At 43.0% G+C, this 72089-nt stretch overlaps 1 protein-coding gene and 2 long non-coding RNA genes across 3 annotated transcripts in view; 1 reads left to right on the forward strand and 2 right to left on the reverse strand.

Moving 5' to 3' along the window:
* The window catches only part of LOC129862263 (uncharacterized), a 3616-nt gene extending 2484 nt beyond the window's left edge, over window positions 1-1132 (reverse strand). The window contains exon 1 of the mRNA XM_055933749.1: window positions 1-1132. This exon is cut by the window's left edge and continues 497 nt beyond it. The gene's annotated coding sequence lies outside the window, so the exon portion shown is untranslated.
* Window positions 1133-9586: 8454 nt separating this feature from the next.
* Window positions 9587-10352, forward strand: LOC129862265 (uncharacterized). Its single transcript, XR_008760743.1, has 2 exons — window positions 9587-9795; window positions 10311-10352. It is a non-coding gene; the product is annotated as an uncharacterized LOC129862265 (long non-coding RNA).
* Window positions 10353-24492: 14140 nt separating this feature from the next.
* On the reverse strand, window positions 24493-31149 carry LOC129862264 (uncharacterized). Its single transcript, XR_008760742.1, has 2 exons — window positions 26173-31149; window positions 24493-25403 (listed from the first exon to the last, which is right to left on the reverse strand). It is a non-coding gene; the product is annotated as an uncharacterized LOC129862264 (long non-coding RNA).
* Window positions 31150-72089: the final 40940 nt, after the last annotated feature.

Raw genomic sequence — 72089 nt, forward strand, 5'->3', positions numbered from 1 at the left:
CTGCAACACCCAGAGCATGGGGACAGGAGGGAGCAGATCAGTGTCTGATGACTGGAGGGTCTGATTATAGCACCGCTTGAGGGACACTGTTATGGTGCCAAAACTCTGGTCATACAGCCCTGGTGGTCCTAGGGACACTATTACAGCAGCCCTGGTCACAGCCCTAATGACCACAGCCCTACTGGTCACAGCCTTTCTGGTCACAGCCCTACCAGTCCAACCAGTCCAGTCTGAGGAAACAGTCTAGAATCCCAATCTGAGAAAGTGGAGTGATCACTCTGATATCATTTCACCAGAGATGCCAAAACATACGCACAAACACGCACAATCAAACATACACTTCTCCACCCCTTAACAACATCATTACTTCCCATTAATTTTGCTCTAATTGTTAGGGCTGTATATGTTCTGGGAACACTTTTGTGAAATAGTTATATATTTGATGTTCAGGACAATATTTTGTTTATTTTATTTATTTATCCTTTATTTTACCAGGTAAGTTGACTGAGAACACGTTCTCATTTGCAGCAACGACCTGGGGAATAGTTACAGGGGAGAGGAGGGGGATGAATGATCCAATTGTAAACTGGGGATCATTAGGTGACTGTGATGGTTTGAGGGCCAGATTGGGAATTTAGCCAGAACACCAGGGTTAACACCCCTACTCTTACGATAAGTGCCATGGGATCTTTAATGACCTCAGAGAGTCAGGACACCCATTTAACGTCCCATCCGAAAGACAGCACCCTACCCTGGGGGATATTTGTTTTTAGACCAGAGGAAAGAGTGCCTCCTACTGGCCCTCGAACACCATTTCCAGCAGCATCTGGTCTCCCATCCAGGAACTGACCAGGACCAACCCTGCTTAGCTTCTGAAGCAAGCCAGGAGTGGTATGCAGTATGCAAGCCAGCAGTGGTATGTTTAGACACAGGTCTGTGTTTGGAACACAGGAAGTGAAGAGAGAGAGAGTAAAAGAGAGTTGAGAGAGAGCAAGACAGAGAGAGAAAGAAAGAGCAAGATAGAGAGAGGGTTTGAGAGAGAGAGAGAGAGAGAGAGTAAAAGAGAGTTGAATGAGAGAGAGGGAGAGAGAGGGAAAGAGTAGGTTTAGAGGGAGAGAGAGTAAATGAGAGTTGAGAAAGAGAGAGCGAGAGAGAAAGAGAAAGGAGAACTTATTTCCATTTCCAGTTCTCTGTTTTCTCTGTGTCTCTCGGGACACTGACGGGGTGGGGGGAAGGAGGGAGGGAGGGAGGAGGGGTTGCTTTCCGTGCGTAAACAGGAATCACACAGGAATCTGGGTAGGAATATGTCCCCTGGCCTCAAACACTTACTGTAACTCTACACACACCTCGGACACACGTCACACACATACCTCACACACATACTCTAAATGTTAATAGTACAGAAAGTGGGAATCCGGGAGGAGTGAAGAACAGCCATTGCAATGTTGTAATTTACAGGCAAAGTTCAAATGGCGCCGGAGAAGATGTGCTGTTTTGCTTGTTTTTTCGTATTAATTGTAACTCATTTTGTACATAATGTTGCTGCTACTGGCTCCTATGACCAAAAAGAGCTTCTGGACATCAGAACATCGATTATTCACCTAGAACTGGACAAAGACTTTTTATTTAATGACGGGACATTAAAAACTCTCAAATCTTATGTTTCACTGAGATGTGGCTGAACGACGACACGGATAATATAGAGCTGGCTGGCTTCTCCGTGCATCGCCAGGACAGAGCAGCTACGTCTGGTAAGATGAGGGGAGTGTGTGTCTATTTGTCAATAACAGCTGGTGTGCAATGTCTAATATTAAAGAAGTCTCGAGGTATTGCTCGCCTGAGGTAGAATACCTCATGATAAGCTGTAGACCACACTATCTACCAAGAGAGTTCTCATCTATATTATTCGTAGTTATCTATTTACCACCACAAGCCGATGCTGGCACGAAGACCGCACTCAATGAGCTGTATAAGGCCATAAGCCAGGGACTTTAATACAGGCCAACTTAAATCAGTTTTTCCTCATTTCTACCAGCATGTCACGTGTAACCAGAGGGAAGAAAACTTGAGACCACCTTTACTCCACACACAGAGACGCATAAAAAGCTCTCCCTCGCCCTCCATTTGGCAAATCAGACCATATTTCTATCCTACTGATTCCTGCTTACAAGCAAAAACTAAAGCAGGAAGTACCAGGACTCGCTCAATATGGAAGTGGTCAGATGAAGCAGATGCTAAACTACAGGACTGTTTTGCTAGCACAGACTGGAACATGTTCCGGGATTCATCCAATGGCATTGAGGAGTACACCACCTTAGTCACCAGCTTCATCAATAAGTGCATTTACGACTTTGTCTCCACAGTGATTGTACGTACATTTCCCAACCAGAAGCTATGGATTACAGGCAACATCCGCACTGAGCTAAAGGCCAGAGCTGCCGCTTTCAAGGAGCGGGACACTAATGAGGATGCTTATAAGAAATCCCGCTATGCCCTCAGATGAACCATCAAACAGGCATAGCGTCAATACAGGATTAAGATTGAATACCACTACACCCGCTCTGACGCTCGTCGGATGTGGCAGGGCTTGAACAATATTACGGACAACAAAGGGGAAACCCAGCCGCGAGCTGCCCAGTGATGCAAGCCTACAAGACAAGCTAAATGACTTTTATGCTCGCTTCGAGGCAAGCAACACTGAAGCATACAAGAGAGCACCAGCTATTCCGGACGATCACCCCCTCTATAGCCGAGAAAACCTTTAAACAGTTCAACATTCACAAAGCCGCAGGGCCAGACGGATTACCAGGACGTGTACTCAAAGCATGCACGGACTAACGGACTAAGTGTTTTTGCTGACATTTTCAACTTCTCCTTGACCAAGTCTGTTATACCTACATGTTTCAAACAGACCACCATAGTCCCTGTGCCCATGAAAGTGAAGATAACCTGCCTAAATGATTACCGCCCCGTAGCACACACAGCGGTAGATATGAAGTGCTTTGAAAGGCTGGTCATGGGTCACATAAACAACATCATGCTGGAAACCCTAGACCCACTCCAATTTGCATATTGCCCCAACAGATTGACAGATGATGCAATCTCAATCGTACTCCACACTGCCCTTTCCCACCTGGACAAAAGGAACACCTATGTGAGAATTTTGTTAATTGACCACACCTCAGCATTCAACACCATAGTGCCAACAAAGCTCATCACTAAGCTAAGGACCCTGGGACTAAACACCTCCCTTTGCAACTGGATCCCGGACTTCCTGACAGGCCACCCCCAGGTGGTAAAGGTAGGCAATAACACATCTGCCACGCTGATCCTCAACACTGGGGAACAGTGTTTAGTCCCCTCCTGTACTCCTTGTTCACCCACGACTGCGTGGCCAAGCACGACTCCAACACCATCATGAAGTTTGCTGAAGACACAACAGTGGTAGGCCTGATCACCAACAACGATGAGACAGCCTATAAGGAGGAGGTCAGAGACCTGGCAGTGTGGTGCCAGGACAACAACCTCTCCCTCAACGTGATCAAGACAAAGGAGCTGATCGTGGACTACAGGTTAAGGAGGGACGAACAGGCCCCCATCCACATCGAGAGTTTCAAGTTCCTTGGTGTCCACATCACCAACGAACTATCATGGTCCAAACACATCAAGACAGTCGTGAAGAGGGCACAACCACACCCTCAGGAGACTGAAAAGATTTGTCATGGGTCCCCAGATCCTCAAAAAAGGTTGCGTATCATGCGTAAAAAGACCGGTTGCGTATCATGGCAACTGAACGTAAGGTACTACAGAGGGTAGTGCATATGGCCCAGCCAAGCTTCCTGACATCCAGACATATATACCAGAGGAAGGCCCCAAAAATGTTCAAAGACTCCAGTCACCCAAGTCATAGACTGTTCTCTCTGCTCTCGCACGGCAAGTGGTACCGGAGAGCCAATTCTAGGCTAGGACCATATATATACTTTTTTTCACTTCAGTTTATATAGTAAGCATTTCACGGTAAGGTCTACCTGTTGTATTCAGCGCATGTGAGAAATTTCATTTGATTTGATTTGAGTTATGCAATATTGTACTATTGTGACAATCAACACTGATTAACCCAATGTGTTAGCAATGTAGCAGAGGTATGCAATGCATAAACCTCAGATACTGTCACCTGGTAGAACTGAGATGAAAGGTGCTCTTTATAATGAACGTGTTTTAGGTAATATTGAGGTAATGTTAACATAGCTTGGGGGAATAAGAGATTTGAAAGTCTTAGTTTTATAGAAAATATGTCACCAATTACTGTTCCATAAAGAAAGTATAGAAATAAGTCAGATCTTTTACCTAATGGTATGCTCAAAACATTTTGAAAGCACAGGGCTTGTGCAACGTCATTTTTGTCTTACAGGAATAATATATACAGTACCAGTCAAAAGTTTGGACACACCTACTCATTCAAGGGTTGTTCTTTATTTTGACTATTTTCTACATTGTAGTAGAAATGAGTGAAGACATCAGAACTATAAAATAACACATATGGAATCATGTAGTATCCAAACAATTGTTAAATAAATCAAAACATATTTTATATTTCAGATTCTTCAATGTAGCCACCATTTGCACTGAACAGCTTTGCACACTCTTGGCAAACTCTCAACAAGCTTTATGAGGAATGCTTTTCCAACAGTCTTAAAGGGGTTCCCACATATGCTGAGCACTTGTTGGCTGCTTTTCCTTCACTCTGCGGTCCAACTCATCCCAAACCATCTCAATTGGGTTGAGGTCATCTGATGCAGCACTCCATCACTCTCCTTCTTGGTCAAATAGCCCTTACACAGCCTAGAGCTGTGTTTTGGGTCATTGTCCTGTTAAAAACCCAATTATAGTCCCACTAAGCGCAATCCAGAGTGGATGGCATATCGCTGCAGAATGCTGTGGTAGCCATGCTGGTTAGGTGTGCCTTGAATTCTAAATAAATCACAGACAGTGTCACCAGCAAAGCACCCCCACACCATCATACCTCCTCCTCCATGCTTCACAGTGGGAACCACACATACGGAGATCATCCGTTCACCCACTCTGTGTCTCACAAAGACACGGCGGTTGGAAACAAAAAGCTCAAATTTGGACTCATCAGACCAAAGAACAGATTTCCTCCGGTCTAATGTCCATTGCTCGTTTTTTGGCCAAAGCAATTCTCTTCTTCTTATTGATGTTCTGTAGTAGTGGTTTCTTTGCAGCAATTAGCCTATGAACAGTTGATGTTGAGATGTGTCTGTTACTTGAACTCTGTGAAGCATTTATTTGGGCTGCAATCTGAGATGCAGTAAACTCTAATGAACTCTGGGTTTTCCTATCCTGTGGCGGTCTACATGAGAGCCAGTTTCATCATAGTGCTTGATGGTTTTTGTGACTGAACTTAAAGAAACTTTGAAACTTAAAGAAACTTTCTGTATTGACTGACCTTCATGTCTTAAAGTAATGATGGACTGTTGTTTTTTGTCTTTACTTACTTGAGCTGTTCTTGCCATAATATGGACTTGGTATTTGACCAAATAGGGCCATCTTCTGTATTCCACCATATTCCACTTTGTCACAACACAACTGATTGGCTCAAACACATTAAGGAAAGAAATTCCACAAATGAACTTTTAACAATGCCTGTTAATTGAAATTTATTCCAGGTGACTACCTCATGAAGCTGGTTGAGAGAATGCCAAGAGTGTGCAAAGCTGTCATCAAGGCAAAGGGTGGCTACTTTGAAGAATCTAAAATCTAAAATCTATTTTGATTTGTTTAACACTTTTTTGTTAATATATTTTTCCATATGTGTTATTTTATAGTTTTGATGTCTTCACTGTTATTCTACAATGTATAAAATGTTAAAATAAAGAAAAACCCTTGAATGAGTATGTGTGTCCAAACAATTCACTGGTACTGTATATGAGGAGAAAGCTGAAGTCTACCTATCCATTGATGTAAATATATCCCCAAACTGATTCCCAGATCTTCCACTAGATTGCGGTAAGATATCACGTTACATCTATTGGACACTTGAAACCAGCTGCATCTGGTTTGGATGGTGAGTCACTGTTCAAGATTCTTATGACCTTCCCAGCAGTACGATTTGAGTGTGTTTTTCAAAAAGACAAGGGCTGTAGCTTTCAAATGAAATACCAGATCCAAAACAACCTCTCTGAGTTTAACAGGTTTAATCCATGCCAGCTGGGATAATGACCGAATGAAAGAAATGTGGTGGATATCTTCAAAACATTTATCTTATACTTCAAATAGTTCTGGGAAAGGTAATAAACTGAGACCCAGTGACTGTATTTTAATCAGGAACATGATACCATCATAAAGAATAAAGTTATTGTTTTTTAAAAATAAAAACAAAGCATGGAAAATCCAGTCTTGTGCAACTTCTCTCTTCGACTTGAAAGTACAGACTCTGGGCTGCATCTTACTCCAATTTTCTTATTTTTTATTCCACTGTTAAAAAATAACAGGAATCAGAACTGGATTATGTAGGCAATAGCTTCTAACTTCACCGCATTTGAATACCCACCTGTCACTTGATGTAAATCTTGCGGACTATAATCCAATTTTCACATAATGCAAGTAAGTATCAGTGTGTCAATCAATGTAGGTAATCATGTAGCTCTGACCCTAAAGGTATCCTAACATGCCACTACTATGTCAACTAAACTATATGTCAAATGACATCAATGATGATGTCAAGTTGACATTGAAAATGACATTACATAATGACTGCAACAAACATATATAAATATGTTTATCTCACTTGTCATGTAGTCTCATGATCACAATAATATATTTATTTTATATTGCGCTTTTCATTATACAGATAATCTCAAAGACAATTCAAAACAAAAAATGAATGTACATGTAGTTCTTAGGTGGACAATGGTCTTCAACAGAGGCTGGCTCTATGATGGTGCCTCATGCACCCCTTCAAATACCCCTTGCACTATTGTTTCCACCTATCCAGTCTGTCAGATCTGTAAAGGAGCTAGGATAAATGAAGGGACCAACTCTCTGGAATGAGATACAGCTCTGGGCATCTGACCAGGGCTGCGGGCACACACAGTTTAACTTCATGTTGGAAATTAAATGTTGTGATTGGCTGCTGCTACTGTTGATTCAGGAAGTGCCCTTGCTTTCTCAGTAAGTGTGTTGGATAGTGACAGGCAGTAATGGACAATAAAATAAAAACAAGGTTGGGTAACACTCCCTGGCGTAAACGTAGCTATTGATGTGATGAATATGTCCAAGGCAGTTTTCCTACCATCATGATGGGGAAACGGGATGATGAATTGACTGGTTGTGTTTGCCCAGTGTTGCTCAGCTTCATCTCCTGTTGTTTTACAACTCCTCAGAGAAGGACTCAGCAGAGAACCAGTCTGTCACTGCAGGGAAACCATCAAAAACATCACAAGCTTGACTGCATGGAGCTGGACATGAGCGCAAGCTGTGCAAGTAAGATGGTGTGATGGTGCAGGTTTTTGTTTCAGCCCAGCTCTAACACAACTGATTCAACTTAACAAACTAACCATAATCTTCAATTTAGACCAGAATGAGTTGAACAAGAGTATAAGTGGTGTGCTGGAAGAAGATCAGTCTTGGGTTGGGACACTCTCTTTTCCTGACCGGAGGACTGCTGGTCCTCATGCATAAAGCATGATGGTAATGTTACGTGCACACTCACACGCACACACGCACACGCACACACACACACACACACACACACACACAAAGCCAGTTGACCTACTTCTGCAGTTTATGGAAATACCTACAGATAGTGTATTACTGGAAGGTTTGTGGCCAGCCTGGAGTAACATGGAAAACCAAGCATTCCCAAAAGCAAGACTTGGCAGGATGAGTCAGAGGCATTCTTGGAATTCTGAATTAGCTCAGCTCTGTAGGTCATCTGATGGAGGGATAGATGTTCCATATAAGAGACCCCCTGGTGAGTAACGCTCACAGTCCTGAGTGTCCTATCAAATCACCAACACACTGAGTCTGCTGTCTAGACAACACTGTGGTACACTTTCAGAAAAAATGGTTCCATAGGAGAACTATTTGAAGAACCTTTGTGTTCCAGGTAGAACCCTTTTGGGTACCATGTAGAACCCTTTCCACAGAGGGTTCTACATGGAATCCAAAAAGGCTGCTTTCTACCTGTAACCAACATGGGTTATCCTATGGGGTCAGCCGAAGAAACCTTTTGGAACCCTTTGTGCCAAAACACAAAAACAGCCAGAACTATTGTGTCAGAGCAGAAAAAAATAGATTATTCTGGCATTGGACTTTGAAACCCAAGTTTACCAGTATGAACTGCACATGAAGAAATCAATTAGAAATACAGAACTGATATAAGGCTATTTTTTCAGCCCTCCATGTGCTCGCCAGAGGTAGCCTGACTGCCAATAGGTACCGAGATGAGATCCTCAGACCCCTTGTGAGACCATATGCTGACACATGCACATTTGTGGCCTGCTGGAGGTCATTTTGCAAGGCGCTGGCAGTGCACCTCCTTGCACAAAGGCGGGGGTAGCGGTCCTGCTGCTGGGTTGTTGCCCTCCTATGGCCTCCTCCACGTCTCCTGATGTACTGGCCTGTCTCCTGGTAGCGCCTCCATGCTCTGGACACTACGCTGACAGCCACAGCAAACCTTTTTGCCACAGCTCGCATTGATGTGCCATCCTGGATGAACTGCACTACCTGAGCCACTTGTGTGGGTTGTAGACTCCGTCTCATGCTACCACTAGAGTGAGAGCACCGCCAGCATTCAAAAGTGTCCAAAACATCAGCCAGGAAGCATAGGAACTGAGAAGTGGTCTGTGATCACCACCTGCAGAATCACTCCTTTATTGGGGGTTTCTTGCTAATTGCCTATAATTTCCACCTTTTGTCTATTCCATTTGCACAACAGCATGTGAAATTTATTGTCAATCAGTGTGGACAGTTTGATTTCACAGAAGTGTTATTGACTTGGAGTTACATTGTGTTGTTTAAGTGTTCCCTTTATTTTTTTGAGCAGTGTATATTTGTTGAGTAAATTGCGTACATTACTCTTATCTGCTGTCCTGCTCCTGACTCATCTTCACCAGCTACACACAGACGCATTACAGGTGGATATAAATGTTGCTGTTTTTAATATGATACTGTATCTGAATGATAGTGAATAACAAAATTAATGGGGGCCCACTGGTCAGTAATTTGACCACGATCACTACAAGTTTACATAGCTGGCTAGATAGCTGACTCACTGTCAGTGACTGACATAACAAGAGAAAAAAATTCTGATGCACAACCAAATTTCTAAGTTGCACCTTCTGTATTCTACTATTTTATTTCACGGGTCCCGCGGGCCACCTGTTGCCCATCTCTTCCCCTAAATATTATAAACTGGAAAAACCATCTCAGTTACGTGTGCAATAAATCCACAGCTCCTTCGGAAAGTATTCAGACTTTTTCCACATTTTGTTTTACGTTACAGCCTTATTCTAAAATGGAAAAAAATTGAAATATCACATTCACATAAGTATTTACTCAGTACTTTTGTAGAAAAGGCCCATGGAGTTGGTGGAATAATCCTTTAATTCATGGCCACTTACTCAGCTGGGCCAGAGCGCTTTAATTAGGTCAGGTGGCAATGACCGACAGATCTCATCCACATAAAAGGAGGAAAACGGCATCGCCTGATCTCGCTGCTTTCTCTTCCTTAACTCCGTCTGCTCCAGAAGTTCTGTGCGTCCATGAATCCACGTAAGTCCACCGACTCTGTTACCTTTCATCTGAACTATCTGTTGCGAGTGGGAGAGTGGGCTATCAGTTATTGTTTATAGTTGTTATCGCGGAGCGCGGCTAGGAGTGCACGCTTCAAACATATTGTGTAATGTGAATTGTAAATGATCATACGGATCCTCATAGGCCAATTATGCAATCGATATGTTTAATATGTAATTAAATTAATTCCATGTACACATGAAGACCAATTGAAAGGATGAAATGAGAAATGTCATTGTTTGCTAACTGATCGACTTTGATATCAAACTAAAGGAGATTATAGATTGAATGACCATTCACTGTTTGTATTTATTTCATGATTTATGTGAAATAGTTAAGAGCCTAAATGACTCACAGGTGATTACTATTGACTTCTCAATTAACTGGATTCATGAATTCCCTAATTATGTTAATAATGAATGATTGTTATGATTTGATCTTTGTGATTATGAATTTGATTGGATACGTGTTATTTTGTTTCCTTTGTTATGCAGCACAGACTACTCAGTAAATATACCACTTTATGGTTAAAGGAATTCCTGCCTCAGTCTCATCCATTCTTCTGTCACCTGACACGTGACCACCTGTTCACCTTCACTGTCAGTCATCCTACCCGTCCAGCTACCCACATAGATTCCACTAATCTTTCAATGGTCCTTCGAGCCGGATGATGACTGAACCAAAGACAGGTGAAATGGAGGAGGAGAGGGAAGAATTGTCTCCACTGGAGGGAAGAGAGGAGGAGAGGGCAGCTGAGGGAAAGGTCTTGGAACAAAGGAAATATCCAGGAGCTAAGCCTAAAGCAACAAAGGCTTCATCCTCAACCACCAGCAGCACTAGAAGAACCAGGCAAGCACCTGGTTATCTTAAGGATTATGTGGTCGAGATTTCGACATCAAAGGGCAAGCCCACTAGAGCTCAAGGTGATGATGGATCAACTGTACGTTTCAGCCATCAACCATCTCCTCTGAGCCAAGCACCGGAAACTGCGTTGGAGCAGGAAAGTGGTCTACAGGAAGAACCCATGGAGGTGACTCCCACAGCACAGGTCAACCAGCTTCCTGAGGCAGGCTCCGCTCACTCCTTAACTAAAGGGATATCGTCGAGGCACTCTAGACGGAGTGGGAGTTCGACCAGTGGATACCCCTTTGGAAGTGGCCATGGCAGCCGCCATTCACTAGCCCTCAGCTAGTGAATGGCGGGCTATGTCACAAAAGTGACCGCTCATGAAGAGGGAAACCCACTCAGCGAATTCTGGTATCTCCCTCACCATGTTATCCAGCAACACGGTGGGAAGTACAGACTTGTCTTCAACTGTTCATTCCAAGCTGCTGGTCAAAGCCTGAATGACTGTCTACTCCCGGGACCAACCTTAGGTCCTTCCTTGCTCGGTGTCCTTCTCCGGTTCCGGCAGCACTCTACAGCCATCAGTGGAGACATCAAAGCCATGTTTCATCAGATTCGTCTCCTGCCTTCCGACACCACACTGCTCCGGTTCATATGGCGAGATATGGAACGAGACGCAGAGCCCACCATCTATGAATGGCAAGTACTCCCATTTGGCACCACCTGCAGTCCTTGCTGTGCCATATACGCTCTGCAGAGACACGCACGGGAGCACCCAGACAGTGACCCAGAAGTATGGGATTCAGTGGAAAATGCCTTCTATGTGGATAACTGCTTACAGAGCATCCCATCCACGGCTGAAGCGAAAGCACTCCTCGATAAAGTACGGAATCTCCTGTCCAAAGGGGGATTTGAGGTCCGACAGTGGGCGAGTAACAGAGCGGAGGTTATCCAGCACCTCCCACCACAAGCTAGGTCAAGTAGCAGTGAACTCTGGCTATCGCAGTCTGGTGCTAACCCACAAGAGCCCACTCTAGGACTGAGATGGAGCTGCATACCGGATACCCTTGGGTACAAGCACCGCTCAGCCCTGAGTACCGAAACCCCCACTCTGCGCACCATCTATCGGACACTGGCCAGTCAATACGATCCCCTTGGGTATATCCTGCCATACACAACCCGGGCCAAAGTCTTAGTCCAGGACCTGTGGCAGACCAAGAGGGACTGGGATGAACCGATCCATCCGGCTGACCTAGTGGAACGATGGTTCTGTTGGGAAACAGAGTTATCGGAGCTCTCTGGAGTCCAAATGCCAAGATGTTATGTACCACCCTGTGCTGACCAAGTGGGATCATGCCTGGAATTGCATGTGTTCTGTGACGCTTCGGAGCGAGCTTATGGGGCGGTTTCCTATCTAAGAGTGGAAGATAAGGCAGGACACACCCATGTCTCCTTTGTCATGGCCAGGTCCAGGGTCGCACCCAAGAAGCAGTTGTCAATGCCTAGGCTGGAACTCAGTGCTGCCCTTTCCGGAGCCCAGTTGGCCTCTACCTTGCGAGCCGAGCTCACCTTGCCAATCCAGAGGGTCATCTACTGGAGTGATTCGACCACTGTATTGACCTGGCTCACATCGGAGTCCTGCAGGTATAAGGTGTTTGTCGGAACTCGCGTTGCGGAAATCCAAGACCTGACAGAAGTCCAGGACTGGAGGTATGTTGATAGCATAAACAATCCTGCTGATGACGTTACTCGCGGTAAAACCCTTAAGGAACTGGCTCAACCCCATCGCTGGAGCTTGGGACCACCATTCTTGTCCCAACCAGAGAACGAGTGGCCGAAAGCCCCCAGGCGTGCGGCTCCTCCGCAACCAATTGAAACTCATGAGTTAAGGAAGTCCGCCCAATGTTACAGCATCTCTACGGAACCAACAACAGCTCTCCCTGACCTAGCACAATCCCAAACACTGCCGGATCTGATCGCCGCCATAAACCAGACCTCAGATGGGGTGGCTTCTATACCCACCTCCCTCGCGGCAGAGACATTACTCCTCCAGCATGCACAAGCAGTTAGCTTCCCTGAGGAGCTAAAAGCTCTGAAAGCTGGTAGGGAAGTTGCTAAGGAGAGCCGTCTTCTCTCTCTCGCCCCAGAATATGATCAAATCCTTGGAGTGATCAGAGTCGGAGGGAGGCTGCGCCGAGCAGAAGTTTTGGACCCCGACGCTATCCACCCAATTATCCTTGACTCCAGACACCCTCTTACCAGGCTCCTCATCAAGAGTTATGATGAAAAGCTTCTCCACCCAGGGCCAGAGAGGGTCTATGGGGAGATGAGGCGGAAGTATTGGATACTTGGAGGACGAGGAGCCATTCGTAAGCACCAATACGCCTGCGTAGAATGTAAGAGATGGCGGGCTGGAGCCACTGTGCCCAAAATGGCAGATTTACCCCCTGCTCGCTTGCGCCTTCTCAAACCACCCTTCTGGTCAACCGGAGTAGATTGCTTTGGCCCCTTGACGATCAAGCTAGGTCGTCGAGTGGAAAAGCGCTGGGGCATTCTATTCAAGTGTTTGACGACTAGGTGTGTCCACCTGGACCTACTGGAGAGTTTGGATACTGAAGCCTTCCTCATGGCCCTACGGCGGTTTATCTCCCGACGGGGGAAACCCTACGAGATCCTGGCTGACAGAGGCACAAACTTCAAGGCAGGAGAAGCCAGGTTGGAGGAAGCCTTCCAAGCCATGGAACCCAGCCTTCAGGATCAGCTGATGGACCAACAAATCTTATTCAAATTTAACCCTCCAGGAGCTCCTCATTTTGGAGGAACATGGGAGCGAGAGATCAAATCTGTAAAGACGGCCTTACGTGTCGTCCTGGGGGACCAAACTGTCACTGAAACTGTCTTGCGGACCGTCCTGATAGAGGTGGAAGGGATATTGAACTCCAAACCCTTGGGATATCTCTCTGCAGATATCGCTGACCCCGATCCGGTTACACCGAATATGCTCTTGATGGGACGCCGGGATGCGTCACTTCCTCAAGCCATGTATGCTGATACCAACCTCGTTGGCAGACGCCGGTGGCGACACAGCCAGATCTTGGCTGACCATTTCTGGGCCCGATTCATTCGGGATTACCTACCAAGCCTACAGCACAGAGGGAAATGGCGGAGGGAAATGGCCAGCCTGGAAACTGGCCAAGTAGTAATGGTGGTGGACCCTCAGCTGCCTCGAGCCTCCTGGCCGGTGGGACGTATCACTAAGACCATGCCTGGGATCGATGGTCGCGTTAGATCAGTAGAGATCCAGGTAAAGAACCGAACATATATTAGGCCAGTTGCTCGACTAATTCCTCTCCCTGAGATGACGGAGGACGGGGAGCAATGAGCCTTTCTGAGGAGTGTGGAATTTAACCTGTTGGGGATGGGGGCGCTGTTTAGACTATTTATGCTAATTTGGCTAATTTTTTAAACGGCTTCCCACAAAATCCTTGATCGTACAATATGCATATTATTATTATTATTGGATAGAAAACAGTCTATAGTTTCTATAGGAGTTGAAATTTTGTCTCTAAGTGGAACAGAGCCCATTCTACAGCAATTTCCCTGACATGGAGTCAGATTTGAGAAATGTTGGCCACTTTTCTGAAGTCAGTTAAAAGGGCACTGTCGTTGCTATGACTATACGGACACTTCTTACGTCTTCCCCTGGATGCCTTTACGTGATGACGATTCCAACGGGCTCGATTGCGCGTTCACAGGCCCTACAAATGAAAAAAACCTTTAGCTAGCAAGTCTTTTCTTGCTGCGTAACGCGCGTGGAAGACACCGACCCTCTCCTGTTCCAAGCGTTAGTTTAGCCTGTTATATTTCTCCGGTCATCTTTTCACTCGTTATAGGAGTTACAAACATCATAAAGTAGTTAATTTAAAGCGTTTTATAGCAATTTATATCCGTTTAGTGCGATTTTGGGACATTTATTTTTGCAACGATGTGAAAAGTTGGGCACGCTTTTCAGTTCATCCCGAACGCAGTTGACATTTCCACATGGCAAGAGGACAGCTTTCCACCAAAAGACGATTTCTCCCAAGAAAGGATCCTTTGCCCAAGATACTGATGGAAGAACAGCTCAAGGTAGGACATTTTTATTATGATAAATCGTGTTTCTGTCGAAACATTTTAGTGGCTTAGGACGCCATGTTTTTTGACGTAGCTTCGCTTGGCGCAAACTGTATTGAAAAGTAAGGATAAATTAAAAAATGTAATAACGCAATTGTATTAAGAATTAAATTGTCTATCAATCCCTGTCCACCCTATATTTTTTAGTCACGTTTATGAGTATTTATGTATAAGAGTAGATCACTGTCTAAGTGGCGCAAGGACATTTTCTGACCAGCTGAGCTACATTTCACATTGTCTAACCATGATTTTGGTGGCTAAATATAAACATTTTCGATCAAACTGTATATGCATGTTGTAATGTGATGTTACAGGAGTGTCATCGGAAGAATTCTGAGAAGGTTAGTGAAAAAATTAATATCTTTTGGCGATGTTGACTTTTATCGCTCACTTTGGCTAGAATCAATGCTGGGCTGCTAATTGCTATGTGCTAAGCTAATATAACGATTTATTGTGTTTTCGCTGTAAGACACTTAGAAAATCTGAAATATTGTCTGTATTCACAGGATCTGTGTCTTTCGATTCGTGTATGCTGTGTATTTTTACGAAATGTTTGATGATTAGTAGTTAGGTAAACACGTTGCTCATTGTAATTATTCTAGTCCATTTGTGATGGTGGGTGCAATTGTAAACTATGCCATCTACCTGAAATATGCACTTTTTTCTAACAAAACCTATCCCATACCATAAATATGTTATCAGACTGTCATCTAATGAGTTTTTTTGTTGGTTAGGGGCTATAAATATCTTAGTTTAGCCGAATTGGTGATGGCTACTGGTGTTGGTGGACAAATAAAAGATGGTGGATTATGCTAATGTGTTTTTAGGTAATAGATGTACATCTTTACATATTGTGTCTTCCCTGTAAAACATTTTAAAAATCGGAAATGTTGACTGGATTCACAAGATCAGTGTCTTTCATTAGCTGTATTGGACTTTAATGTGTGAAAGTTAAATATTTTAAAAAAATATTTTTTTTGAATTTCGCGGCACTGGTTTTTCAGTGGGGGGGGGGGGGGTGTGCCGCTAGCGCCACGCTGATCCTAGACAGGTTAACAAATTTCCAGGGTGGCTGTAGAAAAGGCCCATGGAGTTGGTGGAATAATCCTTTAATTCATGGCCACTTACTCAGCTGGGCCAGAGCGCTTTAATTAGGTCAGGTGGCAATGACCGACAGATCTCATCCACATAAAAGGAGGAAAACGGCATCGCCTGATCTCGCTGCTTTCTCTTCCTTAACCTGTCTAGGATCAGCGTGGCGCTAGCGGCACACCCCCCCCCCCCCACTGAAAAACCAGTGCCGCGAAATTCAAAAAAAATATTTTTTTAAAATATTTAACTTTCACACATTAAAGTCCAATACAGCTAATGAAAGACACAGATCTTATGAATCCAGTCAACATTTCCGATTTTTAAAATGTTTTACAGGGAAGACACAATATGTAAAGATGTACATCTATTACCTAAAAACACATTAGCATAATCCACCATCTTTTATTTGTCCACCAACACCAGTAGCCATCACCAATTCGGCTAAACTAAGATATTTATAGCCCCTAACCAACAAAAAAACTCATTAGATGACAGTCTGATAACATATTTATGGTATGGGATAGGTTTTGTTAGAAAAAAGTGCATATTTCAGGTATATGGCATAGTTTACAATTGCACCCACCATCACAAATGGACTAGAATAATTACAATGAGCAACGTGTTTACCTAACTACTAATCATCAAACATTTCGTAAAAATACACAGCATACACGAATCGAAAGACACAGATCCTGTGAATACAGACAATATTTCAGATTTTCTAAGTGTCTTACAGCGAAAACACAATAAATCGTTATATTAGCTTAGCACATAGCAATTAGCAGCCCAGCATTGATTCTAGCCAAAGTGAGCGATAAAAGTCAACATCGCCAAAAGATATTAATTTTTTCACTAACCTTCTCAGAATTCTTCCGATGACACTCCTGTAACATCACATTACAACATGCATATACAGTTTGATCGAAAATGTTTATATTTAGCCACCAAAATCATGGTTAGACAATGTGAAATGTAGACAAGCTGGTAAAGAAAACGTCCTTGCGCCACTTAGACAGTGATCTACTCTTATACATAAATACTCATAAACGTGACTAAAAAATATAGGGTGGACAGGGATTGATAGACAATTTAATTCTTAATACAATTGCGTTATTACATTTTTTAATTTATCCTTACTTTTCAATACAGTTTGCGCCAAGCGAAGCTACGTCAAAAAACATGGCGTCCTAAGCCACTAAAATGTTTCGACAGAAACACGATTTATCATAATAAAAATGTCCTACCTTGAGCTGTTCTTCCATCAGTATCTTGGGCAAAGGATCCTTTCTTGGGAGAAATCGTCTTTTGGTGGAAAGCTGTCCTCTTGCCATGTGGAAATGTCAACTACGTTCGGGATGAACTGAAAAGCGCGTCCAACTTTTCACATCGTTGCAAAAATAAATGTCCCAAAATCGCACTAAACGGATATAAATTGCTATAAAACGCTTTAAATTAACTACTTTGTGATGTTTGTAACTCCTATAACGAGTGAAAAGATGACCGGAGAAATATAACAGGCTAAACTAACGCTTGGAACAGGAGAGGGTCGGTGTCTTCCACGCGCGTTACGCAGCAAGAAAAGACTTGCTAGCTAAAGGTTTTTTTCATTTGTAGGGCCTGTGAACGAGCAATCGAGCCCGTTGGAATCGTCATCACGTAAAGGCATCCAGGGGAAGACGTAAGAAGTGTCCGTATAGTCATAGCAACGACAGTGCCCGTTTAAATGACTTCAGAAAAGTGGCCAACGTTTCTCAAATCTGACTCCATGTCAGGGAAATTGCTGTAGAATGGGCTCTGTTCCACTTAGAGACAAAATTTCAACTCCTATAGAAACTATAGACTGTTTTCTATCCAATAATAATAATAATATGCATATTGTACGATCAAGGATTTTGTGGGAAGCCGTTTAAAAAATTAGCCACATTAGCATAAATAGTCTAAACAGCGCCCCCATCCCCAACAGGTTAACTCCGTCTGCTCCAGAAGTTCTGTGCGTCCATGAATCCACGTAAGTCCACCGACTCTGTTACCTTTCATCTGAACTATCTGTTGCGAGTGGGAGAGTGGGCTATCAGTTATTGTTTATAGTTGTTATCGCGGAGCGCGACTAGGAGTGCACGCTTCAAACATATTGTGTAATGTGAATTGTAAATGATCATACGGATCCTCATAGGCCAATTATGCAATCGATATGTTTAATATGTAATTAAATTAATTCCATGTACACATGAAGACCAATTGAAAGGATGAAATGAGAAATGTCATTGTTTGCTAACTGATCGACTTTGATATCAAACTAAAGGAGATTATAGATTGAATGACCATTCACTGTTTGTATTTATTTCATGATTTATGTGAAATAGTTAAGAGCCTAAATGACTCACAGGTGATTACTATTGACTTCTCAATTAACTGGATTCATGAATTCCCTAATTATGTTAATAATGAATGATTGTTATGATTTGATCTTTGTGATTATGAATTTGATTGGATACGTGTTATTTTGTTTCCTTTGTTATGCAGCTGTCACGGTCGTGTGGAGGATTGACGGACCAAAACGCAGCAGTAGGAAAATAAGCCATCTCTTTTATTGATGACGGCAAAACGAAAACAAAACACTTACAAAACTAACAAAACAAACAAACGACCGTGAAGCTAATAACGTAGTGCACATACAGGCTACAAACGTATAACATAGACAATTACCCACATCAAATGAAAGCCTATGGCTACCCTAAATATGGCTCCCAATCAGAGACAACAGAAATCAGCTGTCTCTAATTGGGAACTCATTCAGGCAACCATAGACTCTCCTAGACAACTAAACCAACATAGACACAGCTAGACACATGCACTCAACACAAACCCATACACTACACCCAACACCCCCTTTACCATATAATCACCCAAACCGACAAAACACAAACATTCCCCATGTCACACCCTGACCTAACTAACATAAAAAAGAAAACAAAGAATACTAAGGCCAGGGCGTGACAGCAGCACAGACTACTCAGTAAATATACCACTTTATGGTTAAAGGAATTCCTGCCTCAGTCTCATCCATTCTTCTGTCACCTGACACTTGACCACCTGTTCACCTTCACTGTCAGTCATCCTACCCGTCCAGCTACCCACATAGATTCCACTAATCTTTCAACTTTGTTGAATCACCTTTGGCAGCGATTACAACCTTGAGTCTTGGGTATGACGCTGCAAGCTTGGCACACCTGTGTTTGGGGAGTTTCTCCCATTCTTCTCTGCAGATCCTCTCAAGTTCTGTCAGGTTGGATGGGGAGCGTCGCTGCACAGCTACAGTTGAAGTCGGAAGTTTACATGCACTTAGATTGGAGTCATTAAAACTCGTTTTTCAATCACTCCACAAATTTCTTGTTAACAAACTATAGTTTTGGCAAGTCGGTTAGGCCATCTACTTTGTGCATGGTAAAAGTATTTTTTCCAACAATTGTTTACAGGCAGATTATTTCATTTATAATTCACTGTATTACAATTCCAGTGGGTCAGACGTTTACATACACTAAGTTGACTGTGCCTTTAAACAGCTTGGAAAATTCCAGAAATTATGTCATGGCTTCAGAAGCTTCTGATAGGCTAATTAACATAATTTGAGTAAATCGGAGGTGTACCTGTGGATGTATTTCAAGGCCTACCTTCAAACTCAGTGACTCTTTGCTTGACATCATGGCAAAATCAAAAGAAAGCAGCCAAGACCTCAGATTTTTTTTTTTTTGACCTCCACAAGTCTAGTTCATCCTTGGGAACAATTTCCAAACGCATGAAGGTACCACGTTCATCTGTACAACCAATAGTACACAAGTATAAACACCATGGGACCACACAGCCGTCATTCCGCTCAGGAAGGAGACGCGTTCTGTCTCCTAGAGATGAACGTACTTTGGTGCGAAAAGTGCAAATCAATCCCAGAAAAACAGCAAAGGACCTTGTGAAGATGCTGGAGGAAACAAGTACAAAAGTATCTATATCCACAGTGAAACGAGTCCTATAACGACATAACCTGAAAGGCCGCTCAGCAAGGAAGGAGCCACTGCTCCAAAACAGCCATAAAAAAGACTGACTACAGTTTGCAACTGCACATGGGGACAAAGATTGTACTTTTTGGAGAAATGTCCTCTGCTTTGATGAAACAAAAATAAAACTGTTTGGTCATAATGACTATCGTTATGTTTGGAGGATAAAGGGGGGGCTTGTAAGCCGAAGAACACCATCCCAACCTTGAAGCATGGGGGTGGCAGCATCATGTTGTGGGTGCTTTGCTGCAGGAGGGACTGGTGCACTTCACAAAATATATGGCTTCATGAGGATGGAAAATGATGTGGATATATTGAAGCAACATCTCAAGACATCAGTCAGGAAGTTAAAGCTTGGTCGCAAATGGGTTTTCCAAATGGACAACGACTTCAAGCATACTTCCAAAGTTGTGGCAAAATGGTTTTTAGGACAGCAAAGTCAAGGTATTGGAGTAGCCATCACAAAGCCCTGACCTCATCCTATAGAGAATTTGTGGGCAGAACTGAAAAAGCGCGTGCAAGCAAGGAGGCCTACAAACCTGACTCAGTTACACCAGCTCTGTCAGGAGGAATGGGCCAAAATTCACCCAACTTATTGTGGGAAGCTTGTGGAAGGCTACCCGCAACGTTTGACCCAAGGTAAACAATTTATAGGCAATGCTACCAAATACTAATTGAGTGCATGTACATTTCTGACCCACTGGGGATGTGATGAAATAAATCGTTCTCTCTACTATTATTGTGACATTTTACATTCTTAAAATAAAGTGGGGATCCTATCTGACCTAAGACAGGGAATTTTTACTACGATTAAATGTCAGGATTTGAGAAAAAATTAGTTTAAATGTATTTGGCTAAGGTCTATGTAAACTTCCGACCTCAACTGTATTTTCATTTCTCTCTAGAGATGTTTGATCGGGTTCAAGTCCAGGCTCTGGTCAAGCCACTAAAGGACATTCAAAGTCTTGTCCCAAAGCCACTCCTCCGTTGTCTTGGCTGTGTGCTTAGGATGGTTGTCCCGTTGGAAGGTGAACCTTTGCCCCAGTCTGAGGTCCGGAGCAGGTTTTCATCAAAGATCTCTCTGTACTTAGCTTCGTTCCACTTTCCCTTGATGCTGACCAGTCTCTCAGTCCCTGCCACTGAAAAACATCCTCACAGCATGATGCTGCCACTACCATATTTCACCATAGGGATGATGCCAGGTTTCCTCCAGACGTGACGCTTAGCATTCAGACCAAAGAGTTCATGGTTTCATCAGATTAGAGAATCTTGTTTCTCATGGTCTGATAGTCGTTAGGTGCCTTTTGGCAAACTCCAAGCGGGCTGTCATGTGCCTTTTGCTGAGGAGTGGCTTCTATCTGGCCACTTTACCATAAAGGCTTGATTGATGGAGTGCTGCAGAGATGGTTGTCCTTCTGGAAGATTCTTCCATGTAGAATTAGTTCATGTTCTAAAACAGATGTTTTGCTGCCATCTACTGGACTAAACCAGAGTTGTTGAAGGCCTCAGCACAGGTATTAGACAGATATTGGTCAGATCAGGTCCAGGAGGGGCAACCGGTCGTCTGGAGCCACAGTGGCTGGTGGTTTGCTTTACTCCCCCAGGTGTGACCAACAGGGTTTGAACCTGGGGCTCTAGTGTGCTAGAAAAGGGCAAAGGCTATATAGTCGTTACACTGGCTCTTTCTTTATTGATCCATTAATGGCACAAACTCATCTGTTTTCCCAGGTCTGCCATGTATTTGAACTATTACACAGCTAGCACACACGATTCAACTTGTCAACTAATCATCAAACCCTTGAATAGGTGAATCAGGTAAGCTAATTCAGGGCTACAACAAAATTGTGAAACATCTGGGGTCCCCATGGAGAGGTTTGAGAACCACTGTACTGGACAACCAAAACAACCCTCTGACATCATTCTCACATGCTTACCTGTAGCATCCCGCACTACTCACACACACACACACACACACACACACACACACACACACACACACACACACACACACACACACACACACGCACGCACGCACACCCTGATTTAGCCCACGGCAGTAAAAAGTTAAATATAAAAGCACTAAACCTCCCCATAAAAGCTTCACTTATACAAAAGTTTTACTTGAACTCAAAATGGTTTTCAAGTAGATTACTAAGAAAATCTCATCCCTTGTTTAAAAATGGCCTTCTTGTCTTTGTGCAAATTGCCATTTCTGAAAATGAAACCTTGTTCAAAGTATCTCTCATTGTCAAACAAGCAATGCATATCTGGTTACAATTTCAATTTCATCCCTCAGAAAAGATAGAACAAATACTACAACAAATATTATGGTTGAACTCAAATGTACTGGTTGATTTATGGAAACAATGTTTGAGAAGGTTATTTTGTTTTAAAATTATATTGTAAATTGGAATGCTAGAATTATGTTTTTCATGGAGCTGTCGTAAATTTATTGGAAGGTCTGCTCAATCCAGGATTACTACACCACCACTACACCACTACACCAAAAAGGAGGAGACAGTTAGCAGTGGGAGGAGGTAGGGTACTGGTCTGTCCCCACATGCACAAAAACTTGCGGAGGAACAAAAATAGCATAAATAGGAAAGTATACCATTTTCATTTGATTTTGTTGCGAGGGTACAGAATCAATAGGCCATTTAATCTGGTATTATCCCAGTGGTGGGCCGTCAGGGCCTGCAAGGCCTTCTCTGCTGGCCTAAACATCATCAGAATATGATTTAAAAAATATATATTTTCCCACAAATATGTATTAAATTATTCCCCAGAGTAAGAGTTATACTCTTCATTTCATAGCTTTCCTCTTGGTTGCACTGCTTCCAGCCCCAGGTTGAGATTTGGAGGGCTGGTCTTTATGTTAGATCTTTTATCCAATCATATTCAGCCATCATGTGTTGCCAGGGGTCTAAAATCTGCCCTCAGGCCTTCAGAATCAACAGTGCGGGCGCTTGTAGCTTATAGTGAATGGAAGTGAAAAGTTAGTGTCAACCAATCAGCTTTAGAGTTGGCTATTGTACGCCTGCTGGCTGGCTCCAGTGTTACACAGGGGCCAGCTAGCAGGCGTAGTGCGTGCACGTCTTTTGATTGGATTACCAATATTGAGAGGCAGGTCCTATGGGCAGGTCTATGCAGATCTAGGAAACTGAATTTGATAAACAAATTAATTTGCGTACTACTAAGCTGTTTTTTCAACCCACAATGGCGGAAGGAGGAGAAGATATCGATTTGGTCGAGGATATAATTATAACGCCATTCTCAAGACGAACTTTTCAAGAAAAGTTAGACATTGTAAGGAGAGGTCGCCCGACGCCACAAAGCCTGTCACAGGCGGGAAAGGGGTTCGTTCGCTCGCCACTTTCAAAGTTTCAACTACGAGCGCTGTCAATGGCTCACAGGCTCCGAGAAGCACTGCAAACTGTACTGCTGGGAATGCCTATTATTTGCAAGTGATCGATTTGGTGTTTGGAGCCACACTGGCTTTGCAAACTTGAGTTGTCTAACCAAGGCAGCAACGAGACACCAAAGTACGGCTGGGCACTTACAAGCAATGGTGCCTTTGAAAACTTTTGGGGACACCGGAGTGGATCTACAGCTCAAAGAACAAGCGCGCAGGGCAACGGAGCTGCACAATGAAAAGGTGAAGGGAAATATTGAAAAGACTCATTGATTGTGTCATGTTTTTGGGTAAACACTGTTTACCCAAAAATGTCAATTTGTCAATTTCAAGGTGACACAACGCCTGGTTATACTGCGTTTCTGTCTAAATGTATAGTGTCTAGAGCCATGCCATCATAATGATGGTAATAAGAGGTGGATTAATTCGGGCGGGACTGTGTAGTACCTCACTGAAGGCCCAGGCCCCAGGCCCACAGCACGCCACTGTATTATCCTCAGGTAGCCTGTTTCTGGTCTCAGGTTGAGGAATGGCTGAAAAAGCATAACATTATTCTAAACTTGAGCGTAGGAATAGTATTGTTAGGAGATTTGGAGGGACCTGGTCAGTCAATCGCTAACATACCAACACTCTTAGTAAAACTATTTATCTTCAACTCACAATCTGTGGATTCTATTTGACTAGAAAGATTAAAATTGTAAGTTAAACACAGCATAGTTGAAAGATACTGTATATGGCTGTTAAAATCAGAAGAGGGTGGCCAGCAGAGATAGGTGGGATGGGCTGAAGGAAACCGAAGGTTGGGATGTGAAACTGGAGAAAAGTGGGAGTGAAGTTGCTGGCCGGCAGATAGAATGATGGTCAAACATAAAGTAAAAAATTAAGTTTAAAAAAAGTAAAATAAAGTTTAGACACTAAAAAGGAACTTTTGCTACATCCAATGCCTGTTTGCTTGAGGCTGATGCCACTCAAGTGCTTGAACGTGTGTACACATGCACACACTCGCATTCAAATGCACAGGCATAGACACGCACGCACGCACGCACACACACACACACACATGTAAATAGTGCCACACATGCACAAAAACACACACAGTTGACCTTGCTGTTTACATTTTTATTGTCATTGATGTCTTTTGTTTTTCTACTGAACAAAAATATAAACGCAATATGCAAAGTGTTGGCCCCCTTTTGCATGAGCTGAAATAAAAGATCCCAGACATTTTCCATACGAAAAAAAAGCGTATTTCTCTCAAATTATGTGCACAGATTTGTTTACATCCCTGTTAGTGAGCATTTCTCCTTTGCCAAGGTAATCCATCCACCTGACATGTGTGGCATATCAAGAAGCTGATTAAACAGCATGATCATTACACAGGTGCACCTTGTGTTGAGGACAATAAAAGGCCACTAACATGTACAGTTTTGTCACACAACACAATGCCTAACATGTCTTAAGTTTTGAGGGAGTGTGCAATTAGCATACTAACTGGAGGAATGTCCAACAGAGCTGTTGCCAGAGAATTGAATGTTAATTTCTCTTTAGAGAATTTGGCAATACATCCAACCGGCCTCACAACGCAGACCACGTGTAAGCAATCCAGCCCAGGACCTCCACATCTGACTTCTTCACCTGTGGGATCGTCTGAGGAGGGGGAGGGGGATGCTGAGGAGTATTTCTGTTTGTAATAAAGTCCTTTTGTGGGTGAAGAAATCCTTCTGATTGACTATGCTTGGCTCCCCAGTGGGTGGACCTGGCACATCAGGTGGGTAGTTGCTTTGGTTGGGTTGGAAGGGGATGGTGGCTTGGAGGGGGAGGTTTTTCAGGGGGGACTGTGGGGTGATCTTGGATGATTGGGGGCAGTGGGTGGCCTGGCGGTTGGGAGCATTGGCCCATTGGCGGAGAGGTCACTGGTTCAGGTCCCCAAGTCGACTGGGTGGGGGATCTGTCGATGTGCCCTTGGGCGGGGCGGTGAACCCTGGTTGCTCCTGTGGGTTGCTCTGGATGGGAGTCTGCTTGTCACGATCGTTATATGGTGGAAGAGAGGAGGAACAAGGCGCAGCGTGATAACAATACATCTTCTATTTATTGAAAACGAAAATGAAGAACACTTAAACAAACTACAAATGAACGTGACGCTATAAACAAATAGTGCAGACACAGGCAACTAACATAGACAATAACCCACGAAATACCCAATGAATATGGCTGTCTAAATATGGTTCCCAATCAGAGACAATGATCAACAGCTGCCTCTAATTGAGAACCAATCTAGGCAGCTATAGACATACAAACACCTAGACTAGACAAAACCCCATAAACATACAAACCCCTAGACAAGACAAAAACACCTACTTCCCCCATGTCACACCCTGACCTAACTAAAATAATAAAGAAAACAAAGATTAATATGGCCAGGGTGTGCCACTGCTAGATGACAGGAATTTAATGTAAATGTTGAGAGGCTTCACTGCAGGTAGACTGTATGTTTTAACATTTTATTTAAATTTAATTAAAATAATTATAATTATAACTCCATACCCAAATCTAAATTTTTCTCTATTTTGCTATTTTATTTGTTAGTAAAACTTTTGAACTTGACATAACACTTTCTTCATTGACATGTAGATGTTATTGAAATTATGTATGGTACAACAACCAAAAAAATAAGTATTTTCAACATCTGTAAAATAGCTATTCTCCAAAATTACTTAGAACTGAAAATGAACGACTTCAATGTCTTTTTAACATAACTTTGCTTACTAGGACACACACACACACCTGCGCCTTTGCGTTCCATAACATTGTAGAGAATAGCTTGTGATGCTAAGGTCGACTGCAGATGCTTTTTGGGGTAAGGGCTTCCTGGGTTGAGGTGTGTTAACAGCAAGCCCAGACCGCAAAAAGATCTGAAGAGGACAAAGAGGTCAATATCACAACACGGTCACAGCGGTCCTCTCAGCACCTGAAACATACAAACACACGTAAGACCATAAAAACACACGTGTGAATATGAATAAATAAATGAATGAATGAATGATAAAAATGAACGAATGAACAAATTAATTAATTAATTAATGAACAAAATGTGATGCTGGGTAGTGTGACCCATCCTTTACAGGACTGGTATTAAACACCCATTTTATATACAGCACCAGTCAACGTTTGGACACACCTACTCATTCAAGGGTTTTTCTTTATTTTTACAATTATTTTCTGAATTGTTTTATTTTTTATTTTATTTTATTTCACCTTTATTTAACCAGGTAGGCCAGTGGAGAACAAGTTCTCATTTAGAACTGCGTCCTGGCCAAGATAAAGCAAAGCAGTGCGACAAAAACAACAACACAGAGTTACACATGGGATAAACAAACATACAGTTAATATCTCAATAGAAAAATCTCTATACAGTGTGTGTAAATGTAGTAAGATTGGGAGGTAAGGCAATAAATAGGCCAAATTGGCGAAATTATTACAATTTAGCATTAACACTGAAGTGATAGATGTGCAGATCATGATGTGCAAGTAGAGATACTGGGGTGAAAAAAAGAGCAAAAATAAATAACAATATGGCGATAAGATAGTTGGGTGGGCTATTTACAGATGGGCTGTGTACAGGTGCATTGATCGGTAAGCTGCTCTGACAGCTGATGCTTTAAAGTTAGTGAGGGTGATATAAGTCTACAGCTTCAGGGATTAAAATTCATTCCAGTCATTGGCAGCAGAGAACTGGAAGGAAAGGCAGCCAAATGAGGAGTTGGCTTTGGGGGTGACCAGTGAAATATACCTGCTGTTGCGCTTGCTACGGGTAGGTGTTGCTATGGTGACCAGTGAGCTGAGATAAGGCGGGGCTTTACCTAGCAAAGACTTATAGATGACCTGGAGCCAGTGGGTTTGGCGACGAATATGAAGCGAGGGCCAGCCAACGAGAGCATACAGGTCGCAGTAGTAGGTAATATATGGGGCTTTGGTGACAAAACGGACGGCACTGTGATAGACTACATCCAATTTGCTGAGGAGTGTTAGAGGCTATTTTGTAAATGACATCGCCAAAGTCAAGGATCGGTAGGATAGTCAGTTTTACGAGGGTATGTTTAGCAGCATGAGTGAAGGAGGCTTTGTTGCGAAATAGGAAGCTGATTCTAGATTGAATTTTGGATTGGAGATGCCTATTGTGAGTCTGGAAGGAGAGTTTACATTCTAGCCAGACACGTAGGTATTTGTAGTTGTCCACATATTCTAAGTCAGAACCATCCAGAGTTACGATGCTAGTCGGGCGGGAGGGTGTGGGCAGCGATCGGTTGAAGAGCATGCATTTAGTTTAAATACCATTTAAGAGCAAATGGAGGCCAGGGAAGGAGTGTTGTATGGCATTGATGCTCGTCTGGAGGTTTGTTAACACAGTGTCCAAAGAAGGGCCAGAAGTATACAGAATGGTGTCGTCTGTGTAGAGGTGGATCAGAGAGTCACCAGCAGCAAGAGCGACATCATTGATATATACAGAGAAAAGAGTCTGCAAAATAATTGAACCCTGTGGCACCCCCATAGAGACTGCCAGAGGTCCGGGCAACAGGCCCTCCGATTTGACACTGAACTCTATCTGAGAAGAAGTTGGTGAACCAGGCGAGGCAATCATTTGAGAAACCAAGGCTGTTGAGTCTGCCGATAAGAATGCGATGATTGACAGAGTCAAAAGCCTTGGCCAGGTCGATGAAGACGGCTGCACAGTACTATCTTTTATCGATGGCGGATATGATATCGTTTAGGACCTTGAGCGTGGCTGAGGTGCACCCATGACCAGCTCGGAACCCAGATTGCATAGTGGAGAAGGTATGGTGGGATTCGAAATGGTCGGTGATCTGTTTGTTAACTTGGCTTTCGAAGACTTTAGAAAGGCAGGGCAGGATAGATATAGGTCTGTAACAGTTTGGGTCTAGATTGTCACCCCCTTTGGAGAGGGGGATGACCGCGGCAGCTTTCCAATCATTAGGGATCTCAGACGATATGAAAGAGAGGTTGAACAGGCTAGTAATTGGGGTTGCAAAAATTGCGGTGGATAATTTTGGAAAGAGAGGGTCCAGATTGTCTAGCCCAGATGATTTGTAGGGGTCCAGATTTTGCAGCTCTTTCAGAACATCAGCTATCTAGATTTGGGTGAAGGAGAAGCGGGGTGGCTTGGGCAAGTTGCTGCAGGGGGTGCAGAGCTGATGGCTGGGGTAGGGGTAGCCAGGTGGAAAGCATGGCCAGCCGTAGAAACATGCTAATTGAGATGTTTGATTATCGTAGATTTATCGGTGTTGACAGTGTTTCCTAGCCTCAGTGCAGTGGGCAGCTGGGAGGAGGTGCTCTTATTCTCCATGGACTTTACAGTGTCCCAAAACTTTTTGGAATTTGTGCTACAGGATGCAAATTTATGCTTGAAAAAGCCAGCCTTTGCTTTCCTTACTGACTGTGTATATTGGTTCCTAAATTCCCTGAAAAGTTGCATATCGGGGGGCAATTCGATGCTAATGCAGTATGCCACAGGATGTTTTTGTGCTGGTCAAGGGCAGTCAAGTCTGAACCAAGGGCTATATCTGTTCTTAGTTCTACATTTTTTGAATGGGGCATGCTTATTTAAGATGGTGAGGAAAGCACTTTAAAGAGCAACCAGGCATCCTCTAATGACGGGATGAGGTCAATATCCTTCCAGGATACCCGGGCCAGGTCGATTAGAAAGGCCTGCTCGCTGAAGTGTTTTTGGGAGCGTTTGACAGTTATGAGGGGTGGTTGTTTGACCGCGGACCCATAACGGACCCATGCAATGAGGCAGTGATTGCTGAGATCCGGGTTGAAGACAGCAGAGGTGTAATTAGAGGGCAGGTTGGTCAGGATGATATCTATGAGGGTGCCGTGTTTATGGATTTAGGGTTGTACCTGGTAGGTTCCTTGATAATTTGTGTGAGATTGAGGTCATCTAGCTTAGATTGTAGGACGGCCGGGGTGTTAAGCATATCCCCGTTTAGGTCACCTAACAGTACCAACTCTGAAGATAAATGGGGGGCAATCAATTCACATATGGTGTCCAGGGCACAGCTGGGGGCTGACGGGGGTCTATAACAAGCGGCAACAGTGAGAGATTTATTTCTGGAAAGGTGGATTTTTAAAAGTAGAAGCTTGAACTGCTTGGGCATAGACCTGGATAGCTTGACAGAACTCTGCAGGCTATCTCTGCAGTAGATTACAACTCCGACCCCTTTGGCAGTTCTATCTTGGCGGAAATTTGTAGTTGGGGATGGACATTTCTGAATTTTTGGTGGCCTTTTTAAGCCATGATTCAGACACGGCTAGGACATCAGGGTTGGCGGAGTGTGCTAAAGCAGTGAATAAAACAAACTTAGGGAGGAGGCTTCTGATGTTAACATGCATGAAACCAAGGCTTTTACGGTTACAGGAGTCAACAAACGATAGCACCTGGGAAATAGGTGTGGTACTGGGGGCTACAGGTCCTGGGTATGGTAGGATGTGAGAACAGTGGAGGTAAACCTAGGCGTTGAGTGACGGTGAGAGAGGTTGCATCTCTTGAGGCACCAGTTAAGCCAGGTGAGGTCTCCGCATGTGCTGGGAGTGGGACAAAAGAGCTATCTAAGGTAAGTTGAGTGGGACTGAGGGCTCTACAGTCAAATAAAACAATAAGAACTAGCCGAGAAAGCAGTAGACAACGCATATTGACATTAGAGAGAGGCATAAAGCATTCACAGGTGTTGATCGGGAGAACTCAGACAACAACAGGTAAATGGAGATGAATGGGCAGCGAGGGTCAGTTAGGTACATACAGGACCTGAGTTCGAGGCTGGGGCTGACAGATACACAAAATGAGGTACCGTGTTATTGAAACAGTCCAGGGGGCATCAGCTGTGTAGCTGAGTTATCATAGGGTCCAATGAGCAGCAATAGGTGAGTCAGGGAGCCGTTCGGTAGTCACTACTACGCTAGGCGAGTGGGAGACACGGCGTTCAGAAAGCTAGCGGGCCAGGGCTAGCAGATGGGTCTTCGGCGACATCGCAATGGAAAAGCCTGTTGAGACCACATCGGGTGATTACATCGGCAGACCAGTCGTGATGGATCGGCGGGGCTCTGTGTCGACAATAAAGGGTCCAGGCCAGTTGGCAAAAGAGGTATTGAAGCCATAGAATTAGCTGGTATTAGCTGCTACTAGCTCGAGGCTAGCTCAAGGCTAACTGGTGCTTGCTTCGGGACAGAGGCGTTAGCTAACAGTAGCCACAAGGTTGCAGCTAGCTAGCTGCGATGATACGGTGTAATGGTCCAGAGCGGCAGGAATCAGGTGATGTGGTAGAGAGAAGCAGTCCGATATGCTCTGGGTTGATATCGCGCTGTGCAGACTGGCAGGTATTGTCCGAGCTAAAGCTGGCTAGTGTCCGAGCTAAAGATGAAGACCGCTAGCCATGGTTAACAAAGACTAATAGCTAGTAGCTAGTTAGCTGGCTAGCTCCTGATGGAGGTTCCAGTTATAAGGAATAAAAATATAATATCCGTATCACATTGGGTGATGCGTGTTGCAGGAAAGTATATTTAGTTCATAGATAGAAAGTGAGATTAAAATATATACAAAACCCTCCCCAGCTAATTACACGTAATAAGACAAAGACAAACACACTGCTACGCCATCTTGGAGAGAAAAACAATTGTTATAATAGTGAAGACATCAAAATTATGAAATAACACATGGAATCATGTAATATCCAAATAAGTGTTAAACAAATCAAAATATATTTTATAATTTAGATTTTTCAGAGTAGCCACCCTTTGCCTTGATGACAGCTTTGCACACTCTTGGGATTCTCTCAAACAGCTTCATGAGGTAGTCACCTGGAATGCATTTCAATTAACAGGCCTTGTTAAAAGTTAATTTGTGGAACTTCTTTCCTTCTTAATGCGTGTGAGACAATCAGTTATGTTGTGACAAGATATACAGAAGATAACCCTATTTGGTAAAATACCAAGTCCATATTATGGCAAGAACATCTGAAATAAGCAAAGAGAAATGGCAGTCCATCATTACTTTAAGACATGGAGGTCAGTCAAGCCTGAAAATTTCAAGAAGAATTCTGAAAGTTTCCTCAAGTCGCAAAAACCATCAATCACTATGATGAAACTGGCTCTTATGAGGACCGCCACAACAAAGGAAGACCCAGAGTTACCTCTGCTGCAGAGGATAAGTTCATTAGAGTTACCAGCCTCAGAAATTGCAGGCCAAATAAATGCTTCACAGAGTTCAATTAAAAGACACAACTCAACATCAACTGTTCAGAGGAGACTGCATGAATCAGGCCTTCATGGTTGAGTTGCTGCAAAGAAACCACTATTAAAGCACACCAATAAAAAGAAGAGACTTGCTTGGGCCAAGAAACACGAGCAATGGACGTTGGAAATCTGTCCTTTGGTCTGATGAGTCAAAATGTGAGAATTTTGGTTCTAGAGAGTAGGCGGATGGATTCTCTCTGCATGTGTGGTTCCAACCGTGAAGCATGGAGGAGGAGGTGTGATGGTGTGGGGGTGCTTTGCTGGTGACACTGTCTGTGATTTATTTAGAATTCAAGGCACACTTAACCAGCATGGCTAACACAGCATTCTGCAGCGATATGCCATCCCATCTGGTTTGTGCTTAGTGGGACTATAATTTCTTTTTCGGTAGGACAATGACCCCAAACACACCTCCAGGCTGTGTAAAGGCTATTTGACCAAGAAGAAGAGTAATGGTTCTGCATCAGATGACCTGGCCTCCACAATCACCGGACTTCAACCCAATTGAGATGGTTTTGGATGAGTTGGACCGCAGAGTGAAGGAAAGGCATCCAACAAGTGCTCAGCATATGTGGGAACTCCTTCAAGACTTTTGGAAAAGCATTCCTCATGAAGCTGGTTGAGAGAATGCCAAGAGTGTGCAAAGCTGTCATCAGTGCAAAGGGTGGCTACTTTAAAGAATCTCAATTATAAAATATATGTTGATTTGTTTCACACTTTTTTGGTTATTACATGATTCCATATGTGTTATTTCAAAGTTGGATGTCTTCACTATTAGTCTACAATGTAGAACATAGTAAAAATAAAGAAAAACCCTTGAATGAGTAGGTGTGTCCAAACTTTTGACTGGTACTGTGAAAAGAGTGCCAAAATTATACAGATTTTAGCTCAAGTCAATCAACAGGACTCTTGAACAGAAGCATGAGAAAATATTTATATGTAGATGCTGGATCACAGGTAAATAAGCACCAAGAGTTTGACAGGTTTAAAGAGCTAATAGTGTCTCAGGTGGATCACAGGAGAAGAGAGTACATTTTCCCTTGAGCAAGTCACTTAACCCTTATTGCTCCTGAATGTCGCTCTGGATAAGAGCGCCTGCTAAATGTTTAAAATGTAAATGTAAATGAGAGAAGAGAGGAGAAGAGAGGAGAGGAGAAAAGAGGAGAAGAGAGAAGGGGAGAACTGGTGGAAAGGAGAGGAGAAAAGGAGAGGAGAAGAGAAGAGGAGGAAAGGAGAGGAGTGCTGCAGGGCATGCAGGCATTAGTTCCAAACCTAGATCTGGAGAGACACAGGGCATACAGGCTTTAGCTTCAGCTTAGTCCTGAAGATATACAGGGCATGCAGGCACTAGTTCCAGCTTAGTCCTGGAGAGATACAAGGTGTGCAGGCTTTTGTTCCAGTTTAGTCCTGGAGAAATACAGAGCATGGAGGCTTTAGTTCCTGCTTAGTCCTGGAGAGATACAGGGCGTGCATACTTTAGTTCCAGCACAGCACTAACACACCTAGTTCAATAAATCTCAGTATGTTTGGTCAAAAAAGTTACATACGTACATAGTGCTTATTTAAAATGAATGGACATTAACCCTGAAGTTGTCGATAACTGTAGCTTTTTTAGTACAGACCAGCTAGCCAGATACTAAACCTGACCATATCTATACATATTGAGGTTAAATCAAAACAGACCTGAGTGTAGAACAGCGTTTGGCCTGACAGCAGGATTAACAGATACAGATCAATAGGATGGCCAGCTAACATCCATGTATTGTTTATAAATAAAGTGAAAATAACACTTAATTACTTAGAAAAATCATGTTTTAAAATATCTTAAAATCTGTGCTGTTGGGTCAGAGCAAAATGAGCTGGCCAAACGACGCTGCTTTAGAAAACACTTCCTTAGCCCAGTGGCATATTAGGCCTATCTACCATAGAGGACGGCGCGAGGACAGTATGGGAGATGTCCATGGTGCTGAAACCAAAGCAGCCCACCAGTCACGCTGGTGAACACCCAAAATCACTTTCTCTCTCTCTCGCTTACGCACGCACGCACGCACGCACATACACACACACGGAACACAACAACGGTAGAAACAAACCAATGATTACTATTGTGTCACACTAGTATTCTGCGTGTGTTTGGTGCGTGTGCGTGAGTGTGCGTGCTCCTGGTCACATGCGTCTCTGTCGTGGAAAGAGGTTGCGATTTGAGTCAATGTCCTGTAGTGGTCTACAGTAGTCCATGTTTACACCACCCAGACACCCCTTCACTTTTGGGAAATGGATATAAAAACAATACACTTAAATACAAAGTTGAACAAGATACACCAAACTCTATTTTGTAAAACCATAGGATTGGATGTTGTCGAAATTAAAGAGATCCACAGGAGGCTAGCTATCAAGTGAAGGTTTTCTGATAAAACGCATACATTCAACATTTGTCACACGATTCAACGTCGCTTGCTCTGTGCACGCGGCAGCTGCATTTGGAGAAACCATGGCGTGCACGATTGGGGCTAGACCCAAATAGCAAAATTGCTATTCTTACATACGTCGCCTATGCCAAAATGATGCAAATTAATAAAAACAAATGTTGAATCAGTGTTGTCAGACTGGCTTCATGAAGAGGGAGGAAAGAGCACTGTGGGAATGTATTTTCTTCATGACTAAATGACAGACCGATGAAACGCCATATGATAGAGGGATGAGGAGGAGAGGAGAGATGGACAGATTGAGGGAGGAGAGGAGAATGGTGGGAGGAGAGGATAATGAGGGAGGAGGTGTAGAATGGTGTATTACCTTTCTCTGGGTGTAGATGCATGGTCTATGTACTATTTCAGATGAATCCCCTGAGAGCAAAAGCAAGAATCTCGTAACTCGGTCCGTCATCAGGGACATCACCGAGGGAACCACTTCGCGTCTACCAGTGAAAAATCGAAATGATGAATGCACAAGGCTATTGAAAAAGAAAACCCGATACAAATAATGAGGCTGAAAGCATTATTCCAGAAAATGTTAAGATGTAGGTATCGATCCCACAGAGCGGTGTGGATATATTGAGAAATCGCATCCAACGGACAGACGCATCCCTCACTATCGGGTTGGCGACATTATGCCACCTCTGCCAATATTTTATTTTTGGATGAATGAATGAATGAATGCAGCAGCGTCTATTTTCGTTGCAAAATATCATGTATGGTTCCATCTTTGGCATATTTTCCTTCGTTTCTGTAGCTTAAACAATACTGAAAAATAAAACCCAAATGGAACCCACCACCAGTCAATTCCTCTAGTCAATCGGCGATTGACCCGCATTGACGTCATTGCGTCATTAGGTCTCCCCTGGAAACACGGGGCTCCTATAAATAGAATACATAAATTCAATGGTGCGCGGAGTTGGCTTGGCTAATCGAGGAGTGACTATTTGTATCAAATCTACAACCCCCTCCTATGATTCCTGAGCAAAATTACTCTCAAGGACGAACTGATCACGACTCACGGCTATTTTTAGGAACCGGGAAAGAGAGGGGTTGAAGCGAAATAGAGATAGAGAGAGCGAGAGAGACCTTCGTTTGTCTTCCTCCCCGCCCCACTCCCCATCTCTCCTGTGGCGGTAAAACAGAAACAGCGCTACGGGATGTACTGTAAATAGCACTGAGCGGTCATCCATCCAGCCAGCTGGGGAGAGGAGACCCTGTAACAGAGAAAGAGTAGCCCTACTCCGGTCAAAGAGCCCCTGAGCATCCCGCTGTAGTATGGGGCTTAGAGAGGGAGACCATACTAGATGTATAACATTGACCTCTGAGCACTATAGCTAGAAGACTACACTCTGGAGGGTGGGGAGGCCAACCCTCCTCCTGGATAGCTACCCTTCAGTAAGTCTTTGTACCAGTGTTCGGTTCAGTTACTCAGATCCAGACTCATTGTGTAGAAGAAACCACAGAGTTTCAAAACCCAGAGGCACAACATTGTGAGACTTCTGGGAATGCTTGTGAAACAGACCAAATAAAATAAAATACAATTTTATTAGTCACATACATATATTTAGTAGATGTTATTGTGGGTGTTGCGAAACGCTTGTGTTCCTAGCTCCAACAGTGCAGCAGTATCTAACAATTCAGAACAATACATACAAATCTGTAACGGCGCTCCTCTCTCTCTTCATAAGAAGAGGAGGTGTAGTGATCGAGCCAAGGCGCAGCGGGTTGTGAATACATGATTATTTATTAAAATAAACAAAACAGACCAAACTAAGACGAAAACGAACTATACTTGATATAACTAACAAAATAACAAAACGATGTAGACAGACCTGAACAAACGAACTTACAAATACACGAAGCACGCCGACACAGGAACAGACTACATCGAAACGAAACGAACAGCCAAACAGTCCCGTATGGTGTAACATTGACACAGAAACAGGAGACAATCACCCACCACGCTAAGACCAAGCGGCAAGGGAAAGCTCGACAGGAAAACAAGGATTTCTGGACTTGGGAGCAGATAATGAATGGAGAAGGTCCCTGGGCTAAGGCAGGAGAGAATCGCCGCTCTCAGGAAGAGAGGGAGGCAGCTAAAGCCCAGGAGCGGTGGTTTGAGGAGGCAGCAAGGAGACGTGGCTGGAAGCCCGAAAAGCCATGGGAGCAGCTGGAGGCACTGGGGAGAGCAGAGGCTACCGGAGAGAGGAACCGGAGCTATGAGGGAACGCGTCTGGCACGGAAGCCCAAAAAGCCCGTAAGTAATTCCCAAAAATTTCTTGGGGGGGGCTAGGAGGTAGTGGGCCAAGGGCAGGTAGGAGACCTGCGCCCACTTCCCAGGCTTACCGTGGAGAGCGGGAGTACGGGCAGGCGCCGTGTTACGCAGTAGAGCGCACGGTGTCTCCTGTACGAGTGCATAGCCCAGTGCGGGTTATTCCACCTCCCCGCACTGGTAGGGCTAGATTGGGTATTGAGCCAGGTGTCATGAGGCCGGCTCAACGCGTCTGGTCTCCAGTGCGTCTCCTCGGGCCGGCATACATGGCACCTGCCTTACGCATGGTTTCCCCGGTTCGCCTACATAGCCCGGTGCGGGTTATTCCACCTCCCCGCACTGGTCGGGCAACCGGGAGTATTCAACCAGGTAAGGTTGGGCAGGCTCAATGCTCAAGAGTGCCAGTAGGCCTCCACGGTCCGGTATTTCCGGCGCCACCTCCCCGCCCCAGCCTAGTACCTACAGTGTCTACACTACGCACTAGGCTACCAGTGCGTATCCTGAGCCCTGTTCCTCCTCCACGCACTCTCCCTGTAGTGCGTGTATCTAGCCCGGTGCCTCCAGTTCCGGCACCACGCACTAAGCCACCTGTGCGTCTCCAGAGCCCTGAACACACTGTATCTTCTCCCCCTACTAATCCTGATGTGCTTGTCCTCAGCCCGGTGTCACCAGTGCCGGTACCTCGCATCAGGTATAGAGTGGGCTTTGAGAATGCAGTGTGCCCTGTCCCTGCTCCCCGCACTAGTAGGAAGGTGCTTATCCTTAGCCCGGTGCCTCCAGTTCCGGCACCACGCACCAGGTCTACAGTGCGCCGTATCCGGCCAGAGCCATCCGTCTCCCCAGCGCCATCTGAGCCATCCGTCTCCCCAGCGCCATCTGAGCCATCCGTCTCCCCAGCGCCGTCTGAGCCATCCGTCTGCCAGGAGCCTGCAAAGCCGCCCGTCTGCCATGAGCCTACAGAGCCATCCGCCAGACAGGAGCCGCTAGAGCCGTCAGCCAGACAGGAGCCGCTAGAGCCGTCAGCCAGACAGGATCTGCCAGAGCCGCCAACCAGACAGGATCTGCCAGAGCCGCCAACCAGACAGGATCTGCCAGAGCCGCCAACCAGACAGGATCTGCCAGAGCCGCCAACCAGACAGGATCTGCCAGAGCCGCCAGCGAGCCATGAGCAGCCAGAGCCGTCAGAGAGCCATGAGCAGCCAGAGCCGTCAGAGAGCCATGAGCAGCCAGAGCCGTCAGAGAGCCATGAGCGTCGAGAGCCGTCAGCCTGCCATGAGCGTTGAGAGCCGTCAGCCTGCCATGAGCGTCGAGAGCCGTCAGCCTGCCATGAGCGTCGAGAGCCGTCAGCCTGCCATGAGCGTCGAGAGCCGTCAGCCTGCCATGAGCGTCGAGAGCCGTCAGCCTGCCATGAGCGTCGAGAGCCGTCAGCCTGCCATGAGCGTCGAGAGCCGTCAGCCTGCCATGAGCGTCGAGAGCCGTCAGCCTGCATAGACCTGCCAGAGTCCCTCAGCCAGGATCTGCCAGAGTATATCAGCCGGGACCTGCCCCTTGTCCCGGTGTTGCCCCTTGTCCCGGTGCTGCCCCTTGTCCCGGTGCTGCCCCTTATCCCGGTGCTGCCCCTTATCCCGGTGCTGCCCCTTGTCCCGGTGCTGCCCCTTGTCCCGGTGCTGCCCCTTGTCCCGGTGCTGCCCTTTCTCCTGGTGCTGGCCGTTTATTTAGGGGATGTGAGTTTTAGGGTGGTCATTGGGAGGGGAAGACAGAAGCAGGGAGTGACTATGGTGGTGTGGGGACAGCGTCCTGAGCCGGAGCCACCACCGTGGTTAACTGCCCACCCAGACCCTCCCCTGGACTTTGTGCTGGTGCGCCCGGCGTTCGCACCTTGAGGGGGGGGGTTCTGTAACGGTCCTGACCTGTTTTATGTTGTTTTTTATGTGTTTATGGTCAGGGCATGTGTTTTGGGTGGGCAGTCTATGTTATCTGTTTCTATGTTGGTTTTGGGTTGCCTGGTATGGGGCAGGTGGTTTGCGTTTTCCTCTAATTAAGAGTCATATTTAGGTAGGGCGTTCTCACTGTTTGTTTGTGGGTGATTGTCTCCTGTGTCGTTGGATGGATTTACCATACGGGACTGTTTGGCTGTTCGTTTCGTTTCGATGTAGTCTGCTTCCTGTCCGTGAGTTTTACGTTTCAGTTTAAGTAAGTTCATGTTCAGGTTTTGTCGTCTACGTCGTTTTCTTGTTTTGTAATTTTGAAAGTGTTTTTGTTTTGTTTCGTGTTGCCATCGTGTATAAATAAAGTGATGGCTTATTTCCCAAATGCTGCGTTTTGGTCTGAAGATCCTTCTCTCCTCTCCTCGTCCGAGGATGAGGAGAGCGACAGCCGTTACAAAATCTAAAAGTAAAATAATGGAATTAAGAAAAATATGTCGGTGGCATTGACTAAAATAAAGTAGAATAGAATACAGTACATACATATGAGATTAGTAAAACAGTATGTAAACATTATTTAAATATTACTAAAGTGACTAGTGTTCCATTATTAAAGTTGCTAGTGATTCCAAGTCTATGTATTTAGGGCAGCAGCCTCTAAGGTGCAGGGTTGCATAACCGGTTGTTAGCCAGCTAGTGATGGCTATTTAACAGTCTGATGGCCTTGAGGTAGATGTTGTTTTTCAGTCTCTCGGTCCCAGCTTTGATGCACCTGTACTGACCTCGCTTTCTGGATGATAGCGGGGGGTGAACAGCCCGTGGCTTGGGTCGTTGATGTCCTTGATTATCTTTTTGGCCTTCCTGTGACATCGGGTGCTGTAGGTGTCCTGGAGGGCAGGTAGTTTGCCTCTGGTGATGCGTTGTGCAGACCACACCACCCTCTGGAGAGCCCAGTGGTTGCAGGGTTTGCAGTTGCCGTACCAGGCGGTGATACAGCCTAACAGAATGCTCTCAAATGTGCATCTGTAAAAGTTTGTCAGGGTTTTATGGGACAAGTCAAATTTCTTCAGCCTCCTGAGGTTGAGGAGGTGCTGTTACGCCTTCTTAACCACACTGTCTGTGTGGGTGGACCATTTCAGATCGTCAGTGATGTGTACGCCAAGGAACTTGAAGCTTTCCACCTTCTCCACTGCTGTCTCGTTAATGTGGATAGGGGCGTGCTGCCTCTGCTATGTCCTGAAGTCCACGATCAGCTCCTTTGTTTTGTTGACGTTGAGTGAGAGGTTATTTTCCTGGAACCACTCTCCCAGGGCCATCACCTTCCTTCTGAAGGCTGTCTTGTCATTGTTGGTAATCAGGCCTTCTACTGTTGTGTCATCTACAAACTTGATGATTGAGTTGGAGGCATGCATTGCCACACAGTCATGGGTGAACAGGGAGTACAGGAGGGGGGCTGAGCACGTACCCTTGTGGGGCCCCTGTGTTGAGGATCAGCAAAGTGGAGGTGTTGTTTCCTACCTTCACCACCTAGGGGCGGTCTGTCAGGAAGTCTAGGACCCAGTGGCACAGGGCGGGGTTCAGACCCAGGGCCCCGAGCTTAATGATGAGCTTGGAGGGTACTATGGTGTTGAATGCTGAGCTATAGTCAATTAACAGTATTCTAACCTCTTCTCCAGATGGGATAGGGCAGTGTGCAGTGCGATGGCGATTGATTGTCTGTGGATCTATTGGGGTGGTAAGCAAATTGAAGTGGGTCTAGGGTGTCAGGTAAGGTAGAGGTGATATGTTCCTTATCTAGCCTCTCAAAGCACTTCATGATGACAGAAGTGAGTGCTACGGGGCGATAGTCATTTAGTTCAGTTACCTTTGCTTTCTTTGGTACGGGAAAAATGGTGAACATCTTGAAGCAAGTGGGGACAGCAGACTGGGATGGGGAAAGATTGAATATGTCGGTAAACACTCCAGCCAGCTGGTCTGCACATGCTCTGAGGACGTGGCTAGGGATGCCGTCTGGGCCGGCAGCCTTGCAAGGGTTAACACGCTTAATTGTCTTACTCACGTTGGCCATGGAGAAGATGAGCCCACAGTCCTTGGTAGCGGGCCGGGTCGGTGGCACTGTGTTATCCTCAAAGCAGGTGAAGAAGGTGTTTAGCTTGTCTGGAAGCAAGACGTTGCTGTCCTCGACATGGCTGGTTTTTCCTTTGCAGTCTGTGATTGTCTGTAGACCCTGCCACAGCCGTTGAATTGTGAATCCACTTTGTCTCTGTACTGACGTTTTGCCTGTTTGATTGCATCACGGAGGGAACAGCTACACTGTTTGTATTCGGCCATATTCCCAGTCACCTTGCCATGGTCAAACGCGGTGTTTCGCGCCCCCAGTTTTGTGAGAATTCTGCCATCTATCCATGGTTTCTGGACTGATCAGGTTTCAACAATCACAGCGGGTACAACATCTTCTACACACCTACCAAAGAATTCAGACGCTACATCTGTGTATTTGTCTATGTCATTCTCAGAGGCCACCCGGATTCCGATTGGTCAGATTAGCACTGAATACACCTTAGCACGGGTACTTCCTGTTTGAGTCTCTGCCTATAGGAAGGGAGGAGCAAAATGGAGTCGGGATCAGATTTGCCAAAAGGAGGGCAGGGGAGGGCCCTGTAGGCATTACGAAAAGTTTAGTAGACGTGAGCCAATGTCTTCCCAGCGCGAGTACTACAGTCAATGTGTTGGTAGAACTTTGGTAGCGTTTCCTCAAATTTGCTTTGTTAAAATCCCCAGCTACAATAAATGCAGCCTCAGGATATGTGGTTTCCAGTTTACATAAAGTCCATTGTAGTTCTTTGAGGGCCGTCGTGGTATCATCTTGAGAGGGAATGTACTTTAACCAAAGATAATTCTCTTGGGTGGTAATACAGTCGGCATTTGATTGTGAGGTATTCTAGGTCGGTTGAACAAAAATACTTGAGTTTCTGTATGTTATCACAATCGCACCATGAGTTGTTAATCATGAAACATACACCCCCGCCTTTCTTCTTTCCGGAGAGTTCTTTATTCCTGTCCGGGCGATGTACTGAGAACCCAGCTGGCTGTATTGAAAGGGACAGTATATCCCGAGAGAGGCATGTTTCCGTGGAACAGAGTATGTTACAATCGCTGATGTCTCTCTGTAAGAAGATCCTCGCCCTGAGCTCGTCTACTTTATTGTCAAGAGACTGAACATTAGCGGGTAATATACTCGGAAGCGGTGGATGGTGAGCACGCCTGAGTCGGATTAGAAGTCCACTCCGAACATCTCTTCTCTGCCCGCAGTGTTTTGGAGCAGCCTCTGGAATAAGTTAAATTGCCCTGGGTGGTTCAAACAAAGGATCCAATTCAGGAAAGTTGTATTCCTGGTCGTAATGCTGGTGAGTTATCGGCGCTCTGATATTCAAAAGTTATTTCCGGCGATATGTATTAACACAAAAACAAATCTGGGCTAATAATGTAAGAAATAACACACAGAAAATCAAAATACTGCTAAATTGCTTCGGCGCTAGAAGCAGAGCTGCCATATCTTTCGTCGCCATCTTACATAGGATCAGGCCGGGGTTTGGGATTTGAGAAGTCAATGAGAGAAGTGCAATTTATTTTCTTAGTTGTTCATTTTTTCTAAATCTAATGGCCCAACCTATATTTGAGCCAATGTCTTTAAGTAGGTAAACATGTTATGAATCCAACCTTTTCATTTTCGTCAAAAACAACTTTATATCAAAGGAGTGCCTTTGATTTGATGGCCTGCACATACGCAGTTCGGCATGAGAGGACCGTTAGATTCAATGACGTGTTTCTACACATGAGCTTTGCTAGCCAAAGTCGCCATGACATCACCTATAAGTGTGATAAGGATTTCTATTGGAGAAGCAATTTTAGCCTATCTTTATACTGTACTGTCTTTGAAGAAACTAACATCCGTGGGCGTGGTATAGCGTTTGGTCAGAGCAAGTAGTCGGCGTAGCCAGGTAAGGCTAGGTTGTGCATTCAGGAGAGAGCTGCACTTTAACTACTGATGCCATCGACTGGTGCTTTAGGAGAACTGCATTAAATACAGTGCAACTAATGTCATGACGCACAGTGGGAAGGTGTAGAGAAATATCGGAGCAGCGCGCGCGGGGGGGGGGGGGGGTGTAGGAGAGGGCCTGTGAGAAGGCAGAGCTGTCATCTGAACACAGTGTACACAGAGGAGCAAAGGACAGTGAAACAGCACTAGGTGGCGTTATCCTCTGACCATGTAGACTTATGCCAGCACAGTGAACAGCACTTTTGGAGGAAGATGATGTGACTTTGTTACTTTCTGAACCCAGTTGGGTTGTTTAGCAGCGAGTCTAAGTGTGTTTTTAATGTCTTCATTTTGGTTCCATATGGTGCAGCAATAACACAGAGGGGTGTCTGGGGAGGCATCAGGAAGAAAATAACAACAGCCATATCCTCCCCCAGCCAAAGAAATTAAAAGCAGCCGCTGGCAGCCATTACAGGTCCTGACGGTACGGAGTTTCATCCCAGCCCATAGTAAATCACAGCAACTAGAGACACGCAGACTGAGATGGCTTTATGTGCTGTTTTATCTACACATGTACTGATTTAGCACCTCCTCAATCTTGGCAGAGGAAGAGAACCATCATCTTCACCTGGTGACATCGTGCTCTGGTAAATACTTTATTTGTTTGTGTTGAATTGTGTTGTTGTTAACTGGGGGAGAGATGTGGCAATATCTCTCTCCCCCTTTTTTAGATGTTTGTCCAAATGTGACTGTCACAAGTGAGAGGTGATAGGCACATAGACATATTACGTCTGGATTAAAATGTCAAAACCTTGATGTGTATTTTCATTTCATTCTGTTATATTATGTATCTGCCAGTTCTGACTGCGTTATTTTCACTGTCAAAGCTAAAATGTCCGCCATTGTATTTGTGGTGGACTATCCCTTTAAGAAGGCATGTCCCTTGAAGAAGAGGAGGGCAGTTTGAGGAAAGGTTTGGTGTGTACCTGGCTGAGGTTCTGGTTCTTTTTCACAACCTTTTAAGCAGCCTAGATAAACCATTCAGAGGGAGTAATTGTTGCTCATTATTGTTCATTTTACTCCTGCGACAAAGGATTCCTATGTGGTTGGTTTTGGAGGATGTCATGAAATTGTACCTGTTGTAAGGAAATCTCCACCAGGCTGAATTTCCCTCTTCCTCAACCATCCGGTGCGATCTATCCTGTTGACTTTTGTGACTTGCTTTATTGGATTACTTACATTTAGGCTTTTTGAAGGGGGATAACACATTTAGGCTTTTTGAAGGGGGATAACACATTTAGGCTTTTTGAAGGGGGATAACACACTGGCTTTTTGAAGGGGGTAACACATTTTGGCTTTTTGAAGGGGGAATTCACATTTAGGCCTTTTGAAGGGGGATAACACACTGGCTTTTTGAAGGGGGGATTACACGTTTTGGCTTTTTGATTGACTTTGGGACTATTTTTGTTCGAATTCTATTTGAACATTCTGAACTTTATTTTGGGTCTATTTGAATTGGTTTTGTGAATATGACAATGTATACTTATTTTGCTCACCTTAGAAATGTGATCTGTCTTGCTTTGGTCACTCTCATATGAAAACAGTATTTCTTTGAACTTTAGTATTGTAGCAAGATTTGAGATCCAAGTTGATTCTTACACAAGGAGGTCCCTATGTTTCTATAATATGTATAAGCATATTTTCCTTCCTGTTTCCTGAAGTTTTCCTACAGTGCTTTCTGATACAGAGGCTGCTTATAACTGTATCAATCAGCTGGTTAACCATCTAGTGCCATGCAGCCTCCTGGTGGCCAAGATACACTACTACAACATACCCGTTCTTCTCTTTCTGCAGCTCTGTCTGCACGTCCACATACTCAATAGAGAAGCAGTTCTACAGTCTCCACTGAGCTTTCACTGCTTTTTCCTGGTCTAATTACCGGTCAGGATTTGATTTACACATTGGGTGTGCCCTAATTTGTTATTTATTTCCATTGTATTATTGTTTTCTTTTTTTGTATTGTACACTTGGAGCCATTGACCACATTACCTCTCACCCTGAGGACCAACTTGTATTGCCAACTTGTATTGTCTACCATGCCGTCTCTCATTGAGACCACCAGATGTATAGTTTTCTCCCTAATTGTCTTTCCTATGACCTACATGTACATGTCCAATCCCTTTCTGTCGGTGTTCTGATGAAGGCCATTGATGGCAGAAACGTCAAGCTTTTTGCCTTCGCCAGGTGCCATGCCATTTTGTATCTACTTATCAATATGGCAATTTTTTTGAATTTTGGCCCTATAATGAGTACTTTCAAAAGGTGGACATGAAAATGTCAAAAACTTAATGTAAATGTATATTTTATTTAGTTTACTATACAAGGCTCTCTACATTGAATCACACATCATTTAACCTGTTTGGGCTGCAGGGGCAGTATTGAGTAGCCAGATAAAAGGTGCCCATTTCAAACGGCCTCGTACTCAATTCTTGCTCGTACAATATGCATATTATTATTACTATTGGATAGAAACCACTCTCTAGTTTCTAAAACCGTTTGAATTATATCTGTGAGTGAAACAGAACTCATTCTGCAGCAAACTTCCTGACAGGAAGTGGAAAGTCTGAAATTGAGGCTCTGTTCCAGGGGCTGCCTATTAAAGCCCTTGTTATTTATTAGTTTAGATGCACTTCATACGTCTTCCACTAGATGTCGACAAGGAGTGAGAGAAGAAATGGACTGTGTAACTTGATCTGGACTCGAATTACAGCTCATGGAATGACATGTCCTCCATTTCCTGTTTTCAGGAAGGCGCGAAGAGAGACATGGATTTGCCTTCTGTTTAGCTATCGTTATAGGCGACTACTATCTCCGGCTTTGATTTTATTTGATACATGTGACCATATCATCGTAAAGTATGTTTTTTCAATATAGTTTCATCTGATTATTGAAACATTTTCGGGAGTTTTGCCGTGTTCCGTTCTCTGACTTTGTTGACGATGGAGCGATTCGTGCCACTTGGCTAGTGCGCTTCCTAAATCGAGAGGGAAAGTGTCCGTTCTAAATCCAAACAACGACTGTTCTGGACAAAGGACCCCTTATCCAACATTCTGATGAAAGATCACCAAAAGTAAGAAACATTTTATGATGCTATTTCATATATCTATCGTGCATGTGAACTAGTCGTCGGCGCCCAACTTTTGGGTACTCAGCTATACCGAAGCTGGATGTCGTAATGAAGTTATTTTTTAGAATTCTAACACTGCGATTTCATTAAGAACTAATGGATCTATCATTTCCTATACAACATGTATTTTTTAGTTATGTTTATGAATAGCTATTTGGTCAGAATATGTGTGTCATAAAAAGTGTCAGAAAAATATCGTTGCTGTTTAGACGTTGTGGAAAAAGTAGCTAAGTTAGCACAATGTGTAACCACTGATTTCAGCTCTAAATATGCACATTTTCGAACAAAACATAAGTGTATGTATAACCTGATGTTATAGGACTGTCATCTGATGAAGAATATCAAGGTTAGTCAAAAATTATATATCTTTTACTGGTTTGTTACGATCGCTAACCTTTACTGCTGGGAAATGGCTTGTCTTTCTGGCTATTGTGGTAAGCTAATATAACGCTATATTGTGTTTTCGCTGTAAAACACTTAATAAATCGGAAATATTGGCTGGAATCACAAGATGCCTGTCTTTCATTTGCTGTACACTATGTATTTTTCAGAAATGTTTTATGATGAGTAATTAGGTATTTGACGTTGGTGTCTGTAATTATTATGGCTGCTTTCGGTGCAATTTCTGATTGTAGCTGCAATGTAAACTATGATTTATACCTGAAATATGCACATTTTTCAAACAAAACATAGATTTATTGAATAACATGTTATAAGACTGTCATCTGATGAAGTTGTTTGTTGGTTAGTTTGGTTGGTTCTTGGTTAGTTAGGTTGGCTTTGTGCATGCTACCTGTGCTGTGAAAAATGTCTGTCCTTCTTTGTATTTGGTGGTGAGCTAACATAAATATACGTGCTGTTTTCGCTGTAAAACATTTTTAAAATCGGAGATGTTGGCTGGATTCACAAGATGTGTACCTTTCATTTGCTGTATTGGACTTGTTAATGTGTGAAAGTTAAATATAAAAATAAAAATATCTTTTGAATTTCGCGCCCTGCACTTGAAGTGGCTGGGATTTGTGGTATATGCACATAGTTAGTGAATATAACCTAATGTACATATTTGATACAATATTTCAGAAATTGTAATACAAATAAGTGTTATATTTGTGTCTACATTCAACTGGTAAAAGTTAATCGTGTTATGATTAATAAGAAAAAACAACTATTAGGGTGTGGTGTTTTGAGTAAAACATTGAGTTAACACAGGGACAGTCCAGCACTTCTGTATCCGCCTGTTCTCCCTTCCACTCTCTCCTTCCTCGCTCCCTCTCTCCACTCTCTCCTTCCTCGCTCCTTCTCTCCACTCTCTCCTTCCTCTCTCCACTCTCTCCTGTGTCATGCTGAGTGTGTGTGTCTGTCTCTCTAACAGCATTTTAATGGCTCCACAGGGGGAAATAGACTGCTTCATTTTCAATTAGACACCGACTCACATTAGCGCTGCATATTACAGAGAGGATGAATACTGCAGCCTGAAGACAGGATAACGCTGAGTATGCAATGCACACACACACACACACACACACACACACACACACACACACACACACACACACACACACACACACACAGGCGTTCACATGCACAGGTGCACGCACACGCACACAACCACACAAACATACACATTTCAGCAAATGACCAGAACTCTCAGTCTACTGGAAACCCTGTTTGGGAACTTGGGCTGTCAGTGACTGAATAAACAGAGAATTTACCCTTAATGATGCTTTCTCAGGTTAGTTTCATTAGAACGGCCCAGGGCAGAATGTATTAGAGAGGAACTTCATTCACTACCTGGAGAGAAGAGGCCAATTGAGTTAATTGTTTCAGGGTTTAATTAGTATGTAGAATAGCTACTGATTTCTGCTGAATGAGAATGTCTAACTGTATCTGCGGAGTCATTACAGATAAGGATAATCCAGTCATCACATACACACACTCTAGTGATGCTCGGGTTGACTCCTAACCCCCAGTCCCCTCGGTTATATCTGTGGGGATGATGGTTTAGGGGCGGGTTGAATAAGAGAAACAATACCTTAAAAAATCCATAAAAGTATAATTCTTAAGCAATTTATATAGGCTACATTGAGGTTTTCCTTCATTATTATAGGCTGGTATCTGGCATTAGTGCATAAACCTAACATTTAGGGCTTAACTGTACACACACCAAATCACCTACACAGCCAATCACAAAATAATGCTTTTGAGAACGGGCAGACAAAATTCACTCAATTCAGGGCAGAAAAAGTTCACGTCAATCCATCGAGGCAAAAGGGACATTGTCGAAGTTTAATTCAATAAGGCAAAAACTGCGAAAGGATAGTTTGGCCTGCTGGAGGTCATTTTGCAAGGCGCTGGCAGTGCACCTCCTTGCACAAAGGCGGAGGTAGCGGTCCTGCTGCTGGGTTGTTGCCCTCCTACGGCCTCCTCCACGTCTCCTGATGTACTGGCCTGTCTCCTGGTAGCGCCTCCATGCTCTGGACACTACGCTGACAGACACAGCAAACCTTTTTGCCACAGCTCGCATTGATGTGCCATCCTGGATCAACTGCACTACCTGAGCCACTTGTGTGGGTTGTAGACTCCGTCTCATGCTACCACTAGAGTGAGAGCACCGCCAGCATTCAAAAGTGACCAAAACATCAGCCAGGAAGCATAGGAACTGAGAAGTGGTCTGTGGTCACCACCTGCAGAATCACTCCTTTTTTGGGGGTGTCTTGCTAATTGCCTATAATTTCCACCTTTTGTCTATTCCATTTGCACAACAGCTTGTGAAATTTATTGTCAATCAGTGTTGCTTCCTAAGTGGACAGTTTGATTTCACAGAAGTGTGATTGACTTGGAGTTACATTGTGTTTTTTAAGTGTTCCCTTTATTTTTTTGAGCAGTATATATTCTTCACGTTTTGAGTGTTAACTTCTTGCAACTATAGGGGGTGCTGTTTCGCATTAGCATAATTTCCTCTACAGATTAAACTGCCTAGTACTCAATTCTTGCTCGTACAATATGCATTTTATTATTATTATTGGATAGAAAACACTCTCTAGTTTCTATAGCCGTTGGAATTTTGTCTCTGAGTGAAACAGAACTCCTTCTACAGCACTTTTCATGATAGGGAGTCAGATTTCAAACATTTTGGCCACTGATCTGGAGTCAGTTTAAAGCTCACTGTAAATGCTATGGAGAAACAGACACTGCTTACGTCTTCCCCTGGGTGTCAGTGCGTGATGACGCTTTGAATGGGGTCGATTGCGCAATCATTGGCTCTATAAATCACCAAATACCGGAAGTAGCGTTCCTTTGGACTGTGCGCTCAACGCAAGAAGGATATCTGACTGGCCCTTTTCCAAGCCTTGGTTTAGCCAGTAATATAGCGTCGGTCATCTTTTTACTCGTTATAGGTGTTAGAAACATCATAAGGTAGTTAATTTAAACCGTTTTATAGCAATTTATATCCGTTTAGTGCGATTTTGAGGCATTGCTTTGTAATAGACTTTGAAGCTCCGGGCACGTTTCGGGGTCCCGGTTGTACGTTAGTGGGCATTTCGACGGACAAGTGGACATCTTTCGACCAAAAGAAGATTAGACCCAAGAAAGGATTCATTGCCCAAGATTCTGATGGGAGAACAGCTCATAGTAAGAACAATTTATGATGATAAATCGTGTTTCTGTCGAAAAATGTTAAACGCTTGTGCCGCCATTTTGTTTGCTATTGTTTGCTATAGCTTCGCTTGGCGCAACCTGTATTGAAAAGTAAGGATAATTTAAAAAATGTAATTCCGCGATAGTATTAAGAATTAAATTGTCTATCAATCGCTGTCCACCCTGTATTTTTTAGTAAAGTTTATGAGTATTTATGTATAAGACTAGATCACTGTCTAATATGGTGCACGACATTTTCTGACCAGCTGAGCTACTTTTGTCATTGTCTAATCATGATTTTGGTGGCTAAATATGCACATTTTCGAACAAACTCTATATGTATGTTGTAATATGATGTTACAGGAGTGTCATCTGAAGAATTCTGAGAAGGTTAGTGAAAAAATTAATATGTTTTGGCGATGATAACGATATCGCTCTCTTTGGCTTGAATAGTGCTCGGGTAACGTTTGCATATGTGGTATGCTAATATAACGATTTATTGTGTTTTCGCCGTAAAACACTTAGAAAATCTGAAATGTTGTCTGAATTCACAAGATCTGTGTCTTTCCATTGCTATGTGCTGTGTATTTTTAAGAAATGTTTCATGATGAGTAAATTGGTAATACACGTTGCTCTATGTAGTAATTCTAGGAGCTTTGGTGAGATTTGTGATGCTGGCTGCAATGGCAAACTATGATTTATACCTGAAATATGCACATTTTTCTAACAAAACCTATCCTATACCATAAATATGTTATCAGACTGTCATCTGATGAGGTTTTTTCTTGGTTAGTGGCTATCAATATCTTAGTTTAGCCGAATTGGTGATAGCTACTGGTGTTGAGAGAAAATGGTGGACAAAGAAAAATGGTGATTTTTGCTAACGTGTTTAGCTAATAGATTTACATATTGTGTCTTCCCTGTAAAACATTTTAAAAATCTGAAATGGTGGCTTTATTCACAGGATCTGTATCTTTCATTAGGTGTCTTGGACTTGTGATTTAATGATATTTAGATGCTACTATTTAATTGTGACGCTATGCTAGCGATGCTAATCAGTGTGTGTGTGGGGGGGGGGGGGGGGGCTCCCGGACCCGGCGTAGAGGCTCGTGAAAGGTTAAACAACAAGATCATTCTCAGCCTAGCAACTCTGATATGTTTCCTGTGCCAGCAAGGCCTGACAACTTGGCAGAAACTGTACAGTTTATTAGAGTCGCACTACAGGGCTCCGGGGCTTTGCATGGGTACCGGTGGATGTACAATAAGTGCAAAGAAAGGGGGTGGCAAGCACGGAAAGAAGACATACGCTTAATTCTATCCACACTTTCCCCAACTGGCATAGAGATTCAAATGAGCAGATGACTTAGAAGGCGAGCATACTTTGAAAAGGGGCCCAACTTTGTGTGGTATGTTGATTCCTATGATAAATTGAAACCATTTGGGATCTGCATTAATGGTGCCATTGACGGGTTCTCAATAAAAATAATCTGGCTCAACGCATACAACACCAGCAGCGACCCCAAAGTTATTGGTGGCTATTTCCTTGATACGGTTGGGGAAGTGGGGGGCTGTGTCCGCATTGTAAGAGCAGACATTGGGAGGAGAACAGTTGTCTCCGGGACATGCAATGGTACTTACAATGCAATAATGATGATGCATATGGTGGTGAGAGAAGCTTCTTATGAGGTCGATCCATCAGCAATCAGAGAAACTAAAGCTAGTGGGGGTTTCTGCGTAAAGTGTGTGTTGATTTTTGGCTTGAACACCTCCATAGACTTCTTGGAGAAAAACATATTGCTGTCCTGCTTCCTGGGCTTGGTACAGGTATGTGACACACTGCAGTTTGCTATGTGAATAAACTTTTTCTTCTTCCTTGTCCATGTACCTGACCAATACTCCAATTACAAGTATATTTTTTAATGTATCCGAAAACTTGGACAGAATGTAATTCTTAATGATCAGTTTTATTTCCCTATGACTTCCCATATCTATTGGCAATTTAATTGCATGCTGTTTGGGGCAGACAAGCGTCCAACTTCAAGTTCAATCAATAGACCCTACCTCCAGAGTATAAGTCATATAGGCCTATCAGTTTATTCTCTATGGCCTGTTGCAGAAACCAAAAGATCTGGAGCAGTAGTTGCAATAATCTTTAAGTGTATTCACAATTCTAAAGTTCACGGGAATGGGAACAATATCATAGCAGTCTCTCGCCCATGAGATCTTCCACATGCCACCACACTAGCAATGCCTATGCCAACCCCAACGAGGTTGAGAATTTTCTCATGAGCTCTGAGTTGAGAGGAAGCGTCGCCCCTGGTGCCCCGTTCTTAATTTCTAGGTATTACTGCACTGTTGGAGCTAGAAACACAAGCATGTCGCTGCACGTGTAAATATGTGTACACTACTAATACAGTTGTATTTAACTTCTTTGGGGTAGGGGGCAGTATTTTCACGTCCGGATGAAAAGCATGCCCAGAGTAAATGGCCTGCTACAAAGCCATAAAAGCTAGAATATGCAAATTGTTAGTAGAGTTGTTTAGAAAACACTCTGAAGTTTCTAAAACTGTTTGAATGATGTCTGTGAGTATAACAGAACTATATGGCAGGCAAAAACCTGAGCAAAAATCCAACCAGGAAGTGGAAAATCTGAGGTTGGTCGATTTTCAACTCAGCTCCTATTGAAGATACAGTGGGATATTGGTAATGTTGCACTTCCTAAGGCTTCCACTAGATGTCAACAGTCTTTAGAACCTTGTCTGATGCCTCTACTGTGAATTGGGGCCGAAGCAGAGAGGAATGAGTCAGAGGTCTGCCAGCAGCCACGAGCTGACCATGCTCGTCCACATGAGAGTTTGCTCCCGTTCCGTTTGCTTTTCTGAAGACAAAGGCATTCTCCGGTTGGAATATTATTGAAGAATTATGTTAAAAACGTCCTAAAGATTGATTCAATAGATCGTTTGACATGTTTCTACTGACTGTTACGGAACTTTTTGACATTTCGTCTGCTTTTAGTGAACGCGCTTCGTGACTTTGGATTTGTTTACCAAACGCGCTAACAAAAGTAACTATTTGGACATAAATGATGGACATTACCGAAGAAAACAAACATTTCTTGTGGAAGTGGGAGTCCTGGGAGTGCATTCCGACAAAGATCAGCAAAGGTAAGTGAAGATTTATAATGCTTTTATGACTTTTGTTGACTGCATAATATGGCAGCTATATTTGTGTCTTGATTGGGCTCTGAGCGCCGACCTCAGATTATTGCATGGTTTTTGCTTTTTCCGTAAAGCTTTTTTGAAATCTGACACAGCGGTTGCATTAAGGAGAAGTGCATCTAAAATTCCATGCATAACAGTTGTATCTTTTAGCAATGTTTATTATGAGTATTCCTGTAAATTGATGTGGCTCTCTGCAAAATCAAAGGATGTTTTGGAACTTCTGAAAGTAAGACGCGAATGTAAACTCAGATTTTTGGATATAAATATCAACTTTACTGAACAAAAAATACATGTATTGTGTAACATGAAGCCCTATGAGTGTCATCTGATGAAGATCATCAAAGGTTAGTGATATATTTTATCTTTATTTCTGCTTTTTGTGAATCCTCTCTTTGGCTGGAAAAATGGCTGTGTTATTCTGTGAATAGGCACTCACCTAACATAATCGTTTGGTTTGCTTTCGTCGTGAAGCCTTTTACAAATCGGACACTGTGGCTGGATTTACAACAAGTGTATCTTTAAAATGGTGTAACATACATTTATGTTTGAGGAATTTTAATTATGGGATTTCTGTTGTTTTGAATTTGGCGCCCTGCAGTTTCACTGGCTGTTGAAGAGGTGGGACGCTAACGTCTCACGTACCCTAGAGAGGTTAATGGACTGTCCAGCAACGGGTGGTGCTGAAATCACGAAGGTGGCGCTCCTATGTTTATTTAGCACCGATTTGTGCCACTGTTTATGGTCCTGAATCAATATGTTTCTGCAGTTTTAATGGACACATCTTGGAGTTCATGGGGTTGTCCCATGGCAGGGCTCTAAACCTAATACACAGAAACTTGTGAGCTCCAAATTGGACAAGGGCTTTGAAAAACATGTAGGATAGGCTACTGGTAGTTCCACATTATGGTGAAATAGACTTAGATTTATTTATTATTTTGGCACTTGTAGGGCTTGATATGTTCAGGATAACTCATTATTATTTCTACAGGATGAATTGGACGCTACAAAGGAGACCTGGAACAGTCACCTGATCTGCCCCTCAAAGAACAAGAATTCCCCCCAGCCTGATGTCATGTACACAGTTCCAGAGTTGTATGATACACATGATTACTTGTGTGGTGTGTCATGTCGTGTCTTTGCTATCGTTAAATTGAAGACTTATAGTTTTTATCAAAGATTCCTGTAATTAGGGATTACGCTATCACTTGAGTAATAACGTAACTAATTCACTATGAATTCGAGGGCACCAGGGAAAGTTATTAGATTACAAAGTTATAATTTCCCAATATAACCTTTCAGATATTTTCATATCTGATCAATAGTCTTCTGATTAATGATTTATTTATTTTTACCTCACGTTAGTCTCATTCCAATGTCGTAAATTGTTGATTATCTGCACGAACCCAGTCTTCACTATGAGTCATCCATACATCAATTGTCTTAAATTATTTATTTATTACTAACTAATTAATTCACAGAAATGCATAAACAAACAAACAAACTTAAAAATAGTTACATGAAATGATAGGAGAAATATGCCCTAGTGGGCTGAACCGGCATGGCTTGTTAGACAAAGGGAAAATGGCGGTTCGACTAAGAATTCACTACAGAGTCCATAATTATAACAATTGACATGCTAATCCTTACACATGAACGCTCACTCATTCGGGAACAATTGCAATCAATATATATATATAGTTACGCTCGGTGTGTGTCGTCTTGATCGTTGGAGAGAAGTTCATTTTGGTTGGAGTTCCTTCTGTCCCGGTTATTGTGGATAGTTCAGTGACATTCGTTATAGAATGGATGTTTCGGCGGTTGTCTTTCTTCGCATTCAATGATACCGAATTCCTAGCTGCAGACTAGTAGTCAATATCAAAACGTGTTATTATTCGGCTAAGAGTTTAACCACGTGGTATGGTTAAAGATTCAGCAATGGTACTCAACCTTCGTTTTCCTCCTGGAGGATAAACATGGTCTAATGGTAATTTCTCAGAGTTGACTTTTATTCAGATAGCAGGAAGGGGCTGGCCTTGGATGTCTGACCCATACTGGGCAGGGGGCGGTCCTTGGATTTAGTTCAAATACAACAGGGATTTGTATTTTTCTTCATTAAACAGTTCAAAATCATATTACACAATTATACAAACAGTATCATACTCAATCATTCATTTTATACAACAAACAGATGTAAACCTCATATCTGAGGTTATTATATAAACAGCGGTATGGTAATGTAGTCCCACAGTCTCTCATGAGTTTCCCACGTGGTGGCCAATGGGCATATTAATAGCTGGACTCTCCACCGATCCTTTATACTTTTGCAGGAACATGAAATATGTTCGTACCTCAAGTTCTGTGAGGTGGGAGGAAATTCCTTTGTCCTGAAAGTTTACCCTCTGTCTAATACTGTTGGGCCATGAGGAGATTCTCAGGAATTTACGACCTCTCTGTGACCACAGCATGGGTTGAAGAGGCAGGGAAAGGCAGGGAGAGGGGGTGGTGAGGTTTGCAATACCCAAGCAGGCGACGTCATGGCAGTCACAAGAGGACATAATCAGCTACGAGGACCAGTGTGTCCACTGTCATGATGTGTACACCCTGTGCTCCTACATCATGGCAGAGAAAAATCTTGCTGTTCCTTCAGATGCATATATGGCCATTGACCCCTACCTCACACCAAGGGAAGAGCTGTTATTACTTTTTAACCCCTGAGAGTCCATGGTGGTACTGCATGCTTGACTGAGAGTGTAGGCATATTTCATTCTCCCTCTACTCCCCTTCCCACTCATAAATATACTAGGTATTTACGAGTCATATTATTTGAGATTCAATGGACATGAATTGTGCCTTTAAGTAACAGTATATTAGTATATTTTCAGACAAAATATAAGCAATATTGACTTTTGTTGTCAATGACCCTTTTATTTCATGAACATGTAAACACACAAACACAAACTTTGGACTAAAACACATGGAGGTTTTGCAAACTAGGCTACTCCTGAATGTGGCGGGTGTGCACTGTGGAATCGCAGCTTTAAAAGAAGTGAAAACAGAGCCCATACACGAATTATTGGTGTTTGGCAGATGTAGGTGCAAATGTAGGTGCATCTGGGCTGTATGTGATCAGAAATTATGAAAAAAGTAACATTTTTGTTTAGAAAACTGAAACAGAACTTGCATTCTGTTTCCTGGCTCCATGTAGACCGAAATTACACGCTGTTCATCAGCCTTTTCACTAACAATTTCCAATCGATAATATTGTCACCCATCAGAGTTTTCTCAATTTAATATATTATTACATATGTGAAAATTGTTTTGATATTATGTAGGTGTAGTTTTGATGGGCATGTTGGGTGAAAGAGCAGTGAGGAAAAAAACATATATATACTGTATATATAAAAAAAATGTGTTTCACCTTTATTTAACCAGGTAGGCTAGTTGAGAACAAGTTCTCATATACAACTGCAACCTGGCCAAGTTAAAGCAAAGCAGAGCGACACAAACAACACAGAGTTACACATGGGATAAAGAAACGTACAGTCAATAACACAATAGAAAATTCTATATACAGTGTGTGCAAATGTAGTAAGATTAGAGAGTTAAGGCAATAAATAGGCCATAGTGGCGAAATAATTACAATTTAGCATTGATACTGGAATGATAGATGTGCAAAAGATGATGTGCAAGTAGAGATACTGGGGTGCAATAGAGCAAAAATAAACAATATGGGGATGAGGTAGTTGGGTGTGCTATTTACAGACGGGCTGTGAACAGGTGCAATGATCGGTAAGCTGCTCTGACAGCTGGTGCTTAAAGTTAGTGAGAGAGATATGACTCCAGCTTCAGTGATTTTTGCAATTAGTTCCAGTCATTGGCAGCAGAGAAATGGAAGGAAAGGTGGCCAAAGGAGGAATTGGCTTTGGGGATGACCAGTGAAATATACCTGCTGGAGCGCGTGCTACGGGTGGTTGCTGCTATGGTGATCAGTGAGCTGACATAAGGCGGGGCTTTACCTAGCAAAGACTTATAGTTGACCTGGGGCCAGTGGGTTTGGCGACAAATATGAGGCGAGGGCCAGCCAATGAGAGCATACAGGTCGCAGTGATGGGTAGTATATGGGGCTTTGGTGACAAAACGGATGGCACTGTGATAGACTACATCCAATTTGCTGAGTAAAGTGTTGGAGGCTATTTTGTAAATGACATCGCCGAAGTCAAGGATCGGTAGGATAGTCAGTTTTACGTTATGCTCCACAAAACTGCTTATAACATCAATTCTGCTTGTGTTTTGTGATATTGAAATTCTAACAATGTCAGTGTGTTTTAAAGAAAATAAAAGTCAAGGATGGGGATAACAACGGTGACATTGTGTACAGCATGTGTTTGTTCTTCAGCATACTTGGGGGCTTCTCACAAAGTCGCTCTTGGGCACAACAAAGCAGATGTGAATTGCTGAAGACATAAGGACTTCTGCACCTGTATAAGAAGCTAAGACAGAACAAAGAAACACTAAGTTATATTTGCATTTAACCTTCATATTAGGAGTATACATTTACATTTACATTTACATTTAAGTCATTTAGCAGACGCTCTTATCCAGAGCGACTTACAAATTGGTGCATTCACCTTATGATATCCAGTGGAACAACCACTTTACAATAGTGCATCTAACTCTTTTAAGGGGGGGGGGGGGGGGGGGTTAGAAGGATTACTTTATCCTATCCTAGGTATTCCTTAAAGAGGTGGGGTTTCAGGTGTCTCCGGAAGGTGGTGATTGACTCCGCTGACCTGGCGTCGTGAGGGAGTTTGTTCCACCATTGGGGTGCCAGAGCAGCGAACAGTTTTGACTGGGCTGAGCGGGAACTGTACTTCCTCAGAGGTAGGGAGGCGAGCAGGCCAGAGGTGGATGAACGCAGTGCCCTTGTTTGGGTGTAGGGCCTGATCAGAGCCTGAAGGTACGGAGGTGCCGTTCCCCTCACAGCTCCGTAGGCAAGCACCATGGTCTTGTAGCGGATGCGAGCTTCAACTGGAAGCCAGTGGAGAGAGCGGAGGAGCGGGGTGACGTGAGAGAACTTGGGAAAGTTGAACACCAGACGGGCTGCGGCGTTCTGGATGAGTTGTAGGGGTTTAATGGCACAGGCAGGGAGCCCAGCCAACAGCGAGTTGCAGTAATCCAGACGGGAGATGACAAGTGCCTGGATTAGGACCTGCGCCGCTTCCTGCGTGAGGCAGGGTCGTACTCTGCGAATGTTGTAGAGCATGAACCTACAGGAACGGGTCACCGCCTTGATGTTAGTTGAGAACGACAGGGTGTTGTCCAGGATCACGCCAAGGTTCTTAGCACTCTGGGAGGAGGACACAATGGAGTTGTCAACCGTGATGGCGAGATCATGGAACGGGCAGTCCTTCCCCGGGAGGAAGAGCAGCTCCGTCTTGCCGAGGTTCAGCTTGAGGTGGTGATCCGTCATCCACACTGATATGTCTGCCAGACATGCAGAGATGCGATTCACCACCTGGTTATCAGAGGGGGGAAAGGAGAAGATTAATTGTGTGTCGTCTGCATAGCAATGATAGGAGAGACCATGTGAGGATATGACAGAGCCAAGTGACTTGGTGTATAGCGAGAATAGGAGAGGGCCTAGAACAGAGCCCTGGGGGACACCAGTGGTGAGAGCACGTGGTGCGGAGACAGATTCTCGCCACGCCACCTGGTAGGAGCGACCTGTCAGGTAGGACGCAATCCAAGCGTGGGCCGCGCCGGAGATGCCCAGCTCGGAGAGGGTGGAGAGGAGGATCTGATGGTTCACAGTATCAAAGGCAGCCGATAGGTCTAGAAGGATGAGAGCAGAGGAGAGAGAGTTAGCTTTAGCAGTGCGGAGCGCCTCCGTGACACAGAGAAGAGCAGTCTCAGTTGAATGACTAGTCTTGAAACCTGACTGATTTGGATCAAGAAGGTTATTCTGAAAGAGATAGCAGGAGAGCTGGCCAAGGACGGCACGTTCAAGAGTTTTGGAGAGAAAAGAAAGAAGGGATACTGGTCTGTAGTTGTTGACATCGGAGGGATCGATTATAGGTTTTTTCAGAAATGGTGCAACTCTCGCTCTCTTGAAGACGGAAGGGACGTAGCCAGCGGTCAAGGATGAGTTGATGAGCGAGGTGAGGTAAGGGAGAAGGTCTCCGGAAATGGTCTGGAGAAGAGAGCAGGGGATAGGGTCAAGCGGGCAGGTTGTTGGGCGGCCGGCCGTCACAAGACGCGAGATTTCATCTGGAGAGAGAGGGGAGAAAGAGGTCAAAGCACAGGGTAGGGCAGTGTGAGCAGAACCAGCGGTGTCGTTTGACTTAGCAAACGAGGATCGGATGTCGTCGACCTTCTTTTCAAAATGGTTGACGAAGTCATCAGCAGAGAGGGAGGAGGGGGGAGGAGGGGGAGGAGGATTCAGGAGGGAGGAGAAGGTGGCAAAGAGCTTCCTAGGGTTAGAGGCAGATGCTTGGAATTTAGAGTGATAGAAATTGGCTTTAGCAGCAGAGACAGAAGAGGAGAATGTAGAGAGGAGGGAGTGAAAGGATGCCAGGTCCGCAGGGAGGCGAGTTTTCCTCCATTTCCGCTCGGCTGCCCGGAGCCCTGTTCTATCAAACAAACACACGCTAGGAGGTGGGATACTTATCTATCATTGTTCAATATTGATGTTACCTGTGCAAAATCTGAGAAACTGCTTTAGGTGGTCGGTTGAGCAGTTGCGTATGTACTTCTATAAAAAGTTTATGATCGTTTGTTCCCTCTTGGTTAAGGTATCGCGTTTAACAACTGCAGCAACTCTCTTGCTTGTTTGTGTGAGGCCCCCCAGCACCTCGTCCAAACCCTCAAGATGCAGTTTCAACCTTTTCAGTATACCGTTCCAGGGCTCAGCAATGTAGGCAGGAATCTGTTCTCCAAGACAGAGTTGCAGAAATGGCTTGGCAAATGAAATAGGGAAGTAGCCTACCATGTTATATCCAAGGACCATCACTTTAGCAACAATTTCCCATGAGTCCTTCATGTCATGCATTGTCATGGGAATATTTTATTGTGGTTCCACTTGTGCACTTCTTCATAAATGTTTCCCAGTATGCACTTAACCTGTTGGGGATGGGGGCGCTGTTTAGACTATTTATGCTAATTTGGCAAATTTTTGAAACGGCTTCCCACAAAATCCTTGATCGTACAATATGCATATTATTATTATTATTGGATAGAAAACAGTCTATAGTTTCTATAGGAGTTGAAATTTTGTCTCTAAGTGGAACAGAGCCCATTCTACAGCAATTTCCCTGACATGGATTCAGATTTCAGAAATGTTGGCCACTGTTCTGAAGTCAGTTAAAACGGCACTGATATTGCTATGACTATACGGACACTTCTTACGTCTTCCCCTGGATGCCTTTACGTGATGACGATTCCAATGGGGTCGATTGCGCCTTCACAGGCCCTATAAATCAAAAAACCCTGTAGCTAGCAAGTCTTTCCTTGGTGCGTAACGCGCGTGCTGGACACCGACCCGCTCCTGTTCCAAGCGTTAGTTTAGCCTGTTATATTTCTCCGGTCATCTTTTCACTCGTTATAGGAGTTAAAAACATCATAAGGTAGTTAATTTAAAGCGTTTTATAGCAATTTATATCCGTTTAGTGCGATTTTGGGACATTTATTTTTGCAACGATGTGAAAAGTTGGGCACGCTTTTCAGTTCATCCCGAACGCAGTTGACATTTCCACATGGCAAGAGGACAGCTTTCCACCAAAAGACGATTTCTCCCAAGAAAGGATCCTTTGCCCAAGATACTGATGGAAGAACAGCTCAAGGTAGGACATTTTTATTATGATAAATCGTGTTTCTGTCGAAACATTTTAGTGGCTTAGGACGCCATGTTTTATGACGTAGCTTCGCTAGGCGCAAACTGTATTGAAAAGTAAGGATAAATTAAAAAATGTTATTCCGCAATTGTATTAAGAATTAAATTGTCTATCAATCCCTGTCCACCCTATATTTTTTAGTCACGTTTATGAGTATTTATGTATAAGAGTAGATCACTGTCTAAGTGGCGCAAGGACTTTTTCTTTACCAGCTTGTCTACATTTCACATTGTCTAACCATGATTTTGGTGGCTAAATATAAACATTTGCGATCAAACTCTATATGGAATGTGTAATATGATGTTACAGGAGTGTCATCGGAAGAATTCTGAGAAGGTTAGTGAAAAAATTAATATCTTTTGGCGATGTTGACTTTTATCGCTCACTTTGGCTAGAATCAATGCTGGGCTGCTAATTGCTATGTGCTAAGCTAATATAACGATTTATTGTGTTTTCGCTGTAAGACACTTAGAAAATCTGAAATATTGTCTGTATTCACAGGATCTGTGTCTTTCGATTCGTGTATGCTGTGTATTTTTACGAAATGTTTGATGATTAGTAAGTAGGTAAACACGTTGCTCTAAGTAGTTTTTCTATTCCATTTGTGACGGTGGGTGCAATTGTAAACTATGATATCTACCTGAAATATGCACTTTTTTCTAACAAAACCTATCCCATACCATAAATATGTTATCAGACTGTCATCTGATGAGTTTTTTTGTTGGTTAGGGGCTATAAATATCTTAGTTTAGCCGAATTGGTGATGGCTACTGGTGTTGGTGGACAAATAAAAGATGGTGGATTATGCTAATGTGTTTTTAGGTAATAGATGTACATCTTTACATATTGTGTCTTCCCTGTAAAACATTTTAAAAATCGGAAATGTTGACTGGATTCACAAGATCTGTGTCTTTCATTAGCTGTATTGGACTTTAATGTGTGAAAGTTAAATATTTTAAAAAAATATTTTTTTTGAATTTCGCGGCACTGGTTTTTCAGTGGGGGGGGGGGGGGGGTGTGCCGCTAGCGCCACGCTGATCCTAGACAGGTTAAGGCGCTCCTTAGGACTCCAACATGGTCCTCATCTTTCTCTGTGGTCCCGTTGGATAGAACCTTTTCTATCTATAAAATTAAGTCTTCTACAGAAAAACTCCCATCTTGAAAGGCAGCATTCAGGTCTTGGAACACATTTTCTCTCCAAACTCTGATTCTGGGTATTCTTGGTGGGGATGGGCCTCTCTGAGTTGAAAATAACATCGCAACGTTATATATATTTTTAACCTTATTTTAACTAGACAGGTCAGTTATTTACAATGACGGCCGACCAGAAGGCAAAAGGCCTCCTGCGGGGACGGGGATAGGACGGGGCTGGGATAGAGAAATATATATACAGTTGAAGTCAGAAGTTTACATACACTTAGATTGGAGTCATGAAAACTCGTTTTTCAACCATTCCACAAGTCTGGTTCATCCTTGGGAGCAATTTCCAAACGCCTGAAGGTACCACATTCATCTGTACAAACAATAGTACGCAATTATAAACACCATGGGACCACGCAGCCGTCATACCGCTCAGGAAGGAGACGCGTTATGTCTCCTAGAGATGAACGTACTTTGGTGCGAAAAGTGCAAATCAAGAAAAATAGTAAAGGACCTTGTGAAGATGCTGGAGGAAACATGTACAAAAGTATCTATATCCACAGTGAAACGAGTCCTATATCGACATAACCTGAAAGGCCGCTCAGCAAGGAAGAAGCCACTGCTCCAAAACCACCATAAAAAAAGCCAGACTAAGGTTTGCAACTGCACATGCGGACAAAGATCGTATTTTTTGGAGAATTGCCCTCTGGTACGGTGAAAAAATTATATAATTGTTTGGCCATAATGACCATTGTTATGTTTGGAGGAAAAAGGGGGATGCTTGCAAGCCGAAGAACACCATCCCAACCGTGAAGCACGGGGTGGCAGCAACATGTTGTGGGGGTGCTTTGCTGCAGGAGGGACTGGTGCACTTCACACAATAGATGGCATCATGAGGAGGAAAATGATGTGGATATATTGAAGCAACATCTCAAGACATCAGTCAGGAACCTAAAGCTTGGTCGCAAATGGGTCTTCCAAATGGACAATGGCCCCAAGCATAAAGTCAAGGTATTGGAGTGGCCATCACAAAGCCCTGACCTCAATCCTATAGAACATTTGTGGGCAGAACTGAAAAAGCGTGTGCGAGCAAGAAGGCCTACAAACCTGACTTGGTTAACCTGCTCTGTCAGGAGGAATGGGCCAAAATTCACCCAACTTATTGTGGGAAGCTTTTGGAAGGCTACCTGAAACTTTTGACCCAAGTTAAACAATTTAAAAGCAACGCTACCAAATACTAATTGAGTGTATGTAAACTTCTGACCCACTGGGAATGTGATGATAGAAATAAAAGCTGAAATAAATCATTCTCTACTATTATTCTGACATTTCACATTAAAATAAAGTGGGGATTCTAACTGATCCAAGACAGGGATTTTTTACTAGGAGTAAATGTCAGGAATTGTGAAAAACGGAGTTTAAATGTATTTGGCTAAGCTTCAACTTCAACTGTATACTCAGTTGCTACTCTCAATAGGAGTGGCCCTCCTGCAAAGATGACTGCAAGAGCACAGCTCAGAATCCTCAATGAGGTTAAGAAGAATCCTAGAGTGTCAGCTAAAGACTTACAGAAATCTCTGGGACATGCTAACACCTCTGTTGACGAGTCTACTATACGTAAAATACAAAACAAGAATGGTGTTCATGGGAGGACACCGCGGAAGAAGCAACTGCTGTAAAAAAAAAACATTGCTGCATGTCTGAAGTTTGCAAAAGTGCACCTGGATATTCCACAGCGCTACTGGCAAAATATTCTGTTGACAGATGAATCTATAGTTGAGTTGTTTGGAAGGAATACACAACACTATGTGTGGAGAAAAAAAGGCACAGCACACCAACATCAAAACCTCATCCCAACTGTAAAGTATGGTGGAGGGAACTTCATGGTTTGGGGCTGCTTTGCTGCCTCAAGGCCTGGACAGCTTGCTATCATCAATGGAAAAATGAATTCCCAAGTTTATTAACCTGTTTGGGCTGCAGGGGCAGTATTGAGTAGCCGGATAAAAGGTGCCCATTTCAAACGGCCTCGTACTCAATTCTTGCTCGTACAATATGCATATTATTATTACTATTGGATAGAAAACACTCTCTAGTTTCTAAAACCGTTTGAGTTATATCTGTGAGTAAAACAGAACTCATTTTGCAGCAAACTTCCTGACAGGAAGTGGAAAATCTGAAATCGATGCTCTGTTCTAGGCCCTGCCTATAAATGTCCTTGATATTTATTAGTATAGATGCACTTCATACGTCTTCCACTAGATGTCGACAGGCAGTGAGAGAAGAAATGGAGTGTATAACTTGATCTGGGGTCGAATAAAAGCTCCTGGCATGACGTGTCACCAGTTTCCTGTTTTCTGGAGAGCGCGTGAAGGGACCTGGTTTTGCCTTCTGATAAGCTGTCGTTATAGACAACTAATATCTCCGCCTTTGATTTTATTTGATACATGTGACAATATCATCGTAAAGTATGTTTTTTCAATATAGTTTTATTAGATTATTGAAATTTATTCGGGACGTTAGGTGTGTTGCGTTGTGTGCCTTTGTTCAGGAAGGAGAGCTTCGCGCTACTTTGCTAGCTTTCCGTGCTAATTGACTGGAGAAGAGGACATTCTAAATCCAAACAGCGATTGTTCTGGACAAAGGACCCCTTGTACAACATTCTGATGGAAGATCATCAAAAGTAGGACCCATTTTATGATGCTATTTCATATATCTGTCGAACATGTGAAATAGTCGTTTGCGCCCAGATTTTGGGTACTCTCTCGCTATACCTAAGCTGGATGTCGTAATGAAGTTATTTTTAGAATTCTAACACGGCGATTGCATTAACCTGTCTAGGATCAGCGTGGCGCTAGCGGCACCCCCCCCCCCCCCCCACTGAAAAACCAGTGCCGCGAAATTCAAAAAAAATATTTTTTTAAAATATTTAACTTTCACACATTAAAGTCCAATACAGCTAATGAAAGACACAGATCTTATGAATCCAGTCAACATTTCCGATTTTTAAAATGTTTTACAGGGAAGACACAATATGTAAAGATGTACATCTATTACCTAAAAACACATTAGCATAATCCACCATCTTTTATTTGTCCACCAACACCAGTAGCCATCACCAATTCGGCTAAACTAAGATATTTATAGCCCCTAACCAACAAAAAAACTCATTAGATGACAGTCTGATAACATATTTATGGTATGGGATAGGTTTTGTTAGAAAAAAGTGCATATTTCAGGTATATGGCATAGTTTACAATTGCACCCACCATCACAAATGGACTAGAATAATTACAATGAGCAACGTGTTTACCTAACTACTAATCATCAAACATTTCGTAAAAATACACAGCATACACGAATCGAAAGACACAGATCCTGTGAATACAGACAATATTTCAGATTTTCTAAGTGTCTTACAGCGAAAACACAATAAATCGTTATATTAGCTTAGCACATAGCAATTAGCAGCCCAGCATTGATTCTAGCCAAAGTGAGCGATAAAAGTCAACATCGCCAAAAGATATAAATTTTTTCACTAACCTTCTCAGAATTCTTCCGATGACACTCCTGTAACATCACATTACAACATGCATATACAGTTTGATCGAAAATGTTTATATTTAGCCACCAAAATCATGGTTAGACAATGTGAAATGTAGACAAGCTGGTAAAGAAAACGTCCTTGCGCCACTTAGACAGTGATCTACTCTTATACATAAATACTCATAAACGTGACTAAAAAATATAGGGTGGACAGGGATTGATAGACAATTTAATTCTTAATACAATTGCGTTATTACATTTTTTAATTTATCCTTACTTTTCAATACAGTTTGCGCCAAGCGAAGCTACGTCAAAAAACATGGCGTCCTAAGCCACTAAAATGTTTCGACAGAAACACGATTTATCATAATAAAAATGTCCTACCTTGAGCTGTTCTTCCATCAGTATCTTGGGCAAAGGATCCTTTCTTGGGAGAAATCGTCTTTTGGTGGAAAGCTGTCCTCTTGCCATGTGGAAATGTCAACTACGTTCGGGATGAACTGAAAAGCGTGCCCAACTTTTCACATCGTTGCAAAAATAAATGTCCCAAAATCGCACTAAACGGATATAAATTGCTATAAAACGCTTTAAATTAACTACTTTGTGATGTTTGTAACTCCTATAACGAGTGAAAAGATGACCGGAGAAATATAACAGGCTAAACTAACGCTTGGAACAGGAGAGGGTCGGTGTCTTCCACGCGCGTTACGCAGCAAGAAAAGACTTGCTAGCTAAAGGTTTTTTTCATTTGTAGGGCCTGTGAACGAGCAATCGAGCCCGTTGGAATCGTCATCACGTAAAGGCATCCAGGGGAAGACGTAAGAAGTGTCCGTATAGTCATAGCAACGACAGAGCCCTTTTAAATGACTTCAGAAAAGTGGCCAACGTTTCTCAAATCTGACTCCATGTCAGGGAAATTGCTGTAGAATGGGCTCTGTTCCACTTAGAGACAAAATTTCAACTCCTATAGAAACTATAGACTGTTTTCTATCCAATAATAATAATAATATGCATATTGTACGATCAAGGATTTTGTGGGAAGCCGTTTAAAAAATTAGCCACATTAGCATAAATAGTCTAAACAGCGCCCCCATCCCCAACAGGTTAAGAACAAGTGTATCTATCATTTCCTATACAACATGCATTTTTTAGTAATGTTTATGTATAGTTATTTGGCCAGAATAGTTGAGTGCCATAAAAATATCCGCACATTCTGGGAAAAATATGCTACGTTAGCACAATGTATAACCACTGATTTCAGCTCTAAATATGCACATTTTCGAACAAAACATAAGTGTATGTATAACCTGATGTTATAGGACTGTCATCTGATGAAGCTTATCAAGGTTAGTCAAAAATTATATATATTTTGCTGGTTATTCGCTATCGCTAACGTGCCTATTGCTATCGCTAACGTGCCTTGATGAATGAATGCGGTAGTGTGGTAGGCTATTGTAGTAAGCTAATATAATGCTATATTGTGTTTTCGCTGTAAAACACTTAAAAAAATCGGAAATATTGGCTGGAATCACAAGATGTTTGTCTTTAATTTGCTATACACCATCGATTTTTCAGAAATGTTTTATGATGAGTATTTAGGTATTTGACGTTGGTGTCTGTAATTACTCTGGCTGCTTCGGTCCTATTTGTGACGGTAGCTGTGATGGTAGCTGCAATGTAAAACTGATTTATACCTCAAATATGCAAATTTTTCGAACAAAACATAGATTTATTGTATAACATGTTATAAGACTGTCATCTGATGAAGTTGTTTCTTGGTTAGTTTGGTTTGTTCTTGGTTAGGTAGGTTGGCTTTGTGCATGCTACCTGTGCTGTGAAAAATGTCTGTCCTTTTTTGTATTTGGTGGTGAGCTAACATAAATATATGTGGTGTTTTCGCTGTAAAACATTTTAAAAATCGGACATGTTGGCTGGATTCACAAGATGTTTTTCTTTCATATGCTGTATTGGACTTGTTAATGTGTGAAAGTTAAATATTTCTAAAAAATATATTTTGAATTTCGCGCTGTGCACTTGAAGTGGCTGTTGTCATATTGTGCCCGGCTTCGGGCTTGCAGCCCAAAGAAGTTAAGACATTTTGCCGGAGAATGTTAGGCTATCTTTCCGCCAATTTAAGCTCAACAGAAGTTGGATGATGCAACAAGACAATGACCCAAAACACAGAAGTAAATCAACAACAGAATGGCTTCAAAAGAAGAAAATACGCCTTCTGGAGTGGCCCAGAAGGCCCAGAGTCCTGACCTCAACCCGATTGAGATGCTGTGGCATGACCTTGTGAGAGCAATTCACACCAGACATCCCAAGAATATTGCTGAACTCAAACAATTTTGTAAAGAGGAATGGTTCAAAATTCCACCTGACCGTTGCGCAGGTCTGATTCGCAACTACAGAAAATGTTTGGTTGAGGTTATTGCTGCCAAAGGAGGGTCAACCAGTTATTAAATCCAAGGGTTCACATACTTTTTCCACCCTGCACTGTGAATGTTTAATTCAATAAAGACATGGAAACATATCATTGTTTGTGTGTTATTAGTTTAAGCAGACTGTGTTTGTCTATTATTATGACCTAGATAAAGCTCAGATCAAATTGTATGACCAATTTATGCAGAAATCCAGGTATTTCCAAGTGGTTCACATACTTTTTCTTGCTAATGTAAGTTACATTTTTGAAGAATCAGTGGGTATATACAGTATATAATTAATTTATAAGTCCAAAAATGGATTTGTGACAAACTGTGCCCCAGCTATGCCACTGCCCAAAAGCGGGAGAATTATATATCTGACCAGGAAGCGGTGCTGTCCTTCCAGCACCACAGAGTTGATCCGCTATACCAGGGTTTTCCAAACTCAGTCCTTTGTCAGTTCGGCGTTATTTGCTTTGTTTGTCATGCATGTGTCTTTAACGTGCTTATAAGTAGGCTTACTATCTTTGATGTCAATGCATCATTTAAATGTTTTATTTATTTAACCTTTATTTAACTAGGCAAGTCAGTTAAGAACAAATTCTTATTTACAATGACGGCCTACCCCAGACCACGCTGGGCCAATTGTGTGCCGCCCTATGGGACTGCCAATCACGGCCCGGATGTGATACAGCCTGGATTGAAACCAGGGACTGTAGTGACACCTCTTGCACTGAGATGCAGTGCCTTAGACCGCTGCGCCACTCGGGAGCCGATCCTAAGCCTAGATTTATTTGTTGATGACGCAGTCATATACTAAGCTGGATTTTGTGTTAAACGCTATTCAACAAAGTTTTGTCAGTGTCCAACAAGCTTTCTCTACCCTTAACCTTGTTCTGAACACCTCCAAAACAAAGGTCATGTGGTTTGGTAAGAAGAATGCCCCTCTCCCCACCGGTGTGATTACGACCTCTGAGGGTTTAGAACTTGAGGTAGTCACCTCATACAAGTACTTGGGATTATGGCTAGATGGTACACTGCCCTTCTCTCAGCACATATCAAAGCTGCAGGCTAAGATTAAATCTAGACTTGCTTTCCTCTTTCGTAATTGCTCCTCTTTCACTCCAGCTGCCAAACTAACCCTGATTCAGATGACCATCCTACCCATGCTAGATTAGGGAGACGTAATTTATAGATCGCCAGGTAAGGGTGCCCTCGAGAGACTAGATGTTCTTTACCATTCGGGCATCAGATTTGCCACCAATGCTCCTTATAGGACACATTACTGCATTCTATATACTCTTCTGTAAACTGGTCATCTCTGTATACCCAACCACTGCTTGATGCTTATTTATAAAAAACCTTCTTAGGCCTCACTCCCCTCTATCTGAGATACTACTGCAGCCCTTATCCTCCACATACAACACCCGTTCTGCCAGTCACATTCTGTTGAAGGTCCCCGAAGCACACATATCCCTAGGTCGCTCCTCTTTTCAGTTTGCTGCAGCTAGCGACTGGAACGAGCTGCAAAAAATACTCAAACTGGACCGTTTTATCTCCATCTCTTCATTCAAAGACTCAATCATGGACACTCTTACTGACAGTTGTGGCTGCTTCGTGTGATGTATTGTTGTCTCTACCTTCGTGCCCTTTGTGCTGTTCTCTGTGCCCAATAATTTTTGTGCCATGTTTTGTGTTGCTACCATGTTGTTGTCATGTTGTGTTGCTACCATGCTGTGTTTTCATGTGTTGCTGCCATACTATGTTGTTGTCTTAGGTCTTTCTTTATTTTTACTTTATTTATTTTTGTCCCCGCAGGAGGCCTTTTGCCTTCTGGTGGGCCGTCATTGTAAATAATTATTTGTTCTTAACTGAGTTGCCTAGTTAAATAAAACATTTAAATAAAAAATCAATCATTGTTTGTATTTACCGTGCAGCTGTTACGTGCACCGATAGGCAGCCTTGCGGTAACATGACAGCCTTTAGTGTCTTTAATATACATTTTATTACGTGAAGCTTTTTAGCAGTTTATGGTTAGATTTATGGACAACATTCCTCTGATACACTTGGTTTATCTGGCTAGAATGTTGTTTGACTAGACACTTTTCTTTGACGTTTGAACTTCATGTATTAGTCATTTCGTTTGTTTTTATTATTTCATTACAACTTTTGGCAATTATAATAGTTTATGAATTCATTGCTTGTATAGTATTGTAATATATTATTGAGACAAACTCATTTACTGTCTTTTTTTTACTACCTTTTCAGAACCATGGCTGACTTTATAGTTAACATAGTGGATTTGTGTAGGCTTTTAGGATGAGTAATTTCAATAACCTGAAAAGTCAGGACCCTCACTAGCTAAATTATGTATGTTTCCGATGCAAACTAGACACAAACTCGGATTCATGTCACATGGTCAACATGAACAGCGCCACCTGGATGGATAATTTCGAGATTACACCATGAAAGAGCACTGACATGACAATGGTTCAGGTTATTGGAAAGTATATTTTGCCTGCTCCTTACTGTACTGTCAACTACATTATGAGATTGCTGATATGTAAATACAGAGCACAACCATGCAGAGAACCATGCACAGAATGCAACTTTCTCCAGCTAAATGTGCTTGCTATACTGCCATCATGATTTGATCATCCAGTAAAACATGGCATCAAGCACAGGCCTTTATGTGTTTATGATTGTTTAATTGTCAAGAGGCAGAAAGGAATATTTTCTAGGACTGGAGGCTTCTGTTAACAGGTGCAATTTCAATGATGCGCTCTCATCCCTGCACTACAACTATTTTGTTACAAAACTTCTAAAAGTTAGCTAACACATAGGCCTACCTATTCATTGATGAAGGTCTTTACGAGATCCTCATCAAACCCTCGTTGATCTCTCAAAATGCGCAGGAATTTCTGGAATTAATAAAACTGATAAAAAAAGAGTTAAAAAACGGGAATAGATAAAACAATTGAGGGAAGAATACAAAATCAAAGGAAACGGATATAAATCAGAGATAATTTATTAAAAAACAGAGGGAACGGATTAGTCTGGCAGTTTTTTTCTCTCTCTTCTCTCTCCGTTGCAATCTTATCAGAAACACGTCTAATTTTCACATATTTTTTCTCTCCCTACAACCGGTCAAACTGATGGATATCTGGCACAATAAATAATTCCTGTTTTTTGGGGGGGGGGGTTATTGTATTTTTTCCCCAGTCCGTAAATGTCTTTGCTCCGTGAAAGAGAAAACTATCAACGTCAACTAGATTGAATCATTCATTCTAAAGATGACATTATTCTGTTGAGCAAGTGAATATTTCCTCTTATGGGGCAACATATAATGATAAAAGAGAAGCTACATGTATCTAATTATAGACAAGTTGACTAACAAATAGCCTACCAAAATGTCGGAAATGATAAGCAGAAACATATTTAAATCAGGCAAACAAATACTGCACCCCCTGTCAAAAAATAGTTTTGACTGTAAAATATAGCGCATTTTCTATATTTGAAGGTTAGGGTTCGGTGCCGACCTCAGATTTTCTCTTTATTATATTGTCGAGCAGTTGTTGATGAAATATTAGCAATTGAGGACGGGTGCGGGTGAACAAACAGCTGACCTGTGCACCACTAACACACTCACATACATGCCTGCACGTACAAACACAGGCTTAGACACACACACGCACAAATACAGTCTTATACAGCTAACCTTATGTGGACACACAATTCAGTCCCATTCAAAATCCTATTTTTCCTAACCCCTAACCCTGACCTTAACCCAAAAACGTAACCTTAACCCTAACCCTAAACCTTGCTACTAACCCTAACCCTAAAACGAAGCCTAGCTCCTAACCCTTATCCATAACGTAATTCTAACACTTCTGGTCCCCACAAGAATAGTTAAACACACACACACACACACACACACACACACACACACACACACACACACACACACACACACACACACACACACACACACACACACACACACACACACACACACACACACACACACACACACACACACACACACACACACACCTAAATAATAAGCACAGACAATGTTATTTCCCTAGTCGAACCAGTAGCATCTATGGGCTCTCCAGTTTCACATTATCCTATGACAAAAACTGCAGTAGCGTAATGTAGGCCTAGCAGGCGGACTAAAAGCACAAGTGTGCACTGAAAGAACTGTCAATATTATCTGTGTATGAGACCATAACACTGACTGTTACAGATGATGAAACTGTTGCCTGAAAATCTGTATACCAACAAACAAACAGCTGAGCCAGCAAGTTGAACCCCCAGGACAGCCATTGCAAAGACCACAGAGAAGAACAGATATACAAGTAATGTTTGTTGATTTGATATAAATCCACTGAGTATGCCCCCCAATACTGATAATACAACATTGGGTAATACATTGAATTTACAATATACAGTGCTTTTCTAGGACCAAATGACTCTTAACAAAAGTCTAACAAATACAGTTCAAAGAAAAGAAAAGGAAACAAAAACTCTCTCCCTCTGTTTATTCTGTCTCAATTTTTCCTTATCCTGTCTAGGATCAGCGTGGCGCTAGCGGCACACCCCCCCCCCCCCCACTGAAAAACCAGTGCCGCGAAATTCA

The sequence above is a fragment of the Salvelinus fontinalis genome, chromosome 9 (genome assembly GCF_029448725.1).
Source record: "Salvelinus fontinalis isolate EN_2023a chromosome 9, ASM2944872v1, whole genome shotgun sequence".
NCBI classification, from domain to species: Eukaryota; Metazoa; Chordata; class Actinopteri; order Salmoniformes; family Salmonidae; genus Salvelinus; species Salvelinus fontinalis.